The sequence below is a fragment of the Psittacula echo genome, assembly GCF_963264785.1.
Source record: "Psittacula echo genome assembly, chromosome: 1".
Taxonomy (NCBI): Eukaryota; Metazoa; Chordata; class Aves; order Psittaciformes; family Psittacidae; genus Psittacula; species Psittacula echo.
Window position 1 is genome coordinate 133,744,965 of NC_137735.1, and position 72,089 is coordinate 133,817,053.

A 72,089-nucleotide genomic window follows, 5' to 3' on the forward strand; every position below is an offset into this window, starting at 1 on the left:
TCAGAGATTTCATAATCAGGCCATGTTTTGCATTTATATTCCAAGTTTGCTACTCTTAAAGGTCAGTTTTGTTCTGAGTCTGAAAGAAATTCGTGGTATTAAGTGCTAATGCAGCTTTCTAGCTTTTTTTTCTTTTTATTTTATTTTTTTTCCTCGTGTTCTGTTGGCTAAAATCCTGAACAGCTGGTGTTTGCTAGATTGCATTCTTAGGGTGAAGAGTTTGTCCTACACACATAGAACGTGTTCATTCCTCAGGAATCAAGTGACCACACCAGAGCTAAACAATATGTACAGCACACGATTTATTTTGTACTGTTATTTCTCCAGATGCTGAAAGCTGGTACATTTATTAACTTTTGACTACAAACCACTGATTTACAGTAGAAAAATGCATACAAGAAAGAGCAAAACCTTATACTAGGAGGTGTTATTTGGAACTTCACTCAATGCTTGCTGCTTTCACACCTTCTCCTTTGCAATGCTCAATGTCTAAACATAGGAATTACATAAATGAGTTTTTATTTGCAAGAAACCTTTCATTAAGGCAGTGTCTTGAACCAACACTGACTGCACTAATGGAAAAGTTTCCACCTATTTGAAGGCAGACCAGGTCACCATTTGCAATAGCTCACTCATGGTTTGCAAACCAAACCTGTGCTATTTAAATGGCATGCATTATAGTCTAGCTTTGGGTTATACTTATCAGCTGCTCTTTTGGGCAGGCTCCATGATCGATCAGCCTGCATTCAAATTTTTAAGGCTTTTTACAACTGAAGCAACCTGACCCTTGAGCACAAGCTCCAGAGGTAGCTGACTGTTATTTAATGCCCACTAAAATTAATAAGAGTCATAGATGCAAGCAGTACCTCAGTTTTGAATGTCTTATGTGTGAAGATTTAGCTCTGTAAGACAGGACTGCTGCTTAACGGAAGTGCAGGTCCACCTGTGACCACCAAGATCTGGAACCATGGTCTGGAAAATGAGTAAAGGACTTTTATCCTTTGATATCACAGTTACAGAATGCATCAATCCTTGCAAGAAATCTGTGACTCTTTCCAAACCCTTTTCCTAATCCTGTAAGGCTCAGAAATTTATGGCATCTGAAAACTCCTGTGCCCTTTTCTAGCAGAAAGCCAGGCCCCATGAGGCTGCCAGCCATGCAGGCTGCCTGGCCTCAGGCTCTGCAACAACATGTTGCCCCATGCTGTGACCCAACTGTTCACATACACAGAGTAGATCACTAATGTACCATGTGGGAAAGCTCAGGGCACACATTTTTTGGCATTGAAGTATGGAGTTCTTCAAGCAAAGAAGCTGGATGGTAGCTAGGGACATTATCAGACAGAAGAGAATCATAGAAACATAGAATCATAGAATAGGTTGGAAAGGACCTTAAGATCATCTAGTTCCAACCCCCCTGCAATGGGCAGGGACACCTCATACTAAACCATGCCACCCAAGGCTTTGTAATACATCCAAGATGTATTTGCACATCTTTTTCCTATTGCCTTCACTTTCATTTTGTTGAGCTGTGACGGTAAAGTTGGTCAAGAAGGTGGGGATGCACCCATTTGAAGGACCATGGTATGTACAGTCTTCTCCAATGAGTTTCTGTTGCCCCACTGCCAGTTATCTGACTTTAGTACTCTGAATAGTTGGGGATTTCAGGTACATTTGTGAACAGAGTTGGAAAACAGTCATTATCAAAGCAATAGGTGGTTATCAAGGAAGAATTGGGTGAGGAGGTGCGATGCAGTATACAACAATATCTTGGGCATGTTTGCAGATGATGTAATGGAGAGTCCCAGCCTTATCAAGTGACACAATTCTGCTTTTTGTTCTTATTTATGTGCTTATGTTATAACAATGTCATGCGTGCAGCAACTGACTGCTTCACAATATGGCTTCTTGCATGTTTGTTAGTTGTCACTGCCTGCCTGGAGGAGCCACCAACAGCCACTGCTGGGATGGGAGGAAGCAGATCGATAGGGACAGGGATAGGGAAAAGAGTATTTTATATGTCAGCAGCTGTGTGTGCTCCCTGGTGAGTCAGCAGTTGGAGATGAATTCATGCAATGGCAGCTGGCTATGAAATCTTCTTTGGCAAAGCCAGTAATGGAGAAAGTTTAATACACATTGCATATTTGTCATTTTAACACGCCTCTACCACCTACTCAGACCTGGAAATGCTCTCCCTGCCCTTCAGGCGCTCAGCATGGATGCTTCATCTTCACAAGGGATGCCAAGCTACCATGCGCCAAACTTCGATCCAGCAAGACATGCTGCAAAGCTCATTTGCAGAGCTAATTTGGATAACGGATACAAGTCTCTAAATCATTTAAAACACAACAACACAAAAGCCTTCACTATGGTACCAGCTCCCCAAAGGATCACCTCTGTGCCAAGCTCAGTTTGTATGAGTAAAGCTATTGAAAACTCATTTATCTTCAGCAAAAGGCAGGTGCTCCAAAAAGCAATTTCCGTCAGTAGTCAAATGTAGGACATTTCTTGTTTAAAATATATGAAAAGACCAATTAGGTAATTATATGTATGAAAAGGTTATTTGAGAAATTTTATACTAAATTACTGTAAAATTTACGACGAAATCCTCATCCTAAAATTGCTACAAGAAACTTCCGTAACATAGAGTGACAATTGGACACACTTACATTCAATATCTCCTCATACTGGATGTAGCCCACTCAGCTGAAACTGTATCTTCAGGACATCCACACATGCATATTGCAAATACAAACAGAGAAGGAAACCTGAAGAAGGCCAGCTATTTGGCACTTTGTCTGCTTAGCAACAGAGCTAACTTTTGATGTGACATCTTAGTCCTTATTTCTCTGAGAAAAACTTAGAGTACTGTTTTGACTCTCTGACCATATAATGTTTGATTTTGAAAAATAAACTGATCATCCATCATTGTGAAGGGTTTCTTGAGTGTTTTCACCTAGGTATTAGGATGTCATCTCACTGGGATGAGAGATCGTAACCCACAGCTTCTCAGGCACAGACTTCAGCATTTCTTTTTTGGTGATCATTTTGGTGATTATTTTGTTTATATATAAAATTATATATAAAAACATACATACATACATATATACTTATAATCTATTCCACACATCCACAAATAATCAGTGCTGAGAAACAAGGTGGTTAAACCCAACAAAGTATTATTGATATCTTCAGTTTTAATGTGATTGAATTTCAGGGGGGATTCAAATTTTTTTTATCTCTTTCCTGAAGTATATCAATACCAAAAAAAAAAAAAAGAAAAAAAGAAAAAAATATTTTCTTTTGACAGAAACCTACTTTTGAGAAATCATTTCAATAACCTTTTCAAAGACCTTCTATATTTTTAATGTTTTTAGCTTCAAAAACCTGATCACATAAAGAAAAGCATATAACATGGGTTTTTTACTATGTTTGATTTTCTAAATAAAAGAGAGGCTGCTATCCAATCTTCTTAACTCCAGGAAGCACACATATGTTATACTTACAGACAATAAATACACGCAGAAGAATACATACTTTATTTCCAGGAATAATAGACAAAAGTGAACAGTTATCTGCCCATAATTTCAGCTAGACCTTACCAGCTTGCTGAGGTGCTAGTTCTCAGCAGAGTTTGCACTATTAGCTTATCAATGGGGATCAGAAATGGTTCATATCCTGCACACTCAGAAAACCGTACAGAACACCTTGTAGACGCATGTTTGAAGGTAGGCTACAAAGTCAAATTTGCAGTTTACACTATTTATTTAGTTCCTGTCATTCAGAGCTACGATCATGGGCACCTTGTTAATTGGGTATCGTTATTATTGGTGCAAATATGTTATCTCAACCTATAACTGTCTATCTAGTCAATTTCATTGCTATGTGTGTGTTGTACCTGGACAGGAAATATAGAAACATAACCTCCTTTCTCTACAACCAGAGCTCATCCTGCAGTGAAGTCAGTATATCTAATGGCTAGAGCCTTGCTTTAAAACAGAAAATCTGGGATGGATGGTGTAGCCATATGTAAGCAAATATTTTAAACACAAAATTACACAAATAGGTACAGAGCCATTTCTGAACATGTCAGCACTCTAAGTAAAACTGAGCTCAAATGCTCAAGCAGGAGGTCATAGTCATATGTTGTTATACCACAGGAAGCAGAAAGAATCAGAGAAGCTAGGGTTTCTGGATGGACAATGGGGATATTAAAGAGGATGATTCTTGAAAAGTGGGAGTTGTTGTTCTGCTAAGGTGCAGCATTTGGGTTTGCTGAGCATGAAGGTCTTGAAGACTTTCTCATCAGAGGTGGCATGCCTGGCTCTCTGAGCAGGCACTGCAGAAACTGCCAAATGGCAAGCTGAGCATCTTTCCGTAGTTCACAGGCCTGAGAGTATGTGGCTTCTTCAAGTTCAAATATTTCACCATTTCTTTATAAGCTGAAATGTAGGTTATTTTAGAAAAAGAGACATACTCTGTAACAGCTATTTCGTTGTGGAAGCCATACTCACATAAAAACATACATATACAGACACATACATATCATCCATCCCACTCACATATGTGAACGAATTAGGTAACTGTTGCAGCACCACCAAGCTGTGTGAGGTGGTGACCCAACGCTTATATTATGCGCTGGATAAATGCGAAAAAAGGGCCTCAGCTGAAGTCTCACCGCGTCCAAGCGCATCCACCCAAACCCCTGTGCAGGGCGAGTCGCTCTTGGCAGGCCGCTTGGAGAATTTGGGACCGTCAGCCTAGATATTGCATTGCCATCTAGTGTGCATCGCCGAAACTGCACGGCGGGGGCTGGAAGTGAAGATGCGCAGCACCAAACGTGTGTAAAAGCAAGGAGGGTTGTCAGAAATGTTCGGTTAGAGGGCTATTAAGTAATATATACAGCAGGAAAGTCTTAAGAGAAATCTCCAGCTTCCTTCTTTATTTTCTAAAGAAGCAAAAAGCAAAGTTTTGAGAGAACAGAAAGAGAGATTTGAAATTCTCAGTCCTTACATTTTCCTTTTCTGGATGTAGGAGAACTGAGGGAAGACCCCTGTGTGCTCCCTCCCTCTAAATACAGAAAGGACAAGTCGCAGTTAATTCTTGCACAGTGTTTCCTCTTTTAGCTCAGTATTTGCTTGCAAATAAAATGCAAATATGTAACTCATTTCTCATTCAAAATTATTCACTGTTTACATCTGGGATTGCTCCATGGTTTACACATTACTCCTACACTGTGAATGGTGACTCAATGGGTTGTAAAGCACTGATCCTCTGCCACTTCTGGAACTGCTGCATTCCCAAGTTTTGCTGCATGGGTGCATGTGTACCAGAAGAATAGATATTGTCATTAAGTGTAACACATGCATTTTTATACCTAAACATGCGATTCAGGGTTTCAAGCTGCAAGAAAGTATTTGTTCCTAAACACTATTTTGGAACATCCAAGAAGTGGCTGTAAAACAACTTATAAGAGCTTAGCAAGAGAAGTAAATAGACATATGTTCCTGAACTATTTAGCTGGGTATTCTTTTCATTCATTTCTCTGTTCTCCCTACAAAAAGGTGTAGGGAAGTTCCATAAAAAGGCTCAGGTGGGAAGCAAGAATAGCAAAGGATTTAAGTACATCATCCCTTTTCTATGAATAAAGTAACTTGGCTGCTCAGCAAAAGAGGATTGAGTACCTGAGATGGGGATATGCAAAGGCTAGCTGCTTCAGAAGGAGTCTACCAAAGCTTGCCAGAAAGTCCTGGCAATTAGCTTCCCACATGACTTTGGGGCCTCCTGTACTCATGACCTCTCTTTTTGTATTGTTTTCAACCCAGGAACTTTGTTAAAGAGCCCAGTCCTGAAAAATGCAACTATGGAAAGAGATTATAAAATGATATAGCAGGACTTCTCGTATGACACACTCTGGGATATATGAGATATCTATGAGGGACCAGTAGTATGATGCGGAATTTATGGGAGATCAAGGCCTTCCTAAATTAGCTGCTAATAAAAAACGTAAGTGTCCTGAGATAGACTGCATTTATACAATTAGGCAATTGAGACTGTTTGCAGCATTCCTGCTGTCCCTGCTTTGCTTGCACATGCGTATGGCACACCCCCACACTGGTAGGGTATCAGCAGTGAACAGTTTAGGGACTGGTGGGCAACAGACACCCTAGTGATACATTGTTCCTCACACTGCAACCTGTGCAATGCCCAGGGAGTGCTGTGTTCAGTCATGTACTCCTTCTTGTAGAGCACTGAAGCCCGCTTTCACTTTACAGCCATATACCTGCACACCCCTACCTGCGTCCCTGCGTCTGCATCTCTTCTCCCTATCTTCATCTTCCAGAGTGCTCTTATCCTCATTGTCTTGCACAGAGGCACACAAATATTGCTGTTACGGATGCTCATTTGGGTTCTGCTGAAAGTCACTATGTATCACAGTATCACAGTATCACAGTATGTTAGAGATTGGAAGGGACCTCAAAAGATCATCTAGTCCAATCCCCCTGCCAGAGCAGGAACACCTAGATAAGGTTACATAGGAATGTGTCCAGGCGGGTTTTGAATGTCTCCAGAGAAGGAGACTCCACAACCCCCCTGGGCAGCCTGTTCCAGTGTTCCGTCACCCTCACTGAGAAGAAGTTTCTTCTCAAGTTTAAGTGGAACCTCTTGTGTTCCAGTTTGTACCCATTACCCCTTGTCCTATCATTGTTTGCCACTGAGAAGAGCCTGGCTCCATCCTCGTGACACTCCCCCTTTATATATTTATATACACTAATAAGGTCACCCCTCAGTCTCCTCTTCTTCAAACTATAGAGACCCAGCTCCCTCAGCCTTTCCTCATAAGGGAGATGCTCCACTCCCTTAATCATCTTAGTTGCCCTGCGCTGGACTCTCTCCAGCAGGTCCCTGTCCTTCTTGAACTGAGGGGCCCAGAACTGGACACAATATTCCAGATGCGGTCTCACCAGGGCCGAGTAGAGGGGAAGGAGGACCTCTCTCGACCTACTGACCACCCCCCTTCTAATACACCCCAGGATGCCATTGGCCTTCCTGGCCACAAGGGCACAGTGTTGGCTCATGGTCATCCTGCTGTCCACTAGGACCCCCAGGTCCCTCTCCCCTACACTACTCTCTAACAGGTCGTTCCTCAACCTATACTGGAACCTGGGGTTGTTCCTGCCCAGATGCAGGACTCTACACTTTCCCTTGTTATATTTCATCAAGTTTCTCCCTGCCCAACTCTCCAGCCTGTCCAGATCTCACTGGATGGCAGCACAGCCTTCTGGCGTGTCAGCCACTCCTCCCAGCTTAGTGTCATCAGCAAACTTGCTGACAGTACACTCAATTCCCTCATCTAAATCATTGATGAATATATTAAATAATACTGGTCCCAATACTGACCCTTGAGGCACTCCACTAGATACAGGCCTCCAACTAGACTCCGCCCCATAGACTACAACTCTCTGGCTTCTCTCCTTCAGCCAGTTTGCAGTCCACCTCACTACCTGATCATCCAGACCACACTTCCTCAATTTAGCTGTGAGGATGCTGTGGGAGACTGCGTCAAATGCTTTGCTGAAGTCCAGGTAGACCACATCCACCACTCTGCCATCATCCATCCACAATGTTATTTCCTCATAAAAGGCTATGAGGTTGGTCAAGCATGACTTCCCCTTGATAAAGCCATGTTGACTGCCCCTCATAACCCTCTTATCCTTGACATGCCTTAAGATGGCATCAAGAATAAGGTGTTCCATCACTTCCCCAGGGATGGAGGTGAGGCTGACTGGTCTATAGTTACCCAGGTCCTCCTTCTTGCCCTTTTTGAAGACTGGAGTGACATTTGCTTTCCTCCAGTCCTCAGGCACCTCTCCCGTTTCCCAAGACTTGGTAAAGATGATGGAAAGTGGTCTAGCAATGACTTCCGCCAGTTCCCTCAGCACCCACGGGTGCATCCCATCTGGACCCATGGATTTATGGATGTCCAGATTGCTCAGCTGGTCCCTAACCCATTCCTCGTCGACTAAGGCAAACTGCTCCAGTGACCTGACTTCATCTGAGGTCTCAGGGGTACAGGGCTCTTCAGGACTGCCTCCGGCAGAGTAGACAGAGACAAAGAAGGCATTCAATAACTCTGCCATCTCAGTATCTTCTGTCACCAGGGCACCCAGCCCGTTCACCAGTGGGCCTACCTTGCCTCCGGTGTTAGTTTTATCAGCCATGTATTTGAAAAAGCTCTTTCTGTTGTCCTTGACCCCTCTCGCCAGATTTAATTCTAAGGAGGCCTTAGCCATCCTAGCTGCCTTCCTACATCCTCTAGCAGCAGCCTTATATTCCTCCCGAGTGGCCAGCCCCTCCTTCCATGACCTATAAACTCTCCTCTTCCACTTGAGCATACCCAGCAGTTCCTTATTTAGCCACGCAGGTCTCCTGGCCCTCTTCCTTGACTTCCTACGTGTCGGGATGCTCAGCTCTTGAGCTTGGAATAAGCAATTCTTGAATGTCAACCAACTATCTTGGGCCCCTTTACCTTCAAGCAGCCTTGCCCATGGGATTTCCCCTAGCAATTGCTTGAAAAGGCCAAAGTTTGCCCTGCTGAAGTCCAGGGTTGCAATTCTACTTGCTATTGTACTGGTCCTACCACACAAGATCCTGAATTCCACCATCTTGTGGTCACTGCAACCAAGGCAGCCCTCAACCTTTACTGCTTTGACCAGACCCTCCTTGTTAGTGAGGATGAGATCCAGCAGCGCTCCTCTCCTGGTTGGCTCATCCACCATTTGGATGACGAAGTTATCATCCATACACTGGAGGAACCTCCTGGACTGTGGCTGGGTTGCTGAGTAGTCCTTCCAGCAAACATCAGGGAAGTTAAAATCCCCCACGACGACCACGGCCTGTGACTGTGAGGCCGCTCTCAGCTGCCTGTAGAAGGCCTCGTCAACTTCCTCACCCTGATCTGGTGGCCTGTAACAGACACCCACAACAGTATCGCCCCTGCCAGCCTGCCCCTTAATTCTCACCCACAGACTCTCAACTCGCTCGTCCCCTGCCCCTGGACAGAGCTCAGTACATTGCAGCTGCTCTCGCACATAAAGAGCAACCCCACCACCCCGCCTGGCTGGCCTGTCTTTCCTGAAAAGGACATAGCCCTCCATGAGTATATTCCAGTCATGCGAGCTGTCCCACCACGTCTCTGTAATTGCCACCAGATCATAATCTCCTGACTTAACACAGATCTCCAACTCCTCCTGCTTATTTCCCATGCTGCACGCATTGGTGTACAGGCATTTCAAGGAGGGAGCTGAGCTCACCAATTTCACCCTAGGATTATAGGAGGCCTCCCAGTCTTCATCAATCCTAGAGTGCTGATGTGAGTTGCCCTTCCTTCCTCCCTCAACATTTCATTCCCCAGTTCACAATTCGTATTTTAAAGCCATATATTAGGGAGCAAGTATAGCATAGTAGATAAGAGCTGTTCAGATACAGTTAATGTTTCCCAGTAATGTACACCGAAGACTCAGCAGCCAATTAGAGCTGCAAAATCTGATCCAGATTGAAGCATGTCAGCCAACTCTATTAGCACAATGATGGAGGGAAAGCAATGGCAAGATCAAGACAAAGCTTCAGTTACTTTGAAAATGGTATTTGCAGGAATTGCTTCACTGGAAAGGGTGCCCTGAAGAGGATGGTCATCTGGAATGACCTCTGCACATTCTCATCTGGGTTGGTCACTTTGAAAAGCGTTCCCTTTCTTTTTCCCTTCTCTATTTTACCTTTCCTTCTCTTGTATATTTGTTTGATTTTTATTTTGCCTACTCCTGGGTTTAACCCACTAAGAACTAAAACCAGTTTAAAAAGTGTCCTCTGTATCTCAACCAGTATTCAAAGCAGACCCAAGATCCTCTTCATGTTTGTGGGTTAGCAATCATCTTCCTTTAGCACTTTAGCTTTATTTGGAGGAATAACCTGAGTAGCTTACCCTCTTATTTCTGGTGATGTCAGCCAGCAGAGGAAGCAGCGATGAATTTTAGCCAGTATTACTTTTGTCTGCCTCTGCTGAAATGAAGCAGGAGAACTTGTGAAAATCTGTGTGTCCTTTGGGTGGCGCCTGCTGCAAAGCATTTGGTTTGTTTCATTACGCAATAGAATTGAGAAAAGTCACAGTCCCGTTGGATGGGGTGAGTTTTAAGTCCCTGGCTCTTTTGGGTAATGCTGGGAGAAGGTCAGAGATATCCGGTATGCAAAGAGAAAACTTGGAATAGAAAATTAATAGCATCTATTTGTAAATGCAGTTTGCATCTGGTGAGTGTGAGCCATTTGCCTTTCTGATTTGGGGGTTTACGTGACTACTTAGAAAAATAAATCCAAAAACCAAACAAAAAGCTGTAAACATATTTTATTCATTTATTGTTTATTTTAATCATTTTAATATAAAATTTATACAGTTTATAGTTAATTATTATTATAATTTTGTAATTATTAGTTATTAATGTATTCATTTAAAAAATACTGCTGGTGTGTGCACCCATGAATAAAACAAGTCCTTGCCTAGTCTCACAGTTAGAAAAATAGGGAAAACATCCATTTTCTTTCTTTTGCAAGGTATAGTAGCGTGTTTACATTATTTTAACAGACACTGATAGGTGGGAAGAACAGGTGCTAAGAAAGAATTTGAAAGCATAATTAGTATATTAGTATAGATCAAGAGCTGGCACACCTGCTCTGTGGTGTATGTGGGCTATTATATCTTAGGTCAGACCTGATTTTCACTGGCGATTTTCACCCACAAGGAGCTTTGGAGGGTGGGGAACATGAGGTGTGAGCATAGCCAGCCTGGCCTTCTACTCAACCTGCTGAGCCAGCAGAGCAAGTAAAGGATGTTGTAATGTGCTGCTGGATGTGCTAATGCCATGCTACCAACACCTCCAGCTCAAGGGAGTTGAAAGCAGGTCTGTCTCTGAGCTTGGTTTCCTTGTGTTGCTTTAGAATTGCTTCAGTTTAGATATGCTGGTGCTCAACTCAGCCCACATGGTCTCCTCCTTGTTGTAATTGTTGTGGTTTAACCCCAGCCAGCAATTAAGTACCACACAGCAGCTCGCTCACACCGTCTGTCCGTGGTGGGACAAGGAGTAGAACTGGAAAAAGGTAAAACCTGTGGGTTGAGATAAGAACAGTTTAATAATTTAAATAAAGTAAAATGTTATAATAATAATAATGAAAAAGGGAGATAAAAAGAGGGAAAGTAATGAAACCCAAGAAAGACAAGCAATATACAATACAATTGCTCACAACCAGCTGACTGATGCTTAGCCAGTGCCTGAGCAGTGACCAGTCCCTCCTGGCCAGCTCCCCCCAGTTTATATATTGGGCATGATGTGCTGTAGTATTGAATATCCCTTTAGCTAGTTTGGGTCAGATGTCCTGTCTTTGCTTCCTTTTGGCTCCTTGCGTCATTCCTCACTGGCAGAGCATGAGAGGCTGAGAAGTCCCTAATCAGGGTAAGTGCTACCAAGCAACACTAAAACATCAGTGTGTTATCAGCATTGTTCTCAGACTGAAGCCAAAACACGGCACTGAACCACCTACTAGGGAGAAAATTAACTCTACCCCAGACAAAACCAGGACAGTAATTTAGAGCATAAATGTTGCATTTTGCTGGTATTTATAAAATACTATGTGAAAGGTGATATGCACTTCTAAGCAGTTGTGATACGCCAGAGCACAATGACATAACAAAGTTAGCCATAAGCTTGCTTATTCAACAATACATAAAATCAACCCCTAGGAAAGAAAACGCACCCAAAATACCAAGAAAAGAAACAGAGCGACTTCGTTACTCAACACAGAAAGTTTTATTTACAATTAGACATAAAGGATCTCAGAAAGAGGAGTTTGAACTTTATATTATTTGTATTGAGTTTATTAACATTTCTAATAAATGTTTATCCTGCACTGTTCGAACAAACGTAAATACTTAACATTAACCTTAATAACATGAATTAACAATAACTGTAACTGATGCTTTGGACAAAATAACTATTAATTATAATTCAAGTGTAGTCTAGGTGCTGACCATAGTTTAAAAGTCGAAACCTGCATTGAGATCAATGAGATTATACATATGAACAAACTCTGTGTGCATGCAAAATTGGGCCCTAAGACATTTAAAATCATGGCCTGACTTCCTTGATCACTGTTGCTGGGGCATCACATAGCACTAGACAACACAAGTAGAGCAAACTAACTTGCCAACAATGGACTTGAAGCCAAAGAAAATGAAGCTGAAATGCTACTGTATCAATAACAACAGGAGCATTGCTGTTCCTTTCATGGAAACATCTCACTGTTAGATTCTGGCACAAAAGACTAGTTCTATTATAAAAACAGTTTCAGATCTTGAACCACAGCAGAATTGTGCTTATTTTGGAGGAGAAGGTGACTCTGTCTTTAGCTGTCCTCAGTTTTTTGATCAGTCCATAGGACTCTAAGGATGCTTTTAGTTGTGTCAAACTGTCCCCAGACTAATATGGGAACAAAGCATCACATGTGACACCAGCAATATTGTAGAGATGAGAGAAAAGTCCCATTTTTCATTGACTAGCAAGCACCATGAGCAAGAAAATGCATGGGCTTTCTAAGGGGAGCTTCGCTTCACTTAAGTGTCATGCCTTCTTCACATCTCCTGCCCAGTTTGCATTTCCAGCTCCCAGCTGGAAAAGAGAGTGTAGGCATGTACTATATAGATATTGCCTTCAAGAATAATCTCTTGGGATTTCTGTGACTCGCCAGCTCTACTGATTGCAACACAACTTTGTCTACAAGGAATATGGGTTTAAAACAACAGCATTTTATTCTGTTGGGTCTTTCTCTTCATTTCTAAAGGGTGAAAACACCTTCCTAAAGATACTTGGCCAAAGATATTTTCCTTTACTAGCACAACAAAACTTTTTGGTTTAAAGTTCATTGTTGCATTATTTCCAGGTTATGAGAGGCTGGCCATGTTTGATTTTCCTTTTTCTGTGCAGCTCTTATTTAAGGGTACAAAAGATCCAAAAAGAAATCTTAGAAAGTGCTGAACTTAGGCACTCATTCTGAGTTCACATGAAGGGACCCCACAACACTCAGTATCTGCCCTATTGACTCCCATTTCTAAGACATGGCATTCAGATTAAATGAAAAAGTAAACCATTTATGTGGGTGGCAGTGTTTACTACCTGTCTACAGGTTGATGCACCTCATTAAACAAACAGTTGTACAAATCATCTTGTGGCAGATGATTTATCAGAAATAAGTGGGGCTACATGTTTTCATTAATGTTCTCCTATAGCAAGGAAATGGAACCCTTTGATGGTTGATCCAAATCATTATCTCAGTCCTTCCTGTGTCCAGAGCATTCTGGAATATTTTGTCTTGACCTTAAAGGGGATATATCAGATCATTCCCCGAGGGAGGCCTTGGGCAAAGTGGGTTAGGGTATCGCAGAGGTGGGTACTCAAGCAAGAGCCAGAAAGAAGAGCACACAGGAGGCAACAGAAAGAGCAGTGGAGCAGGCTGGGAGTTAGGGAGTGATTCAGATTACTAGACAGCTGTGGAGCCAAGTGTCTATGAGCTCCATCAACAAATGAATGACTGTGATGTGACTATGAGCCATGTCCATATAAAATGTATAAACCACATATTTTAGTAAGTCTTTTATTAACTTCATGTATTACAGTTAGTAACTTTACATAATAAACTTCACATTCAACACAATTCACGTCCCTGAATAGAGTACAGAGAGCAGTTCTATTGCAGCAGCTTCTATTCCTTGAAGGAACAGAAAGAAATATTGTAATGACAGCATCTAGAGCACAGCATGAGCTCAAGGGTGTTGTCATTCCCAGCCTGGGCTCAGAAGATCAGCAAACGGCTTTCATTTCTCTTGCAATCCCAGAAGATAAAAAGTAGCAAGTTGCATAAATGGCAAAAGGTGGACTAAAATCCAAATGTGCCTCAACTTCAGCCTGCTTGAATGTCATTTAAAATGTGTAACAAGGTTCAAATAATCAAAGTTATTTGAAAGCATAGTTTCCATGGTGACCTCTTTAGTGATATCAGAAGTGTGGACCTTTGGAAACTTCAGTTCATTTGCGTTGGTGAATTGGTCTTCTCAAAATGGGAAAGCATGTTGAATTTCGCAGCATGTAGGACTGGCTGTGCCTTGAATCATACCTTTTGTCTTTGAATTTTAACATGCTGCTTGGCTGAAATTTCAATTAAACACTGACTTTTTCTGAAGTCTTTTGTTACCTGTAGTAAAATAAAATCAGAATTCAGCATGTGATGAGGTAAATCTTCATCCTAAAAAGCATACTTTTCACCATAACATTAATGTCTTGGAATTTCTTTTTCAATTACTGCCAAAATTTGATGGTTCCATTAATCAATCAGTGCATTAATCAACAACTTAGTTATTCTACCCATAAGGGGAGTACGTTCAGTCTTAGTGGACTATGCATTCAGGAGATGTTTAAGCTAACATGATGGTGATGCACAACTGGGAGAAAGAATGGAGAAACCCTATCCAACACTCAATAAAAAGTGTCATTTATAGTGGGTTCTCTGAATCTCAGACAGGGGTATGTCCTGGAAGAGTACAGGAATATGCAGCTGTGTGGCCTGTCCCCCAGAGAAGTACTAGAGGGCACTGCAGAACAGTTTCAGAGTCTTGGATAAAATATCAATTTTCATAAACTCACAAAAAACAGGTTTTACTTTGGAATAAAAAAAGATGTTGGTCTCCTGATATAGTTCTCAATACCCTTTCCTCAGTGCATTAATTGCATCCTGAAACATTAAAGCTAGGAAGAGAATTTGAAATTCTGGATAATTCCCCACAGAACAACTGCTGAATTTACTAGCTCTTAGAAAGTAAAAACATCTAGACAGGTAATGATTCTGAGCTTCTTGAAACCCTAAGAAAAAGCTACTGCTGAGGACTGAGCTGTTAGTGCTTACTTACTTATTTTAATTTCTTCGACCTGCATATGAAGTAGGAACCCATGAATGAGACGAACAGCACAGCACCTGCAATCATTAACACCATCTGCAGCATATTCAGCATCTGGACTCGACCGGTGATTTTAGTTCTGAACATTTCTGCTTTCTCATCCCCAATAACAGCAGACTGAAACAGTGCAAGAAAAATGTCAGTGAAAAATGAGTATGTAAGCCCTCACTTGCTGAATATATTCTTGGTGTGTGCAAATCACAGAGTGAGTTTAATCGCCCAATTTGAGGACACCAAGACTGGAAAAGCTAGCTCATCTTTTTGCTTCATTTGTTTGTTTTTTTTTTAAAACAGTGAAAATTAACAGACAGAGAATATACTAACCTCATTTAGCCAAAGAAGAGGAAAAATATAAGGTTTTTGAACTTTTGATAAAGCTCTGAAATGAGAAAATAAGTACAGCATGTTACCTTTAGTTTGGTGTATAAGCCCAGCCTCTACTTAAACGTTTTTTTTCTCCTCTAACTACATTTCTAACTTCCAGATGTATCTTTTTAGTATAGTTTTGGACTGAAAAAAAGATAGCTTACAATTAATTACATCCAATTTATATATCAGCCAACCATCTCTTTCTGTTTAGTCTTCCATATGTGGGTAGTCACAAAGAAGAAAGGCTGAACACAGCTAGGTTTTGGTGGGAGGGTCTGAACATCTGTGTCACGTTCACCTGCCAGAGGTACAGGATAATGAAAAGCACATCTGTGCATGTACATTTGGGCCAGTGAAGGGAAAAGAAACAGCAAAAGACTCGTCAACCCTTGTGATAAAATCCATCTAGTGACAGAGCACACAAATTCTCTCACTGGATTTATTTCAGAGGATGCATTTTGCCTTCTATCCCCATAACTCCCATTTGGATTTTGTAAGAATGTTGTTTTTAAGAACAGTTTGCCTTGTAAGCTTCTGTGGGGAAAATCAGATGTGTGCTAAAATATTTGGGCAGTCCCTTGCTCAAGAAAGCTTGCTCTTTTGCTGAAATTCATGTTCTCTGAAAAGTCAGGGCTAAAATATTTGCAAGAAAGACAAAAGCAGTTTGGGAAAGTATTTTTATTCCTTCTTTCACCAGCCATTTCTACTGATACTTTCCTAGACCAATTGCCTCTCTTAAAAAAACCACTTTAAAATAAAATAATGAATTAGTGCTTACTCAATTTTTGCTGCAGGCTTCACAAGCAGGTTTACTTGCAGTCGTTTTGCAAATTGTAGTGTGAAACCGGTGATCTAAAACCAGAAAAGAAAAAACCCAACCACATTAATTTAAATTTTTGAATTGGATGCTGAAGCCTAGAACATGGACTGTGTCTAAAAGAACTTTGCTGTCATTTTATTCTTGTGCTTTGAAGGATTCAATTTTATGAAATTTTCGTGTTTCTAAGGGTCTCCCATTTCTCTTAGAAGTTCGGATTTTGTAGCTTTACCTCAGTTACTTTTGTAATTTGCAATTGAAACTGAAGGCAAAAAATAAGTCAAAAATACTAAATCAGTCATAAACTGTTTTAGGGTGGGACTTTTTTCCCCACCAGAAATCAGCTAAATTTCCCTTTTCAAAAAGAGGACTGTTTAACTTGCATAGGGCCAAAAAAATATAAATGACATCATTACATATCAGAAGGAACATATCAAAACAAAGGTAAGATCTTTCCTTCATCTCCTTCTTTTCCCCTTTATCCTCCACAAAAATAAAACAGTGTGATTCTTAAAACTTTCATATCAGATTTAGGAAATTCTGGTTGATTTCTCTATTCCAAATAAGGTGAAACAAAGATTAAATTTTAGATGTCCTCACTGAAGTTACACAGCTTAACTGTTAAACTATATGACTAAAATAGTTGAGTGAAAATCCTGAATTTTCTTTTGTCATACAAATTCAAAGACAGCAAAATAAAATCTTGAAACTACAGAATTCATCACGTAGTTCAGAAAACTTTGCTAAATGCATTTAAACTTAAGATTTTGGATCATTAGAACAGTAGTAGCTGTAATATTTGAGAAAATCAAAATCAGAGCTGAATCATAAATTAATTCAGTTTGGAAGATCCCTTGGACAATCCAAGGCAAAAGACTGTATTAGATCTGTTCTAGACTAGTCTGTTTAGACTTCTAGCAATTTGCTTGGAAATAAACTGGTTTATATTTATGTCATTTCAATTGGGATATAATTATACAAATGTGGGTAGCTGTAGAAAATAAAAAAGTAAGTAGAGAGGGAACAGAAGAGCTTTCTTAGGAAATACTTTTCTCTAAAGCACTTGCAGGTCATAGAAAACATATAGCATACTTCAAAGTTTGAGGAGATCCTTTAATCCTAAATTTTCAGTAAGGAAAATTCAAAACTTATTTTCCAGACTTTAAAGGTCAGAATGAGACACAGTTCTGCTCTAAATTTCCCCTGCTAAAACATAACACTGAACAGATCTTGCAGAAGCAAGCATAAAAATATTGTATCTTCTGCTCATCCCTCTGGTAAAAGGTCTCCTCTATTGCAATTAAATTTAAACATTGCAAGTTCATTCAGTTACAATCATAAAATATTTGGACTTACAGGCTCTACATCTAGAAACGTCTCATGCTCTTGCTCATCTGGGCTCAGGCCTTCAACATCATGCAATACAGACTCACTTGCATGAAGAAAATGAGGGAGAGAGATAAATACTGGTCTTCCTATTTAAAAAAAAAAAAAAAAAAAAAAAAAAACCAAACTCACTTGAATCATTAAGCCTTGTTTCAGTGCTCATCTTCTCAGGTTTTCCATGCAAACACAGTGTTTTACATAGACAGATAATCCTGATTAAAATGTTAATAGTCCCACCCCCACAAAAGAAGTTTGAGCATTTCTACAATTCTATTGCCATGAGGGAAATTTGCACAGTGAAATAAACTGTAGTTACAAATCTGCTTGTCTGTGGCATAGGTATTGCTCCCAGTTTCACACGGAGTTGAGGACCTGAGTTTTCCCCCACCCTCATGATCTTGATTTAGCAGAAAGCAAGCCTGAAGGGAACTCCTGCTGTCCATTCTGCACCAAATGCAGACTCTCTGTATATTCATTATATTGCACTGATGTTAAACTAAGCCAGTAGTGTCTCTCAGTCTCTGCATGTGTGTATGCAACTCACATCTGCATGTGAGTTGTGTACACACACTCTCACACCCCATGTGTATGAATTATCACAAATACAAAGACTATGACTACCCTGGCTTTTATAGAGTTGCCGGCTTTCCTTTCTATACATGCATTACTGCAATCTCTTTATATGAGCTGTAGTATCATGATTTTGCAGAGCATTATGAAAAATACAGAAATATTATAGTCCTCATTTTGTGAAATGTGGCAGGTCTCACAGCAATCTGTAGAAGTATTCACAGACAAACACAAATGTCCTGTATCTTAAAGTAACACATCAACTACAGGACACCTGCTTTCTCCCTGGCTAAATGGCTTGTTTGGCAGTACTGTGTCACTACTATACCTGCTTTGCAGGCACTAATGTCTAGAACTCCAGCTATTGTGCAGTTCTTTGATATGACTTGATCTGTACAGAAGCAATAATTATCGCTGACTTCAGCAGGCGATGCAAATGCTTCACGAGGAACTGCGAAACGGTACAGTGAGATTCCCTTCACATTCTGCTCGCCCTGGAAAACTCCGTAGATTGATCTGAATATAGAAAAGGAGAAACAGGTTTCAGCCATTTGGGTTACAATTCTGAGTGCATGGCAATACTCCTTAAGGATCCTCCATCTGTCACCCTCTTAAAAGAATTACTCCAGAGAGCCAAAGTCCAGGCTCCCCACACACTGTTCAGCAGTTTGCAGGGGTGTTCCTCTGTAATGGAGAATATTCCCCACCTTTACAAAAGGATGTACAAGCTCAGAGGTGAGCACAACAATACACACAAAAGACAGACACAAATCCTAACACTGCTAATAAACAATATACACAAAACTAACATATTAACTATGAGCTCTTTTCCCTACGCTTCTATGCCCACTGTTATTATGAAAGTTTTGAAAGGTTTTGGACTACAGTAGAGATACTTAGCAATATAAATCAGCTCCGGTATAGAGTTTTGCTGACCTAATAGATAATACTAATCTAAGCTTTATGATGCAGGCAATATTCTGCGTCCATTACATGTGAATCGGAATACCACTTAAGCTTCTTTTTGCTGATACATTATCAACTGATAGGGAGACATGGCTGTTACACAGTAATGTAACCAGGGCAGCAACACTTTGTATTGCAGAAAAAAAAAAAAAAAAAAAAAAACAAAAAAAAAAAAACCAAAAAAAAAAAAAAAAAAAAAAAAAAACAGAAGGGTTCTGGCATTTGCAACATGAACAGAACCCTTTTACGTGACCCTATTCAGCATAACCTTTGAGTGACTGTTACTGTTGTTCTTCATTGTTCATTAATTGTGAGAATTCAATAGCCAGAGGGATCTCTTAAACTGCATACAACTGATCCAAAGAATTTTGTCATTTCTCCTCTGCATAGAATTCCCTTTTCCATGACTTGTGAAATGCTTTCCAGTTTGGGGATAAAATTACTTCATAAAAAAGAAAAAGAACTTGAACATCATGTAAAGACACTGATCTTCAAAAACAGCCTGCACAGCAAATGACCCACTTTAAACCCTGTTAAAGGGAAGCAGCTGTTTCCAGGCAGCAAAACAAATAAAGAGGTTGAACCTTCTGAAGTAAATACACTGTGATGCACTTTAAATCTTATAGCATAGCTTTCAGCAATCCCACTGGAAAACTCAGGGGCACTGGATATCCACAGCAGAAGAAGCAGGCTGAAAAGCCATCAGTATGGGATGTAGTAAGCAGGTTTGTTTGTTTGTAAATACTCAAAAATAAAATATGTAAAAATATCCTGTGAGAAAACAATTTTGAGTATCTTATGTATGACAGTAAATCCTGCTCTTCATAGTGATGTTCTGCAGAAATGCCAAAGACAGGCCGAACCAACCCAAGCTGTACCTATTGCCTTCTCAGACAAAACAAGGCAGGTTAATGAGTCCTGATTTTAAAAGAAATTCACAACTTTGAACCCTGTTTCTATGCCTTTCACAGATCTATACCAGCTCACAGCAGTGTCAGATAGCCTTAAATTATACATCTGTAACTGGCTGATATAAAATGCACCATAAATATTTTGCTATGTGACGTAAATTAAAGTGGTAGAATCAGGTTCTGAATCATCAGCACAGCTCATGAATTTACTTGTGTTTAGGTGAAATGCTTATGTTGAACTGCCTTGGTGACCCAGGCCCAAGCAGAGCCACTGCAGCCACCCTCTGAAATGAAAAAGCATTCAGATGGGACACACATGTATGTATACACACCAGGAAGGGACCAGCCTACCTGCAAATATCGGAGGAGAAGAAACGCAGTACCTGATCCTTCTTAACAAAGGGTGGGAATGATGCCCCATCTGTGAATAAAATAAAATAAGAACTTGAAAGCAGTTCCTCTTAGAAAACACAATTTAGTTTCCAGCTCAATACTCGGCAGTTACTTTCTATAAAGCTGTGAAAAACATAAAATGTGTCACTTCTGGGGAAAATATTTATGTAAGTTTTTGCTCAGTGAGAGGCACTCCACAGATAAGATTGTATTGCTTTTAAAAGTGAACCAAATAATGGCAGCTATTTTTTTTTCTCCCACTGATTTGAAACTATATGATCAAGTACATTAAAAACAGAGGATAAAAAAAAAACCAACTGTGCTTAATGTGAATCCCAATACCCGATGCCATTGTTTCAAGGTTTATGCAGTCTGAAGGCTTAAACCTTTGCAGAGATGCTTGGCTCACCTGGAGTTATGGCTCTTAGTGCTTACAAGAAACACAGTTTAGACTTCAAAGCTACCTATTTAATAAGTACCTGCTAATGCTAAATGCTAAAGCTTTTTTCAACAAAGGTTGCCCAAATGGACCTCTTCTTTGTAAACTGAGATCCTCTTTATAGCTAAGGGAGAGAAGGAAGCACTTTTAGGGCACAGTCCATCTCACCCCACAGTAGACACGCAAAATAGGTCAGAGTACTAACACTTTAGTGGTATCTTTCTCTCCGCTCACTATAAAAAGAACAACTAGTTCAGATGCCTGTTTCTTCATGGCAAGCATCCAGAATTAAGTAAGAAGAGTCTCTGCCGTTTTCGCAAACAAGGTGATGTAACAAACCTTTAACCAATACATTTGTTACTTCTTGCTACAATTTCTGTTTAGTTTCTTAGTCAGCAGCTTTAACCGAGGAATTGAAAACATCTGTGATATCTTTGAATCTAGTTGGCAAGAGCGAGAAAGCTGAATTACAAACTGCTACTTGCCCACTGTTGACAGAAGTGTTTTTTCTTAAAGAAGATTCAAGATCATCCTAGACACACACTCTGTTTCTAAATCTTGGCAGTCTTGGAAGTTTGGCAAACACGGAATCATTCCAATCCCTAAACAAGAATACTGCTTAATATTTTTATCTAGACATTTGTTTATACTATTCATGTTGTGCTTTGGTGTGAAAACTTACAAAAAGGAATTGTCATTCTTACTTACAAGACTTTTCAAACTTACAAGCATGCTTCTCTAAACACATGGTCTCTCCTGAGCAGTTACATTTAATACTCTTGTAAACTGTGATAACAAGGTAACCTTTGATAACAAGGAAAAACTTCACATTTTCACTGTGCTGGAGCACTTGGTCTGGTCAGTTGAGTATGTTTATTCCATCAGATGTGGAAGAACAGCAGAAAACTGACCCAGGGCAAAAAAGCTCCAGGCTCCATAGGAAAAATGGAGTTCAAAACCTAAGAAAATATTGCCTCTTATAAATTTAATTCCATAGTTTAAAAAGGAACTAATCCCTCCTGATTCATAGACTTTTGGAAAGTCAGATTACTAATAGATACACACATATCCACACATAATAGTAGTGGTATGTATACTTTCATTATATAGACATTTAGTATACAGAATACAGACCTGTCAAAGCCCAGGGTTATTAATTTAAATATTGTATTTATTATATTGTGTTTATTGTAGCATTATTCCCTTGCAATATCAAGAAATGTATTGAAGTTTTAAAAAGCTTTAATACTCACCTGTGCCATTAACCAAATCGCAGTGACCTTCCCAGTATGAAAGATTCCTTTAAGATGAAAAAAAATTCATGCTGCATGTAGTATATCACACTGTGTAATCAATTTCATACCTGCTTAATTGGTAAATATTGCTGCTAAATTATATTGCTAAATATAACTGCTGCAGTATAAGCCTGGTTCATTAAAAAGGTCAGAAAACAGATATCTTCATTTGTTTTTTCAAATCAACTATATGATGCTTTAGAACAAGATGAAAGGGATCTTAGATACTTAAGTATGAAAACCAGAAGTAGCTATTTGTACCAAAGAATCAATAACTTATTTAAATTGAAGATCTTAACAGGATTATTAGGAGCTGAAAGGAAGAGGTGTTTTTGCTAAGTCCAGGGCTTGATTCAGCCTCCTTTGAATGGCTGAAGATTTTCCATTTATCTATAGTTATTAGTGAATCAAGCCTTAAAAACCACACCTTGAAAATAAGCATGCATTTTAATTTTACAACGCTATGGTACCTTTTGTTTTTATAGCTTTCAATTATTGCTGTCTGTTTAATATCATTTTGTCCGGTATTCACTTTGTAAAGTCCATCGAACGTCCCATTATACTGTAACAGACACAAGACGTAGGAATAACAAGTTAGAAGTACTGAACCAGGTTGTAATATTGTCAGATTTTAGTTCCTCACAGCAGTTATTACTCACGGAATGGTAGCTGAAGGCTTTGTCTCCTCGTTGGTTTCACTTACCGGGTAGAAGACTCCCAGAACTGGGTCCAAGGGGAAGGGGACCTTGTTTAAGAAGGGATCTTTGTATCCCCACAGTATTTCTTTCACTGTTCTGTTCTGCAGCATGGATGACTTAGAAGCTTTAATCCAAGTGTTTAATAGTAGTTGTATAAAAGTGTTTGTATACAAGGCAGGTGCAGCCTACAACAGCAATAAAATTAATGTTTAGCATACAATTCTGCATGCACAATTCTATCTTTTCTCTGCCATTTCCATATCACAGTGTCACAGTATGCTAGAGATTGGAAGGGACCTCAAAAGATCATCTAGTCCAATCCCCCTGCCAGAGCAGGAACACCTAGATGAGGTTACACAGGAATGTGTCCAGCCAGGTTTTGAATGTCTCCAGAGAAGGAGACTCCACAACCTCCCTGGGCAGCCTGTTCCAGTGTTCTGTCACCCTCACTGAGAAGAAGTTTCTTCTCAAGTTTAAGTGGAACCTCTTGTGTTCCAGTTTGTACCCATTACCCCTTGTCCTATCATTGTTTGCCACTGAGAAGAGCCTGGCTCCATCATCGTGACACTCCCCCTTTATATATTTATATACACTAATAAGGTCCCCCCGCAGTCTCCTCTTCTCCAAACTATAGAGACCCAGCTCCCTCAGCCTTCCCTCATAAGGGAGATGCTCCACTCCCTTAATCATCTTAGTTGCCCTGCGCTGGACTCTCTCCAGCAGGTCCCTGTCCTTCTTCAACTGAGGGGCCCAGAACTGGACACAATATTCCAGATGCGGTCTCACCAGGGCAGAGTAGAGGGGAAGGAGGACCTCTCTCGACCTACTAACCACCCCCCTTCTAATACACCCCAGGATGCCATTGGCCTTCTTGGCCACAAGGGCACAGTGTTGGCTCATGGTCATCCTGCCATCCACTAGGACCCCCAGGTCCTTCTCCCCTACACTGCTCTCTAACAGGTCCTTCCCCAACCTATACTGGAACCTGGGGTTGTTCCTGCCCAGATGCAGGACTCTACACTTTCCCTTGTTATATTTCATCAAGTTTCTCCCTGCCCAACTCTCCAGCCTGTCCAGGTCTCGCTGGATGGCAGCACAGCCTTCTGGCGTGTCAGCCACTCCTCCCAGCTTAGTGTCATCAGCAAACTTGCTGACAGTACACTCAATTCCCTCATCTAAATCATTGATGAATATATTAAATAATACTGGTCCCAATACTGACCCTTGAGGCACTCCACTAGATACAGGCCTCCAACTAGACTCCGCCCCATAGACTACAACTCTCTGGCTTCTCTCCTTCAGCCAGTTTGCAGTCCACCTCACTACCTGATCATCCAGACCACACTTCCTCAATTTAGCTGTGAGGATGCTGTGGGAGACTGCGTCAAATGCTTTGCTGAAGTCCAGGTAGACCACATCCACCACTCTGCCATCATCCATCCACAATGTTATTTCCTCATAAAAGGCTATGAGGTTGGTCAAGCATGACTTCCGCTTGGTAAAGCCATGTTGACTACCCCTCATAACCCTCTTATCTTTGATATGCCTTAAGGTATATCAGGATCATTAATTAATATATTTATAATTTATATTATAATATATTAATATTAATATATTAATATTAATAATTTATATATTAATATAATTAATATAATCAGGATTATATTAAGGATAAGGTGTTCCATCACTTTCCCAGGGATGAAGGTGAGGCTGACTGGTCTATAGTTACCCAGGTCCTCCTTGCCCTTTTTGAAGACTGGAGTGACATTTGCTTTCCTCCAGTCCTCAGGCACCTCTCCCGTTTCCCAAGACTTGGTAAAGATGATGGAGAGTGGTCTAGCAATGACTTCCGCCAGTTCCCTCAGCACCCACGGGTGCATCCCATCTGGACCCATGGATTTATGGATGTCCAGATTGATCAACTGGTCTCTAACCCATTCCTCATCGACTAAGGCAAACTGCTCCAGTGACCTGACTTCATCTGAGGTCTCAGGGGTACAGGGCTCTTCGGGACTGCCTCCGGCAGAGTAGACAGAGACAAAGAAGGCATTCAATAACTCTGCCATCTCTGTATCTTCTGTCACCAGGGCACCCAGCCCGTTCACCAGAGGGCCAACCTTGCCTCTGGTGTTAGTTTTATCAGCCATGTATTTGAAAAAGCTCTTTCTGCAGTCCTTGACCCCTCTCACCAGATTTAATTCTAAGGAGGCCTTAGCCATCCTAGCTGCCTTCCTACATCCTCTAGCAGCAGCCTTATATTCCTCCCGAGTGGCCAGCCCCTCCTTCCATGACCTGTAAACTCTCCTCTTCCACTTGAGCATACCCAGCAGTTCCCTATTTAGCTACGCAGGTCTCTTGGCCCTCTTCCTTGACTTCCTACGTGTTGGGATGCACTGATCTTGAGCTCGGAATAAGCAATCCTTGAATGTCAACCAACTATCTTGGGCCCCTTTACCTTCAAGCAGCCTTGCCCATGGGATTTCCCCTAGCAATTGCTTGAAAAGGCCAAAGTTTGCCCTGCTGAAGTCCAGGGTTGCAATTCTACTTGCTATTGTACTGGTCCTACCACACAAGATCCTGAATTCCACCATCTCGTGGTCGCTGCAAACAAGGCAGCCCTCAACCTTTACTGCTTTGACCAGACCCTCCTTGTTAGTGAGGATGAGATCCAGCAGCGCTCCTCTCCTGGTTGGCTCATCCACCATTTGCATGAGGAAGTTATCATCCATACACTGGAGGAACCTCCTGGACTGTGGCTGGGTTGCTGAGTAGTCCTTCCAGCAAACATCAGGGAAGTTAAAATCCCCCACGACGACCACGGCCTGTGACTGTGAGGCCGCTCTCAGCTGCCTGTAGAAGGCCTCGTCAACTTCCTCACCCTGATCTGGTGGCCTGTAACAGACACCCACAACAGTATCGCCCCTGCCAGCCTGCCCCTTAATTCTCACCCACAGACTCTCAACTCGCTCGTCCCCTGTCCCTGGACAGAGCTCAGTACATTGCAGCTGCTCTCGCACATAAAGAGCAACCCCACCACCCTGCCTGGCTGGCCTGTCTTTCCTGAAAAGGACATAGCCCTCCATGACTATATTCCAGTCATGCGAGCTGTCCCACCACGTCTCTGTAATTGCCACCAGATCATAATCTCCTGACTTAACACAGGTTTCTAACTCCTCCTGCTTATTCCCATGTGTGTCACATGTCACATACGTCAGATTCACTCATGCTATAAACATGTAAGTAAAAGGATACAAGACTTGTTAGTTATTGGCTTAGATAAGCTGTTTAGATTTGTCGTTAAGCTAGCAGCAATGCAACTGTATCCTACATAAAACTGATCATGCTGCATCTCCATTATTTCTTTGCTTAGAAAGAACACAAGACTCTTCTGAACAGCTTTAATTCTAAACAATAGATAACTTTTCCTAATTCAATGGAGAATATTGTAGATTTACCAGCAGTAATTGTAATGAACATTCCCAGAGGTATAAACACAAAGTCAAGCCCTTTAACACACTGAGCAGTATGTGGAAAGCAAACAGAAATGACCTGTGTTGGCCTGTATCAAAACAGTTTTGATAAGTAGATCTGTGTAAACTGATCTTTCACTCGTTCTTTTAGAGTAAATTCTCTCAGCACAGGCCAATTAGTGGGCCACCTTTCAGTAGGTAGTGCTATGAGGATAGCAATGGAAGTTTCTTTTGTTCTCATTTCCTACCCTTTTCATCCCCATGAATCTTTCACTGCTGTCTGAAATTGAACCAAGTAGGCAGAAAGCATGGGTATTACAAGATCATGCGATAGAGATGTGGGTTCAATCCCTAAAGGTCAAAAAAAGTATGAAAAACATCCCTCTGAATTCCTTTTAAGGACAAGTTTATGATATAAAAGGTGAGCTCTACTTGATTAAAGTCAGTGCTGTCAAATGAGATAGGCAGACCCTCTCTAGGAATTTAGGCTTACACCAGTTTGTTTCTGAACACCAAAATGGAGCTTGGATCCTCTGATGTCATCTCCCTTGACACAGACGCTTTGATGGATGAGCCTATGCTTAGAGCCATAAAGAGCTATTTAGTTCAAAGTGTGGGAGCTGAGCAGTATTAGTTAGCACTGTGGCATGGAGGACTCTGAGCATAGAAAACAAGAAAAGTTTTTCAAAAGATAGGTGCTGGCCTAAATTAGGACAGAGGCAGAATATACCCAGTCAGAATAAGGTCATTCGCCTTTATTTTATTAGTTTTTTCTTCCTAGAGAAAAGAAAGTTTGAGGGGACCTCATCACAATATTCCAGTACTTAAAGGGCATCGACAAAGAGGATGGAGGCTCTTTCTTACATAGGAGTGACATGGATAAGACAAGGGGCAATGAGTACAAATTGGACTAGGAAAAGTTTCATCTTGATAGAAGAAATAAATTTTTTTAACAGTGAGAACAGTCAATCACTGCAATGTCATAGAGTCCCCATCACTAGAGGTTTTCAAGGTGCAATTGGACAGGGTGCTAGAAAATACAATATAGACTCCCTTTCTCAGAACAGGTTGGATCAGATGATCTTTTACGGTCCCTTCCAACATGGGCTTTTATATGATTCTGTGACTGTTGGTATAAATTAATTTTGGTTTACACCAAGCACCTCTTTACTCTCCCCCTATGAGGCACCCTCTCACAGTAATCCTGAACAATCAGACACCCCGGAGTTAGTGCAAGACAATCAGGCAACACAACCAACGCTGATTATGAACATGAAAACTGTAAACAATAGTCAAGGGTAAAACAGTCTCAGCCTGTGATGACACAGAAACATCTGGACTGAAAAGACGCTAGCACTGCTCTAGGTGGGTACTCCTGTGCCTTTCTTTGAAGACTAATGGGGACTCAGGGGATGCCATTGCGGTGATGGTGAGGGGCAACATGGGAGGCAAGCAGCTGCACTGGAGAGGCCATGCAATACACAGAGTGCAGTATTACATCCTCCCCTGCAAAGCAGGACTGAGGATATTATGGAAAGAATATGGGAAATTTGCCTTGTACTGTTCATGCTGTACCTCAAACAGAGAGATAATCCACTCACAAACTCTAGATTTGTTCCCACACTAAAATTTGCTAGAAGGATGCTTTTGAATATATTCTATCCAAACGCTTCTATTAGCAAGAACAAGTTCATTTTAATTTACTGATGAGCTTGCCCTGGGAATATAAGAAATCCTTAAAGTATATGTAATATATCTTCAGTGTAGCTGACTTTCATGTCATTCGAGTTATAGAGAGGAAACCTATCCAACTGCAGTTTCAGTGTTACTAGTGCTAACTTCTCTATTTCCTCCAGTCTATCAACATTTGAATGTGGACATTATGGTTTTGTTTCTTTACTTACAACAACAGCAAGGTTGAGGCAGGTGATGGTATCATTTTCTGTCCCAACAGACATATCAGGTTCAAAACGAGCAATGTTGGGCAACATGTAGGATATTGTGCCATCAGAGTTTTCTGTGATATTTTCTTTGGGTAAATATCGCACCCTTGAAAGACAAAATAAAAACATACAGTGGTTTTAACATTTGATTTTTGAGACAATACAGCCATGCCTGACTGAAGAATTTTGAAACGTTAATGAATATTTTTGGTGATGAATGTTAAATAGTTTATAACTATTAAAAGAATTCTAAACTTTTCATATGAATATGTGTATAAATCCCATTTTCTGTAAAAAATATTATTTTGGAAATATTTCCTTAGTGCCTAATGGACCTTTTTTTTGTGATACTAAAATGGAAACAAATATTTCCTTTTTATTTTCGTTTCAATAAGTGGACCTTGTATCTTTTTGTATTTTGCTTTAAGTTAATTGTGTTTTGTCATGTTTTTTTCTAAGCTTTCTCATGATTGCATATTATTAGAAGGGAGTGACTCAGAATAGCTGATAAGCACTTTCAAAGACTGATCTGATAGGCTTGTGTTGCAATGAAGCAGCTTGTAAGTTAAATCCATAATGGGAGTCACTTTGATAACATTTCATATGCATGTGGAGATTTATAAGCAGTCTTTCAGCTCCACTGAGATTCTCATAAGCCTCTCAATCAAGCCCTGTCAGCAGATCTCTAACATACAACCATCCACTGCAGCTCTAGCTTTAGCTCAGCTCTACAAACCCCCATCCTCCAGCTGACCCCTCTGTGGGGGCAACATCCAGGAGGCATCACAAGACTTGGTCTATGCAGTGAAATCTTAAGGGTACTTCATCAGATCTTCCAGCCTGAGTGGACCAAAAAGTTCAGAGAATGGTTTCACCATGGTGCAGATGTAGCCAATGCATCGCCTTACCCCAAAAGCAGCTGGATCCTGGCTTCTCAAGATTGGTTTGTGTGCATGTCATTTTGATTGATAGCCTAATGTGTAGAGCATCTACCTGAATATTGGGAGATCTTTTTTCTTTTTCCCAACTGATGTTACTTCTAACTGGAAACAAAAGATCTAAACCAAGATTTCCCAGCAGAATCACAGGACAGTTGGATTTTCAAAGCCAGTTGTTCAACATATTTAAGGGAAGATTGAGAGAGAGACAGTGTTACAGTGATTCAGGTAGACCCAATATCCCAGGTAAGCAATACTGCAATGGTGAGAAGAACTATAGCTATCATTTCTTACGTAGTCTTCTCTAAGCTTCTGGCAGAGATTTGTCACTGATGATAAAGGCACCATTACCACCACCAGAATAAAACATTTTTGTTTGTTGGGAATTAACCTTCATAAGTATTTCTTAACTGGTTAGTTTCCTGATTCCTGTGTACCCATTTCCAATGTCTTCCCAGGTACTTTCTGAACCAAGAGTTCTCTATTTCCAATGAGAAATAAATAATCTTTTAGTCAGCAAAGCAACTCATCTCTAGATGCTGCAATGTACAACCATCTTGCGAATATAACATACAACCCCAAAGATATGAAGAAAGAAATACCCTTTTGTTTTAGGAAAGCAATCTCATAGCAAGGGTCCTAGAGACAGCTAGATATTGGGATTAATGACCCAGGAAGCATCAACTAGTCCTATGCCCATATCACATTCAAAATTAAAAGAGTTTATTAAAAGCTTCCCTGAATGGGGACAGACTGCTGCCTCTAGGCCCTAGCTAGTACATTCAGAAAAAAGGAAAAATTTTCAGAGGAAAAAATAACAAAGAAAAAGCTATAGTTTAAAAATAAGTCATAAAGGAGCAAATAAGCAAAGCGAATTATGTAAAATAAATATGAGTGATATTTGGGTGACAAGATAATCTCTTGGGTTTAGGGCATCTAACATATTTTCTTCTGTGTAAAAGTCTGGCAAAACCTGAAAAGCAACAAATACAACATTGTGTTGTTGTGGTAAACATCTTGCTAAAGAGTAATAGTTTTCTACAAGAGCAAACAACTTCACACCTTATCACTTATTTCTATATGCATTTTCCCAGTGCGAGACTCGGTACAGAAAGTGTTTGTGATTGCTGTGTGAAGCTGCAGTTTATGCATTTTTGTCAAGTCTGACTAAAATACAGAGCTGGAATTTCAAAAATAAATTGTAACTCAGCAGAACTTTATCTGACTTGAGTAAAACTTGTGATATGACATGTCAGACATTCAGAGGCCTTTGCTTACCTGTATGTGTAAGGTCCTCTTTGTTCAAGTTTTGGACGTGCTCCAGTCTCTAATACCTCTGAAGGATTTAGTACATGGAAAATCCAAAATTGCCTGTAAACTGAACTTCCTGGCACAATCCAGTTTTGAAAAGCAATGGTACCATTGACAATGACAGCATCCTAAAGAACAAAAATAAAAACTAAAATTAACCACAAAAAGTGATTGACAAGCTGCATTTACTTTCCAGATGATTATAGGAGATTCACAAACAAACAGGAAAAAAAGCTATTATCAATGTGAGGCGTACAGCACACATTTCTGGTCAACATTTGAAGTCAGCCTGACATTCCTGCTGAGTGAGAGCAAAACCAAGGCGCCCAAAAATAAGTAACCACAAAGCTGATATGATTGCTACTGTAGCCCATAGAAAAACTACTGCTGTTGTTGGGCATTGCCCAAGTTCCTAAATACTTGACAAATCCACCGATGATTTGCAAGAAGAAAATTATTAAATAGAATATAAAAATAGAATGACTGAATGATGCCCAGCAGTTTTTAGAATCCATAAACTACGTCTCATACATTTGGAAATAGTCCAAGGGAAGAAAAGAGAGTTATCTCTAAGCATTACTCAGTTAATAAGTAATTTTGTACCTAGAGAAAGCAAATAGTGTTTTTGCAGGACTGGGTTTTGTCAGAAAACTTTTGTTACTAAAACTGAGACTTTCTAAGAGATCTTTCTAGTTTTGATAAAGTTTTGTTAGAAAAGTTTTGCAGTTCTTGGGAATGAGGGCAAAATATGGCTATAAGGACAAGACAGGGCATCAGGAACCACTCTAGAGTAACCAGCAGATTTATGTCTGTAGCACTCAGCTATAATATGTTAAATGTCTATTCAGTCCTTTGGACTGTTGAGAAGGAGAGTTTATAAAGATGTTTCTTTTATTGTCAGGGAAATGCCTGCTTTCCCTGGTGTATCTCAGGCTTCTTTCTATATGATTTTCCCAAAGCCCTGGGATAATGTACTTTTTCTCCTTAATGGTAAAAATTCAGATTTTTTTCAGTAAGAAATAAAATCTAGGCTGCCTGGCTCTAACATGACGCGATCTTTCATTAGAGTGGTGCAATATTGATTAGTTAATTTGCACAGCCCATAAAGTCCCATGAATTAAAAGGCTGGAATCCCTCCAGAGAACAAGAAAAGACATTTTATATTGCAAGTTGCTAGATATTCTTTCTACCTTAAGTTTCTGCCTCTAGAGTTTGCTTAGCAGGCACCATCAAAAATGCAGGATCTCACTAATTAAGAACCACTGCAGTTAGAAACAAATACCATGTTTTGGAGAACTCATCACATAGTCAGGGTTTTGTTTGTGGAAAGCTGTTTTTATGGTGCAGTTGCAAATGCCTTGCTCATGGTGCAAAGCGCTGGGCTTGCTATCTGAAAATTTTCTATAATTAAGGCACAATTGTATGAGAGGGGAAGGAAATCTTGCAGCAGAAACACGTTATCAACTTGAGGTCTTGTGCTCAGAGCAGACAGCTGAAGTTCTCTTCAGCCTTGTTTTGCAAACCTCCGGAGGTCAAAGGCTATCACAGCTGTGATCCAGCAAGGGGCAGACCATCTCCTTGATGAAGAGAGAATAGCTTACACGATTCTGAAATCACCATTTCAGTTTCCACAGAAAACCACTCAAAGGATCTGGGAGAAGCAGAGTGATAAAAAGAAAGGCTGAACTCGGTCTGCTCAGTCTGCTTGTCATCCGTACTCAGCAGGGTCATGGGATGGGGAGAGGCATTTGAGAGAGATTTGACATCCTGCCTCTGTGTAACTGGATTAGGGAAATGGTTAAGGATTCCTGGCAGCAATACGTTCAAAAGGACAAACTAAACTCTCTAGAAATCAACAACACACAGGCACAGAGGTGAATAGAGAAGTGTCAACCTTGTGGCAATAGATTTTAAAGTAGTGTTACTTTCTTCTTAAAAGAAGTTTCCCTCTCCTTTCATTCCTCCTTATCCTCAGAATCCTTTGCTAAGGATTACAATATCACAGAATGATGTTAACTTCTCTTTCACTGCAGAGTTTGATGGGGGTGCCTGAGCCATAAGACCTCTGTTTCCATCCTGTATAGACACAGAAATACTCCCAAACCTGCCTCCAGCTCTAGGCATTCCGGGGACTTTGAAAAATATTGACATCAACGATGACATCCTACAACTCTGTGTTGACTTGGAAGGATATAAGGAGCATGCTTCCTCACAGGTAAATTATCTTCTTTTTTTTTTTTCAAAGGGTGGATCTTTGCTGTAATCTTCTTTCTGCTATTGCAGGGAAAGCCAAGAGTACGCAGCACTTTATACTGGCTCTTTAGTACAAACAGGACATCTTTCCATCTCAACTGAGACTACAGGCTACATGACAAGCCTTTTCATGTACTTTGTGTACTACTACCCCTTGCTGCACTTCACTATAATACATACTTTCTTATCAATCTAAAATAAAGAGGTGGGGTGGCTCTCCTTTATTTTTCATGCAAGAATAACTACTATGTCAGTATTATACCCTTAGAAAATGCCAACAGAGAAAAAATTACTTTGGGCACTGTACGAAGAGGGCCCTGGGACCTGAGTACATGGGACAGGCAGGTCACAAAGAGTTACAGTGTGGCTTTACAGCTCACCATTTACTATGTGCTAATGCCACCATGGACAATCCTGGGGGATGCTTCAAGGGGACAGCTGATACAAACTGATAGTGCTGCAGTCAAAGGGGCAAGCTGGCTCCCACAGCCGCCAGTACCTGACCCATGTGCCTCCCCTTTCCCTTGTGCCAACCCTCATTCCCCAGGGAGCTGTTCCTGCCTGCTGTACTGGGAAAAGATTATTTTATTATTTGCCTTTGTTTTATTTTTTTTTCTTTGTTTTTTTTTTTTTTTCTTTTTTTCTGGGTTGCCTTTCTACCAGTGAGCAACTTGGCTCAGTGGTCTGTGTAGGGGGAAAGATCAGATGAGAACACGAGTTAAAACAAGGGAAGCAGCTTGACAATAGAGCAAGACCATTGTTTTCAGTGGCATCCAGCCATTACTGTTAGTAACATTTCTCCCACAAAGGAGGTGTGTTTCTCTGTTATATGGTTCAAGAGTGCAAACTGTGGGTTAAAGCAGAAAAAAATGTAAAGCTCTGTCATTATCCATGTCTTCATTCGATAAAACTAATATCCACCACACCAGCAAGCCCTTGGGTTTTGGCTATTTGATCACCAGTGAGGTCAGCCCTAAACATTACCCTGTCTGCAGCTGGTCACTTGTATACTCCTCTAGTGACACTGCCATGCTTTGCAATATTATGAAAGGTGGGGCAATTTGGAAAACTACTAATCTGCAATTGATAATACAAAACACTTCTGAACTCCCTAGTCAACCTACATCAGCTCTAATACCTTATGCAATAGTTAACTATTGTTAGCAGCTGTAGCTATACAGTATCTAATTGCTACACCGCCAAGTCCATTTCATGATCTAACTGTGCAACACGAAGTGAAATCAATAGGAACTTTAACCCCTTTAGTTTCTGACCCTTTTTTTCTCCCATTTGTGCTGGTTCAGCTGGCAATACATAAATTCAGGAAATGCCAAGCAGTCAGCAGTTGAAGCTTGCTGTATTTTGTTGCTTTGTGCTGAATTCAGTCAGCATGACTTCTGATGAAGAAATACAAAATGTAGGTCAAAGTTGCTGTCTCAACGAAAGATCTGCCCACATGGACAAAAGATGTTATTTTCTGGGAACTGAGAAATGCCATGAGTACTTTAGGAGGTAATAAAATTGTTACTAGTTTATTTCTGCGTTTCTCGTGTTGGGCTGCATATGTAAGCTGCAGGAAACAACTGATACAACTCTGAAAAACTGGATAAATTAAGCTCCAGGAAAGCAAATAAAATTTTACAGCTGAAAGTGTGAATAGCCATTTATTACTTTTTAAGTAATGATTATAAGCCTAGTATTAGCCTTTCTATTCAGGCTTTGTTGGACCAAAACTTTTAGTCTTTTTTCAGTCCTTTACAATAAAAAAATTATGGAAGCCAATCTAGTTTATCATTGGTAATGCTGGAATACATGTGATCACATAGATCACTTATGTTCTGCTGAGAGCCAGCAGTTATTTTAGCTTCATTAGTTTAGATAAAGAAGTTGCATATGAATGTCATAAGCACAATTTTAAATTAGAAGTGTTTTCTATGCCTCAAGCAGCTGAGGAGATGTAATCTGGACAATCGTAGATAACATATATAGACAGACAGATGCATAAACATCTGATTAATTTAACAAGATTGTTAAAACTGATAGCCTTATGTCTAAAAATGAAAGACTAACCCTGAGAACTCTACAGGAAGAGTTCAGCACTGAGGCACTGTGACAAATCATACACCGTTCTGTGCCATCGATTCATCAAGAATTCAGTACATCAAGTACCATTTTGTGGCTTCTGTTAACGTCCAGAGCTCAGAGCCTCAGTAGAAAGTAAAAGCTCCTAGAGAAGTGGAGATAAAGACTTTTTGGCAAATAAACCAGATGAAAAAAAAAAAAAAAGCAAAACCAAAACAAACAAACAAACAAACAAAACCCACCAAAAAAATCCCAAAACAACTTGATGAGCTGAAAAAAGTAAAGTTTTCTTGTAACTGAAATGATGGGAATTTTGCCTAAATAAATGGTATTGTTTTAAGGGAGGGAAAAGCAAAAAAACAGTAATTAAACCATCTCAAAATATTTCCTTTCCACAATATCAAATGCAAGATTCTTTTATTTTTTTTAATTCCCCTTTCTTTTTGATTTTTTTAATTGTTAAATATGATAATGTCTAATAATAATGATAACAGACATGATAACATGCAACCGAAATGTGTGGAGTTGGCTAAAGAGGAACATTCTCATAGCCTCAAAACAATATTTTTTGCTAAGAACATGGAAAATCTCATGTTCCACTCCTGACTGTGCCTAGGACAGTTTTCAAACTCCCTAAAACCTCCATGGAAAGGCACCTCTACACTGGATAAATTCAGTCTAGGAAACTAAGCCCTTTGGTACTGAAATCGGAGGCACCTCTTAAGGGGGAAGCCTCCTTTCCCTAGATAGTAAAGTGCTGAAATAGCTTAGCACTAATTTCATTCAGTGAATCCCTGCCAAGATGCTGGTGGTGGTGGTGTCATTTTTAGTGTGCTTTTCAAGTGACCATTTCTTTAAAGAGCCTCTAAAATGTTCAGAAAATACATATAACATTGACTTTCTTTAAAACCCTGTCCCATACTGGAGGCAGGACTGGAAACAGCTTATCTGCAAAACAGATCTGATGTTAGAAAACATAGCAATGCTTTTTGTGTTGAAGCACACATCTGTTAAACTGGAACACATGAAGAAATGACATGTTCCATGTTACATGGACTTTTGAGTTGTTCACCCATGGACTGTTTGTGGGTAGTGAACAGTACCTGCCTTCTAGGAAATAACAGCCTATACCCTGAGAGTCTCTGTCAAATTTGTAAAGGGACCTGAGATTGTCTATGAACTTGCAGTTGCTTTCTCTTTGCTGCAACAAGAGCATACAGCCTCCCCAGAAAATATGTACTGCAGTGTTTATTCAGCCTAATCTCCTAATGACTGCAGTAAAGAAGAAATGACTGTGGTAGAGTCTGATAAGCTGCAAAGATGTGCGCTTAAGGGTAACATGCTCAGTCTTCCCACTGCTAGCAGAACAAGAATGGTAAGAACTATAGATTTCATTGATTTTTTGAATTAAAGTTGTCCCTATTTATTGGCAGATGCTAAGAAGCTCAGCTGGTGAATAAATTGATCATAATGCAATTTGAACAAATCTTGATAACAGGCTAATTTATGACAATTTGACTAATTATAATATGAAGTGTCTTAAAACTATTCAGGAGAAAAAAAAATCAACATTTCTTTCTCTAATCCAGCAATAATGTTTTGCAGCAACATTCATTTCCCCTAGAAATATAGACTGGGTCTTATTGCATTGCTGCCAACTTGTGCAAAGAACTGGGATTTGCACTGAAGTGGGATAGGCAGAGGAACAACTAGGGGCCTTTTTGCAAGCTCTGGACTGTGCAGATTTCAAAGTATAATTTTGCTTATAATGATGATACCTGAAACAATTTCTCCCTTTTATTAAAGGTACTGCATTTTGATATTTGTTTTCACCCAGTGGATGAGGACCTAAGTTCAGGCTTTGCCTCATATAAATCCAAATAGAAATAAAAATGCTTACAGGCCATATCTAAGAGAACATCTTGCTCATTATTTTTTTCCTGTCCTAGAACCTCTATTCTTAAGAAATTCCAAATAAAATAGTCATTGGAACTGATCTGTTTCTAACAAAAATTTGTTTAAAAAATAACATTTTCAAAAGTAAAAAATTTCAGAAAAACATATATTTTCAGTATGCTTTGCTCAGCTGACCTGTTTCTTTTGCAGTCAGCTCTACATTTATCATAACTTGAGTAACAAATATTTGTTTTTATTACTAGCCCTTTCATTAACACAAGTAAATCAGAATTAGTTAGATTCAAGTCCCTCTTGAGCGTCTACTGAACTGATCACATATTTCAGCTGCTGTACCTTGGCATATCTTTCCTGAAAAGGAATTGTCTAAAGAGTCTCGTGGTCTCACTAAATAGTCAGCATGCTAAACAGAAAGAAAATAACATAGACTTGTCCTCAGGAAAAAAACCATCTGTTCACTTAAATAAATAAAGCCTCTACAAATTTACTCTTCCATGTTTTATACAAATATTGGTTCAAATTTTCCTTTTCATATACATCAAACAAGCTGCCTTGAAATAGGCACAAGCATCTGAAGCACGATTACAATGTAGAAAATTATAAAGAGGTTGAGGAAAAAATTTCTCCGCATAATATTTTACCACTAAGAACTCATACGGGTATAATTTAATATGTAGACACTCACAAACCATGCTGTGTAACTGGTTCATTATTATAAGTAAACAGACGAACCCATAACATCAGCAATATGTGTAATTTGCTTTGGAAATATTTAATGGCATAAGACAACACTAGATAAATTCAGAGTGAATATTTAATGTAAGGAGATACACATTCTAAAATTCGGTGCTTCTAAAAAACTTCTTATTTCCTCAATACTCCAATCAATTAAAAAAAATTTGCGAAGACAGACAGTGTGACTGTAAAGTGTTACAAGGTGGGTGAGACACTCCAGTGAGAAATACTTTATTGTTCTCTATAAATTTGAAAATTTCGTTAAAATATAGGTTTTCATTGGATTCACTGACAAATTTTAAATGTTATATAGAACCCTTTGGGTTTTTTTAAAGTTTTTTTAAAAAAGTGCTACCAGAATCTAGGCAGGGCCTTGAAAGTTTAACATCTCCTGACAATTCATGTATCTGCCTCCTCAACTGACTTCAAAAGCTGTTGATGGCAGTATTCCAGAAAGGTCTTAGGATAAGTATGTGCAAGATCTCCACAGTCTGTATTCAGCATCACAGCAGATCATTAAGAGGACTAACCTTCAGCCAAAGACCTTAAAGTTTCTATATTTTAATCTGTAGGAGACCCCATTTTGGCTGCAGTGACCCCACAGAGACTCCATGACTCTATGTCTCCACGGTGGACACCGCTGGGCTTCCACGGTCTTTCATTCAATACTACTACATGATATAGACCCTCAGTTATACACCCTTCCCACCACAGATTCAACAAATTAAATTTTCATTTTATTTTAAAGACAAAACTAGATTTTAAAGATATAAAATCATCTAAAAAAACAGGGAAAAAAAAAACCAAACCAAAAAAAAAAAAAAAAAAAAAACCAGGTTACAACACTCTACATCATCTATTCTTCACATTTCTTGAATCAAGGAGATTTATATGATCAGATCCTGCAGTTTTGTGGAGCACATTGACTTGGATCATCTCATCACAGAATGTGAGATGAATGTATGTAAGTGTAGAATTAGATTCTGTATCAGAAGTTTGTGAAGTATGTAAATATAATTATACGGAGTAAGTACCAAAATAAGACAAAAATGCAGAAAAATAAAGAAACTACAAACAATCATAATCAAAATAAATACAAAAAAATGCTTAATTCAAAATTACATTACTGAAAACACTTCTTGAAAACATTATTTTGACTTCTCATGTGAAGCATGAAATAGAACAAGCAAGTAAACACGGCAATATAATGAATATATTTAAAAAACATTGCTGCGGCATCTTTTCTTAAGGAAGTTTAGATTGCATATGTTGCAAAAAATGAGTTTAATAAAGAAAATAGAGAAAAAAGCAGAAGCGGAACAAAAGTTTTAAAAATAATGACCTTTCAATAACCAAAAACCATACAGCCTGAAAAAAAAAACCAACAAAAAAAAAGAAAAATATGTACCTTTTTTATTGCTTTGCCTATGAGGTTATCTCCAACTGGTATCAGAACTCCTCCAAAGATAGCCAGCACAGCACCGAAGATAGCCCCAGTGAGGAGCCCACAGTTTCTGTTACAGCCCATTCCTCTCCTTTGTCAAGTTTCAGGCAGACAATGTATAAATATCTTTGCTGTAAGACTTGATGGTGTTTTTCTCACTTCTTGGTCCCAATAGACTCACTGGTCTTCCTGAGAGAAGCTGCTAATCTAAGGAGAGAGTGAACAAAAATCACATTCCAAAGATCAAAGTGTAAAGTGCATGAGGTGAAGCAGGTAGGAAGATAACATTTCAAAACCAGCCAGTGGCAGCCAGTGCCAAAAAGAAAAAATAATAAAGTTGTATGTAATTTTGGCAAGCTAGCCACTTGTTCCATAATATTATTTTTTTTTCCAGCCCAATTCTCTCTAAAAGACTGATAAGTTCTTTTATTAGACTTTTATTAGGCTTTGGGGGGGGGGGCTGTGTTGCATCAGGCACTGACATGATTATTATTCAGCTGACACTCTTCCTGACACAAGCGCCCTCTCTAAAATCTCTCTGTGCCAAAGGAAGAGGCTGTAGCCCTCTGCTTTTATCAAATCCTGCAATGCCTACGGATCTAACTTCATGATCACCCATAAGTTCACACCACCAGTATAAACTACCCAGGCTGTTTCTGCTTTAAGGCAATAAGGAAGCCCTCAAGGTCCATCAGCACCTTGTAAGAATGGCAACCTGTAATGAGAGGCACATAGGAGAAGCCTGTCTTTCTAAATCTGTCACTCCACAGTCCAATATTGAAGAGATACAACTTTGTTTTAGTAACTTCATGACAAAAGCGTAACTGGATTTTCCTTTTAGACCTGCATTTTTACCCTCACCTGGTTTCACTAATCCCAATTGCCTTGGTCAGCAGGCTGATGATGTGTCCTCCAATGTCCCACCAAAGCCAAATCATGTCTAAACCTGAGCCCAGACTACTCCTTTGCCTGCATTGAAAACCCATTTTTTGCCTGCTCTTGCACTGGCAGAAGTTTATGGCTCCCTTGCCATTAACAAGGACTATTTCTGTACATTTAAGCTCACTTAGTATTTTAATAATTTCTCCTTGGATACTTGCAAGCAAAGTGATCAAAAGATTACTTGTAAGCTCTGAAAAATACCCCTCCTATAAAAGTCAACCAGCCCATCCAACCCCATGTGGAGGTACACCTTAATGTAACTGCAGGTTCACTTAGTTGCTTATCTCTCTACCAGCTGTTACCATGTGCCTTTATGCAAAACAGCAATAGAACACCAATTTATTAAAGATTCTTTGATGTAGTGGATGAATGTGCAATGCAGCTAATGGCAAACTTCAACGCAAACTCAAGTTAGAAATATATTAGACCTGAAAAACTTTCTGATTCTCATTGGTTGTGTGGAGATTTAAAAATCTGACTGCTGTTACATATTGTGAGAAACCTAAGAAGAAGCAGAAGTTCTCAATATAATCCAATTCTGAAAATTACTTATTTCAAGTTGATATTTTTCCCCGATGTTATCTATTCTAACATAATTTTTCTTTTTTTTTAATGTGGAAATACACATTTAAAAATTTATAATTAAAATTGTCTCTTCCATAATGTTTAAAAAGATCTTTTAAATATATATATATATATGTATATATATATATATATATATATAATTTTTTTGGCTTAAAAACTGAAGCTTTTCAAATTCAACAGAAATACACTTTCCACCAAAATACATTTCCATCTAAGTTTCTACAAGCTGTTCCAATGGATTAATTTTGTGTTAGTCAGACTAGGTATTTCTCATGAGCACTAGCAATAAGCAGCTAGAAAACAACTGGCTGCTAATAACTTGTGTCTATTCCAAGCTTTTGTAAACTGTAATATATTCACCTTTCTCCCACCAAACACAAAACAATAGCAGTCTAGACATATCTCGATTTATGCAATTCAAGTTATCAATTACACAACAGAAGTGAAGAGCACTCACAACATAACACTCAATTTCACATGGAAGTCTAGCTATTCTCATTTATTATAACTGAATGTAAAATATGAAGATGAAAGTAGAAATTTCCAATAAGAATGCAGTTGTGTCTGGGAATTCAAGTGGTCATTAGTTACCTTGAGCAGAACAGAAAGTTCCATACTAAAATTAGATGTTATCTAACATGACTATGGTATCATTTAAACTTAGATTTGACTACAGGATTAATATGAATATTCACCCCATTCTAAAGTGTTGAGTGTGTACTTTTACTATTGTTTTAAATGTCCTTAAGAGAATATTGACCATGGGAATGGTCTATTCAAATCTCTGAAAAGACAATTTATAAACTGAATAGGAGGAAAAATGCAAAGTGTATTAAACTTTGTATTCCCTACATAACTTATACTTCTGTACATGTAAGTTTAAAGCAAGACTTGATAAAAATAAAACAGCATCATTTTTATTTTCTTAATGATTTCTCCATCTCTAATAGTATTTTTTGAACATTACTTGACATGGCATTACTTCAATCTTGCAGAGAATCAGACTTATTATCCCAAAAGAGACAAATTATATGGAGAAGAGTGTGTTTAGTGAAAATTACAATGGAGTTTGAAAATTCTTATTAAGAGTTTCAACCCAAACCCATGGTGTTTATTTAAACATAATTCCAGTTTCTCCAAGGTCAATGGTGAAATTAAAAATCCTGAAATTACTGACAGACACATTTGCAGGGAAGGTGTTTTTTCTGCTTTTAAAAGCATGAAAATCACCAAAACCAAAACTAATTTGACCTATGTTGAAATTATAGTTTTGACCTTTTCATCTGCAATAGTAAATGCTACAAACAGAACTTTAAAAGGATGCATTTCTTATAAACTCACATGACTTCAGAACTGTAAGTTCAAGAATATTAAATAGCAAAAGACAGAGTGATTTGGGAAAGCCAGCAATACTGAACATAAAATACCACTGCTAACAGTAACAAAGCATTGTATTAACACATGTAAAATTTCACTGTTCCTTGGAAACAGCTTTGCAAAATCCTGCACTTTTTTTTTTTGTTAATTGCAAATAAATATTTTGAAGAGTTTCCCACAAAATGATTTTAAAAGTATTTCTGAGGAAAACTGTCTGATTTTAAACAACGTATTATATGACTCACCTTGAATAAGGGCAACTGACTTTTCAGCTGAGCATACAAGCACTTAACACATGACTTGCATCAAGTTACGAGTCGACAAGCAGCTAAATCTCCACACCAAGCACATAGCCTCTATACTCCTAGGGAGTGTTTATATATTCCAAGAGATGTCATTTCCTTCTTTATCTTTCTGCCAGAAGAAGTCAAGTTGTATTGGTGTTGGGGAGGGGGGGTTATTTTTACAGTCTGACTAAAAGCCACTACCTACATCTCGTGGTTATATACTTAGCAGCTGCAATCTTTGTCAAATTTTGATCCAAGTGAGTCAAAGGTCAAGGAGACAAAAGGGTAACTTACTTATTTGGTTCCCAGTCACTTCTTGTCTAATAGCCATTTGGTTTAAAATTGCTCATATTAGCAAGTTATGAGTAACCAGTTCCTGACAGCTTCTTTAAGATACAGAATATTTGCAAATATTCTTTGCTATATAGCATGTTCTGCTGTGTTAATAAAGTTTTACTACTTCAGTCATTCTCCATCAAAATAATGGCTAAACACCTTTGCAGCTCAATCATTGTTAAAGTATAATTTCAAGCAACAAAAATCAGGAAATGTTAGAATATTTTTGAAGGGATTTTTTTTCCACAGGTTGGATTACATTTCCTCAGCAAGTGCTAAAGCTCTTCCTCTTTTGGTGCAAGTTCAATGAAGATCCCAGAAGATTTGTTTTCTTAATGTATCTAAAAATGTTATTATTTTCACTGGTATTTGTGTAGACCAAAGTGTCTGTCAAACACAGGATCTACTAATAATTAACAATTATCAGTTTGTCAAGCTTTCGCACAAATAACTCTTAAATAACTCCCCATCTCCTGTGAATTAAAGGAATAGATTGTTTTAAAAGATTTTTCTGGCAGCAGCAAGAGGACATGATTGATATGTGGCTTATTTAATCATAAGAGAGAAAATATTCCTAAAGAAAAGTTTTAGGTCCAGACTTTCAGGGTATAGCACTGAATAGTTTATATGTTTAGCCTTTGCTATATGCTTTGACTGATAGTTTACTATTCTGATTTTTATATTGCCCTATTTGAAAGTTAAGCTTTGGTAGCATGATTTTAATTCCCATGTTTCTATAGTCATGGCACTTGCAGAGTTCTTCTCTACCTGCCTGTTATGAAACATGTAAAAATTAATCTTGACATTAATCTCTTGTCAGATGCCGAGATGTTAGCAGATGTTAGCTGAGCTTAACAAGCAAATTGGAAAACTCCAGGAAACTCCTGTCTGCACCTTTTTACACTCTGAATTTGTCAGAGGACACTAACCTTAAAAAAAAAAAAAAAAACAACAACAAAACAAAAATAACCTTCTGGTTGTGAAGTAAATGCCCAGATCTTGGACAGAAGTTGAGGTTAACGTTCTCATCACTCAAAACATGATTTTCTATAATCTTTTGGGTGCTCTCCCTATTTTGATATAAAGGCTTTATCTGGGTTATTAGCATCATCTGATATGGCTTCTACACTCCCTATCCAAAATCCTGTTGCCACCACTCAGTGGTCATCTGGTTCCTCCAGTTATTAGGTCCCACAAAAGGGGCTGTATCTGACTGAGCAGTGCAAGATTTAAAGCATGCAGGAACTACACAGGAACTCAGAACATGCGGCTCCTGTCCCCAGATAAGCTCTTTCTGATTCAACACATTCATGTTCACTCATGAGCATTTAATTCAGGAGAAGAATGACAAAGATGAATCATCTACAAAAGAAAATATGCAATACGCCAGCAGCTGGATGAGACTTCTGCCCCTCCACACGTAGTGGATATACTAGGAGATCTTCTTTTATAAGGAGTGAAATACTGTGTTTAAGAAAGGTAGTTTGATTTCCTATAGAAATAAAAACCTTCTGTGCATCATATCACACAGTACAGAGGAAGAAACACATAAGCTATTCACTCAGACCAGCCTCAACAAATGTTTCACTTCTGTTGCATTAGAGCCTACCCAAGAGTGATCACAGCCTATCTTCAAGTGCTGCCTATAAAGAACATAAAGATATAACACATAAATTATAAAAATAATAACATAGAGCTGATATTTCTTTTCTTAAATTATACATTCACTGTCTTTTTCTCAGGTACTCTTAGTGTAACTGTTATTCTGAACCACCTCATTTTCCAATAGAATAGAACAGGGTTAAATGGCAGAAATACTAACCTCACCTTTATGAAGGAAGTATTAAGATATTTCTGTTGTTTCAGTTTTGCTTTTAATATCTTATTTCCAAGGTCCTGTAAGAAAAGGGAGCCTCAGTTTTGTAACAATAATTCTTTTTTTGTTTAAAGTTAATTACAAATATTTGTTGAAAATAACTTATCCAGGTAAAAGTAGGTATCTGGACTAAGGAAGCTGAATTAGTATCTTCTCCTCTCAGTGGAAAAGTATGAGAACATCCATGTACTCATACCATCTGCCTTAAATGCTTATCTTAGGCAAGGATGTACCATATCCTTTGGAGGTCCTGATGCCTCTTCGTTAACTGCAGAGCATCTAAACAACTCACTTAAATTATGCATCTAACTTTCAGAAGGTTAATGTTAGAACAATTCTACATGAACTTCCTAAAAAGGTGTTCCAGTTCCTCTCCTCATTGGTGCACTGTGCCATCAATACCAGGACAGCTATACAAAGTTCTCTTAAGTGCAAACAAGTTGTGAAGCAAGAAGAAAATGCAATGGGAAAACTTCAAACCACCTGACATTAATGGAAAGTATAGCCAAAAACTGCAGACACAGTGTGGCATTGTTTTGCCCAACTCTCATCACAGACTTCTACTGCAGATGTGTTGGCCTTCAAGGCTTTCCAGTGTATGCCCTGAGGCATATTCCAAACATTCATACCAAGCAGTCTTCAGCCCCCTCAAAAAACATCCTCCAAAACATGTATTAATACCTGATTTCTCATCCAAAGAGCCTGAAAGACTCATTCCAAATTGCTATGTACTCCTTCAATATCCATTAGACTCCAAGCTGTAGTTTTCCCAGCTCTGTGAACTGTTAGGATCTAAGGTGCTGTCCTTTGTGATCCTCAGTGTGTCCTGATGATATCGAAAGCATCCTAAAATACTATTGGCCCAAGCCAACTTGGCAGCACTACAGTGGAAACAGCATGATATATTTGGCTCCTGCCAGTGATGAGCTTCTCTCTCAAACTGTAACTAGGTTCTTTAAGGGAAAAATGGGTAATGAAAGACCCAGTAGCTGCTTCAGTTCCTTTTTCCTAGAAATACTGATTCTGAGCTTTTCTTCACTGACTGTGGCACGCATAAGCTGCTTCCTTCCTCAGACCTCAAATTCACTTTTAAAGTGTACTTTCAAGTTATTTTAGTAGGGGAATCAGGTGAAGAAAGCAGGAAAGAGGCAAGGATGGAATGGACCTTGATTCTTCCACTCACATGAGAGTCAGAACATAGGAAGGAACTTCGTCAACTGAACCCAATACAGAAGCTGTAATATAATAACTTAGGCTTCTGGGTAAGTCTGAAACAACAAAGAGCTATAAAAATCTGTTACCTAAAGGGCTGGCTCAGTCTTACTGATAGAGACATTTCTTACTGAAAACTAAGGAGGGCACTGAGAGGAGGCCCCAGTGGTAGAGGAGAACAATTTTAAAAGCAGATATCTTTTGAAAGTCAAGAGAAATTTAATAAGTCTTGTCCCTACCTGGGTATACTTCGCTTCTTGCAAAACTCTTCACGTTGGCTCAGAAGTCTAAGAATAATGAACTCCTTCACTAGTGCAACACCTAGTTGAGAAATAGTCACCATAATGAATCATCCCAATGGCAGTGACTTACATGAATGACTGAGTAGTCCTTACGTTAGCCTTTGCCTACCAGCTACACCGTAATTTTGTCTGTGTGATAATTAAGAGCAACATACGTACAGGGGATTTTTCTAATTAATGAAGAAGTAAATTTCAGGTTACTTTTTTGATGACTTCTCAAGAATTAAAGCCCTGTCAGATAACTGACATCCTTTTCTTTCAGTTCACATGTTCTAGACCTGGAGGCATGTCTTTGGTCAGAGCAACATGCAGATCTTCCCCAGGACTTCAGTTCAGTCTCGAAAGGTATTAAAGCCAATCCATGAGCCTACTGCCAGAAAGAAAACCCCTGCTTGTCATCAGGCCACCGCAAGAAGAGAACTTTAACCAACCCCATGTCTTGGGACAGTTGCTTAGCCCCACTTTAAGAATCAGAAACTGTAGCTGGGATGGTATCAGGGGATCCACGCCTCTGCTAGAGAGGTACATATATTTTCTACCAAAAGAAAGTGAGACATAGAAAATCATCTGGAGAATAAATATTGTCCAAAGACCTTCCTGATAAAGCTATCTCTCCTGAGGGGGAATCTCAGAGACGAGAGCAGTGGCATCATGAAGCTGGAAACACTCAGGAAAGCAGGTTTCCCCCTCCAGCTGGCAGCAGAGGTACAGACCATGTGGGTCTTGCCTACCGGTCTAGGGGACGAAGCAATTCTGACAATTGCAAGAAAACATGAAAACATGCACTGACTGCCATGGAGTTTTCCAAATTTTATAGCCTTTCCCTATGGATCTGTTGAGATACCTTTATTTAAATTTCTTTGTTATACAGAACCTTTATTATACAAATTTTCTCATACCATCATACTATCATTTATTCCAAGTGCTAATGTGCTACTTTTGCATAAAAAAAGGATTTTTGTCCTTTTTTCATATTTTTCTTGAGATTATATTAAATTATTACAACAAAAATATGAAACACAGACACCACACACACAGAAACCCAACTAAAACTGTAAAATAAAATCACCCTTGACACAAGAGCTACATCGGGAGCAGCTGCAGTTCTGAAGACATTAGGAAAATTTGTGTGCTATTACTGCATATTAAGAAACATTAACAGCTATGAAGAACAGAGCAGTAGAAAAAGTACTAGCGGTACTTTGATCTCTGTGTACTAGCAGTGAATGAAGTAGGGAACTAATAGATACCCTGAACTTCTCAGATCATGTAATTTTTTGATGCTAAATTATGGTATTATTCTTTCATTAAATGAAACCATGATACAGAAATATTCATATAACTATCAGTTACACAAAAAGAATTTCCAAAACACAATAATTTAACTGAGAAAACCCTACAATTCTGATCATTTTCCTGGTTCTGCTAATTATATAAATGCTTCTGAAGTCTCACTTGAGGACAGAAAAAAATCAACAGAACTAGACACTCCAAAGTTCATATTTTTTTATGAATAGAACACTTTATGCAAGTTTAAAAAAAAAAGGAAATCACTGAGTTAATAACATAGTTACTATACCAGTTTTTAAAGAGAATCAGGTCACTGAAACAGTACAAGTCGTTAGTATTTATATGACTATGCTATATTTATTGAGTTGATCTCAGGACTTCCATACCAATATTAATTTTAGGTATATTACATTAGCATTTTGCTGAACATGAATTGTAATTTTAGATCTGCATAGAAATGCACTTATATACCTTTTCCTATAACTAGTAATTACTACAGTATTTTCAGATAATTTATAACACACTTGTAAAATATGTGCATTTTATGATCAGCCATACACTTGATATTTCTCTTCATATTATTTTTTATAAATGCATATAACCCTTTATATCATAGACTTTTATATCTAAAAAAATAATTCACAAATTAATAATTACACTTATTACACCTTACAGTATGAATACATTAATTTTCAATTGCAATGTAGAGTTAAATACTAGCAACATATTGAATATAATCAAGATATTCATATGCAAATGAAATAATTTGATTATCAGTATATTTGCTCTTTCTAAACTTTAGTGAATAGTGAACTTTATAAACAGTCAAGAAATAGAGACTGAATGGCATCTGACTTTGCATTTAATAATTCCAGGCTGTTAAGAGCATTTTGCTAGCAATAGATTGCAATAGTATGCTCACACAAAATTAATATGTCCAACTACCTGTTAAGAAGCTGCATTTAGTCCAGAAACAGGATCACATACCTGTAGGGAGAGAGAGCTGCTCTCACTACTCTTGCCACCAGGAACTGGAGAGCTGCAGAAGAGCCTGCTAAGTTGGCTCCTTATTTACAGAAAAGTCAAGTTGCTGTAGCAACCCTCTAGCAACCCTGGCTGCCCAGAGTTCTATGAGTCAGTTGATCTTTCAGCAGCCACAAAGAGAAATAGAAAGTTGCACAGACCTTTTAAATGCCTTGGATAGCTAAGCTGTCTCGAGTGATAAGGAATTATAAGACCCTGAGCCAAAGATAATACCTTTTCACACTTTTGCTTTCAAGAAAGGCCAGTTTTAAGAAATCCTTTCAGTGTCGACCTCTTCCTCTGATCTGTTTACCCTCTGCAATAGCTCAGCAATAGTCCTACAAAGGCAATGTAACAGATCCCTACTACCAATCCAGAACAAGCCTAATTGACTTTGCTTTTTGCAATAACTCTGAAAACACAGTCTAATCCAAGTTAATCCTTGCCATATACTGGAAGCCAGGTAAGGAGTTTCATACTAGAGATAACTCTTCAAATTTGGGCTTATTAATACATATTTACACAAAGCACAAACACAGGTCAGGATGAGGGATGGCAGCTGTGAATACAGCTGTTCAAATTCATGGGGCTCTTTCTAATGATTTCTACAGGCTTTGGTTCAGAACTTTGTTGTCAAAATGAACATCTGAGACAAGTGTTAGTGCTATTGCTTCCTCTGGCTGTCCTTTTTGATCTTTACTAGACCCTTTTATCATAACAATGATGAGCTGTTCAAAATCGTTATAAAAATTATTGATGTATTAAAGTTTTGTTTGGACAGTGGATTGAGGCACCTCCTTCCAGACAGTCACAGCAAATAGCAACAGTGAGCAGCCTGTCTGCCAAGGCCTTTCATAATTGAGATAAAAGCTGTCCCAAAGGGTTGTTAACCCGAGGTGAGTCAGTATAACAGGAGCTGGAAAGCTATGTCCCACTAACTCGATAGGCATCCCATAGCATAAGCCTCTTCACCTGGCTTTATATGAAGTTTCTTCTTCTCTAACATTAGTAAGAGAAAGAAAAGGAAAGGGAGGAAGCAAAAATACTTCTGAAATTTCCATTAATCTGGATATTTTCTGACCTATCTTCTTATGTAAATGCTGTTGTTCTACCTTTGTTCTTCTTGGAGTTGTCTTGATTTCTTCCTGTGTGGCTTTCGCAGCTGCAGCATCCAGTTTGTTGCCAGACTTCCCTTCTGCCTTTTCTGCATGTGCTTCCTTTTACTCCTGTTCTCTTCCTCAAGAATCTCCTCTCTCCTCCAGCTCTCAGTCTATCTTTCCCACTTTCCAACCTATCATCTCAGCAGTCACTCCTCCACCAAGCTCTCCTCTAGTCTGTCTCCTCCCCCATTGGATTACCCCCTAGTTTATTTCCCCACATCGAGAATTCACAGCTTTCTATCAATTCTGTCCTTTTACCCTGCCATTAATATTTATATTTCCCCAAATCTCCTGTGACCCCTTTTTCTTTCTCCTACTTCCCTTCTTCTCCCTCTGCCTGAAGTCCTGGCAGAGATTTCTTCTTCTCATACTACCAGTTAATCAAAAAGCTGATTGCAACTGAAAGCCAGATTTATCAGTGCCCTTTGTTATGCAAATGAATCTTACCTGAAAAGGTTAATTACAAATAATAATTTAAGTTTGGTAACTTAATCTTGTAATGTGTTATTGTTTGTGTTTCTTCCTTAAGCCTCAGAGTGGTAAAGCCCATGGCATTCCTGCCCATTACCTCTTCCTTGCCCAGCTGTCATTCAGCTATTTGAAGTCCTCCAACTCCTAAGAAAATGGATATTAAATAGGTTCATCCACACACAAAGAAACAGATGTGCCAGATGAGGAAAAGTAAACTTCATCCAGAATGGAGAGAGGACCTGAAATGAGGCTGGGAACAGCTCACACTTCTCTGAATGCCTGGTCAGACAGGTCCAGAGATGAAGCAGGCGTATTGGGCTACCAAAACCAGTGCTATGCTTATCCTTCCAACCCACAACAGCTAGAAAGTAAATGGGATGTATCACAGAATCATAATCACAGAATTATGGAATTGCAGAATGGTTTGGGTTGGAAGGGACTTTAAAGATCATCCAGTTCTAAACCCCCTGCCATGGGCAGAAATACCTTTAATACTCAACTTGCTTGGACCATAAAGGTTAATGGACTTCATAGACTGGGCTAAGTCTGGCAGAAAATGAATTGAGCTGTCTTCTATACATCCTGTGATGAACAATTTAGAGAACAGGAAATGTTTAACTAGGAGTATACTAGGTGTCTGCGAAAACAAGATAGAACAAAGAGCATTGACCTAGGCCCTGTAGAAGCAAACTCTGGTAAAACACTGATAAAAGAGAAACTTTATTCATGACTTCCAGTATATATGGCTTTTCTGGGAAATTTAATAAATATCATAGAATCATAGAATGGTTTGGGTTGGAAAGGACCTTAAGATCATCTAGTTCCAACCCACCTGAGATGCCCAGGGACTCCTTACACTAAATCATGTCACCTAAGGCTTTGCCCAACCTGGCCTTAAACACAGCCAGAGATGGAGCATTCACAACCTCCCTGGGCAACCCATTCCAGTGCCTCACCACCCTCTCAGTAAAGAATTTCTTCCTTAGATCCAATCTAAACTTCCCCTCTTTAAGTTTGAACCCGTTACCCCTTGTCCTGTCACTACAGTCCCTGATGAAGAGTCCCTCCCCAGCATCCTTGTAGGCCCCCTTCAGATACTGGAAGGCTGCTATGAGGTCTCCACGCAGCCTTCTCTTCTGCAGCCTGAACAGCCCCAACTTTCTCAGCCTGTCTCCATACGGGAGGTGCTCCAGTCCCCTGATCATCCTCGTGGCCCTCCTCTGGACTTGTTCCAGCAGTTCCATGTCCTTTTTATGTTGAGGACACCAGAACTGCACACAGTACTCTGAGGTCTCACGAGAGCAGAGTAGAGGGGCAGGATCACCTCCTTCGACCTGCTGGTCACACTCCTCTTGATGCAGCTCAGGATACAGTTGGCTTTCTGGGCTGCGAGCGCACACTGAAGCCGGCTCATGTTCATTTTGTCACCGACCAACACCCCCAAGTCCTTCTCCACAGGGCTGCTCTGAATCTCTTCTCTGACTAACTTGTAGCTGTGCCTGGGATTGCTGGCACAAATGTTGAACAGGATCGGTCCCTGAGGGACACCACTCATTACTAGTCTCCAGCTGGACATTGAGCCATTGACCGCAACACTGCATGCAGCCATCCAGCCAATTCCTTATCCACCAAGTGGTCCATCCATCAAATTTATGTCCCTCCAATTTAGACAAGGATGCCGTGCAGAACAGTGTTGAACACTTTGCACAAGTCCAAGTAGATGACATCAGCTGCTCTGCCCCTACCCATCAGCTCTGTAGCCCCATCACAGAAGGTCACCAAACTGGTCAGGCATGACTTACTTTTCACCTTTTTCCTATGCTTTGAGAAGTCAGGGCACTAGTTAGCGTTTAGTGTTTAAAAACAATCCTTAAAATTACATAGGATGAAGATTACAGAATTGTAAACATGCTGTCACAACGTGAAACACCCCAGGCCTGTTTGTGGCGAAGTGCACGCTCTCTGTATAATTATACTCAGGCTTGTCTCTTCCAGGCAAAAAGTAACAACAATCACTTATCAGATTCCCAAAATGGAATTGGAGAGGATTCAGCAGGACACTCCCTGTACTTTCTGGATAGTAACAGCCACAGAATTACAGTCATATAAATGCTCGGTCTCTCCAGGTTTTGGCAGCCATTTCTTCCACGTTGTACTCTGCTCTGTTAGTGGCTTTCTAGTTATTTTTTTTCCAGTCTTTCTTTCACAATTCCTTTTCTCAAGTGCCAGATTTTAACACAGTCTTCTCATCCTTTCCCTAAGCCTTGTTATAAGGCTGTCTGTCCGGCTGCTCTCAGAGGATAGATCTTAACCGTACCAGAACAGTACCTCTGAAAGTCTTGGATGTGAAGACTGAAATGCCTATAGTTTCCATATGCCTGTGATTCTAATGTATATACGCCTAGGTCATGTCTATGTGCACATTCAAGTAATGAGTATGAATCTCCTCATAACATACAGGAAGAGCCCCAGTGGACAAGATTTGTCAGCTTTCATCCATTAGGATTATATAAAAGCCTAATAAAAGACAACTTCTTTGCCATTTGGAGACTGAAGATCCCAGTATTCTGATCCTTCGTCTGCATATAATGAGAAGAATCTTCATCTTGGCATGACATGCATATGCTGCCTCAGGAGTTGGTGAGGCTTGTGAGAGAGTTTTTCTTTTTATTGGGTAATAAACATGAGAATGTATTTTTCTGACCCCAAGTCAAACGAAAAACCCCTCTTCTCTAAGAGCCATAATATTCCATTTTTGACACAAGAAATACTTAGGCATTTATACATGCTTGCATGTACACATGAACATACAAGCAGGTGCCTTGCTTCAATTTCAAGAATATCTCCCGAAACTTAGTGTATAGGTGAGCTCTTTTGCCTCTTACAATCTTGCTTATTGCCATTTTACACATTGCAAATACACTGAATTCCACCTTTCCTTCAGTGTCCCTCACTGAAATGTATGTGGCTGAGATGATTTGTGCCTTCATAGGCCTTTGAAATTGTTATAAATCCCCACACAGCTTTAACCAAGCCATATTTTTCATACAATTCAGGTTCCTCACCTGAGCAATGGGGCAGTAATGCAGACCTATTTCTTTGGCATGTTGCTACACTTACTTAGCGTATTGCTTAAACTGAGGAGCTTTCTGAGGTGCTACAGCCCTCTTTAATGTGGCTACTTCATTTATACATAGCCTTCCTTTCCTTATGATGAAATTAATCCATAAATACGTTCCCGCCTTTAGAACTATGTCTCACCTAAATACCATTTTGATACTTCATGTTAATTTACATTATGCATAGGGCATGTACCCAGTGCACATTCTGTAGATGGGTCAAGACCAGCTTCCAAAGTACAGACCCAGTGCAAATATGTTGACTCAACACATCACCTGATTTCACTTCTGGATCTTTCTAGGTCACCTGAAAACATATCTTGTTTGGATCTTGCAACTTTAAGGATCAAAATCCAATGTAAACCTGTCTTTAAAATTGCTTTTAAACAAAAAACTTTAAACTTATCTTTAAACTGTGATATCTTCCACTTTACTGCAGGAAACCTTCACGTTATTGTTGGCCCCTGCTGTGAAGGTGATGTGCAGCCCATCCTAGAAGAACTGAGTTAATACATTATTTCTTCTCTGTAAATCTCAGTATTTTTTTCAGGACTAAAAGTGAACAGATCTTAATTAAAAAAAAAAAAATCACGCAGCAGACTATAGCATTTTTTTCTGAAAAAAATCGTTAGTGCATTCTGAATCAACACGTATTTTGTGGAGCAAAAGAAATAAACTGCCATTCTGGGTAGGATGCATCTTTCCACATTTAGCTATCCACATTGTAGCATCTGAGTGTCTACCCAGATTTCCTTCATTGTCTACAGAGAAAAATATGCCTTTTTAGGACTTGAGTCCTCTCAACCTTACTATATGATAAATTAAAAGTAACTCTCATGAGCTACTCACCACACATATCTATTGCTCTGCAAAAATTTAGTTCAGAATATTTCCCTCTATGAGATGAAATTTCTCCTTTTTCTGTAAGCAAAAAAAGGAGTATTATTCAATACAGTATGCACAAAAAGGTATGCAAAGATATACTCCGAAGATCTTGAAGGAAATAACCTGTATTCAACTTCATGAGGCATTAAAAGGGAGCAGAAACAAATACAATTGCATTATAAGCTTGATCTGACCTGGTCTCATCCTCATTTTGTAATTTGGACTTATTTGATGCTGAGCAGAGTTTCATCCTGAAAAAGTGACTGTAATTAGCGAGACCTGATAAAGTCACATAACCTGAATTTAAACAGCCTATGGGCATTATTTCTGCATTTTGCTCAGAGTGAATTTCATCACAGTTCAAAGAGCTCATATGACTCTTTATTAAATGATCACATGAAATTGTCTTATACTATCTGATTCATTAAGGTTTTTATTCTCTTTATTCCACCATATTGCAATTAGTAAAATTAATTTAATACACAAGTAAGTAACAGTTAAAACTTGTTAAACACTCTGTCCTTACAATGCATGAAGCCTAAGCTTCATGAAATGATGATGGAATTGCAGCCAGTCATTTTCTTCAAGCAGTTTTAGAGGCATATAAAGAAGCCATCATATGAATTAAATAATTATGGCTCTTAATTAATTAGATATTAAAAAATAAATTATTTCAAAAGTAAGATTTGGCAAGGAGCATGCTAATATAGACACACCATGCAATGCTGAGTGACAGTAATGAAAAAATATTACACTGACAGATTTTTGACACCTATGTCTTTCTGTACAGCATCTCTAATAACAAGAAAAATGGGAGATATTGCAGTATGTTCAGAAAGTACAACAGCATTGAGGTTGTTTTTGTTGTACATTGCACTTCAAGTAAAACAGCAGGATAGCAAGATTGTATTTTTAAAATGAAAAATAAAACAGCTTCTGAAGAGTTCAGCAGCTCAGTCTCTGACATGAGAAATGGACTTAGAGAGTTTGTGAAGATTCAGAGCCCCTGAAAGGAGTGTTCTACCTGTTTTTTCCTACTAGAGAGAATAATAGTCTCTTAAGTCATGAATAAAAATATGAAGGAAATTTATACGGTGTTAAGACTTTCTATGCATGCTCAAGAGTTAAAAGTTAGTCTGAATTTAGAAAATATAAAGCAGTGTAGCTCTTTGTTTAATGACAACCCGTCCTGCCAGACTTACTCAGGTAATTGCAAAATCCCTGCAGAGCCTACAGAGAAGCTGGAAGAGCTGGCATCAGTGGCAAGTCTAGGCGGTGAGACTGGAAAATCCCGTGTCTCAAAGCATAATATTAGAGTAGGAATTCTTCCTAGGCCAGTTGCCTAGGCCTGCTGCCTACATGACCAGACCTGGTGGCAGCAATTGCCCTCCAACTGAGTCTGGGTGTATTCAGAGCCATTCAGAATTAGAAACCAGACCAAGTGACAAATCACAGGAATTTACATTAGCAAAGTAATGAAATTACATAAATATAAGGCAATGGAAAATCAGAGGTTCAGTGGCATTATTCAGTTTTTCAGAAATAAATCCTATTTATTTATCTATATTTTCTTTAAGTCTCCACATGGCTAACCAGCATGTCTGCTTTATTTTTGTAAACCAAACACTGCAATATCCTAATGTACATGAATCCTAAGATTGTTATTCTCCCAAATCAGAAATTACACAGAAATTCATATTTCTGTAGCTGATTTATGAAAATTGATATTTGCTCTTTGAAAAATCAGATCTCTTTTAGTTGAAATTGCAATATTTCCCAAAACATTAGAGATTAGCACTGCCAAAAATTTTAAAATAAAAAAGAACCTTTTTACTTAAAAAATGAAAGTGGTGTTTGTACAGTGTCCACAGTGAAAAATAAAGCTGCTGGTTTTTCAATCTTGCTAAATAGTAAATGTTTTTAATAATCAAAAAATACAGATCTCAGATATAGATTGCTCAGGTGGATAGTTCTCTGCTATCTCTTAAAACAGAAGTGAAAAGACTTTCTGTAGTCTTTTACACAGATAACCCAGAATTTTGCCCACCAGAGTCAGCTGTCCCAGCAGGGCACTCAGAGTACTTTGCTCCTCTCTTACTGAAAAGATCCTTACCATTTTTTTTTTCATCTCAGTGGACTCTAATTATTTTTAATTTCTTTGGCCTCTCATTTGCTTTTCCAAATACAAGTACCATATCTGTAAAACACCTTCTGATGAAAATCTAAGGTTGAACTTGCCTTATGTCTTTTGGACAAGCACTGACTTCCCATATAGCCCTTCTGTATTTCAACACATCCTTTCTTGGAACATCTTTGTCTGAGAGTTCTTGATTTACATAATATATTTATTAAAACAAAGGGGGGCATAAAATCATAAAATGGAATATATAAACTTTTAGGGCATAAAAAGGTGCAGCAAGCAAAGCCACGGGCTTTAGAAAGACCTGACAAACAGTTCCTTCCTACTTTAGCAAGCACAAATCATGTACTACCTTACCTTTCTGTCAAATTCAAGAACAGTAAATTTTTCATAGTAATCTCATTGAAGCGCCTATGCCTAGTTTCCCAGCTTTTGTGTCAGAAGCTAAACTCAGTAGAAGACATACTTTAAGCAAATAAAAACATACTTTAAGCAAATAAAGCCACTTAAAGTACATTATTTTAAAAATCAGCCCACAGAAGGATACCATTAACATTTACATCTTAATATGTGAATTTATGATTTACAAGTTTTATCTTTTAAACTTTTATATACAAGCTGTAAGTTTCACTCATCTGACCATTAGATTTCTGAAATAAAGGCTACTTTAGCAAGGCACATGAATGCCTGGGCTGTTCTTGCTTCCTTGGGGCAGCATTTCCCTATGAATCTACCAGCATTAAGAATTCGATCTATTTGCATCTTAAGTAAACCTTCTTTTATTTCAACATTTGCAAACTTGCACAGTTAAGTGAAATTTTCCTGTATGAAATATACAGACTTTCTACTTAATGAGAAGCCCAAATCACAACTTGTTTTCAAAACTGTGATATTCGCATTATTATCAAGGTCTGAATGCAGAATCTCATATGCAGAATGGAAATGCCTGTGTCTTGTGCTCAGAGCCTATCTACCCTACTGGGCAGCTATAATGGACGCTTATCCTTGTTAATTCAGGAAGATACTGAACAAAATGTTACAAGAATGCTTCCTGCACTTTGTGAGGACTTGGAATCACACATGCACTTTGGGTCTGTAATGGCTCTGGCAGGAATTGTGGGAAGCATAGCAGTGATGCTGTAAAGTAAGAAGTCAAGAGTAAGAAACATACTGGGATTGAGACAGATCCTGACATTGCACAAGTCATACTTAAGTAAGTGCCAAGAATGACTATTCAGAGCCCAAAGATCCTCGGCTTCTCTTTTGACTTTTAATCATTTTGTTCCACACACGTATAAACAATACCTTATTGTAGGAAAGCTGAGAGGCAGTTTTCAACTCCAAAGAGTATGTGAAAGGGTAAAGGAAACTGATGCTAATAACAGAGAACCAGACTTAAGAAGCACTATGTGAACAGCCTCAAGGGACTTGACAGCAAATAGACTAAGAGTCCTCAAGCATGACTATGTTGTAGGAGGAAATTAGGAGAAAAGTAAAGATTCAAAAGAGATATTAAAATAACAAAGAAAATAAAAAAGTAAGCAAGAGTGGTGAGTTAACCTTGGCTGGCTGCCCGGTGCCCACCAAGTTGCTCCATCACTCCCTTCCCTCAACTGGACAGGAGAAGAAAATACAATTAAATGCTCATGGATTAACATAAGGAATGGAAATCAATTACTTTTCATTTATTGTCATGGGCAAAACAGACTCATCTTAGGGGAAATAATTTAATTTATTACCAACTAGGCAGAGTAGAATAATAAGAAATAAGAACAAATCTAAAACATACTCCCCCCTCTTCTTCCCAGGCTCAGATTCATTCCCAAATCTTCTACATCCTCCCTCTGAGTGGTGCAGGGGGATCAGGAATGGGGGTAGTGGTGTGTTCAGAGCACTTCACCTCTAGCACTCCTTTCTTCTCACCCTCTTCCCTGCTCCACTGCGTGGTCCCTTTTCACAGTCCCTTGTGAACTTTCCCAACATGAGTCCTTACCACGGGTTTCAGTTCTTCATGAACTGCCAGAGCGTGGGTCCTTTGTACAGGGTGCAGTTCTTCAGGAAGAGACTTCTCCAGCATGGGTCCCCCCACAGGACCAGAGGTCCTGCTACATAATCTGTTCCAACGTGGGCTCCTCTCCCTGGGGCTCTTACCACAAAAGTCAGTTGGAGACTCTCTAAGACTCGATTTGAAGTTTCAGAAAGCAGGCGTTCTTTATTGCAGCACTAGGCACAAACTGAGTTTCACAAAGGTGAGCACACCCGTTACTTGCTGTTTTCAGCTATATATTTAGCGTACTCAGGCCTATTTACAGCTTTTCCAGGAAACTATTTACATATTCATGAGATTTCCAGGAACTAATTATAATATTTCATTCTAATTATGCATGTGTTTTCTTGCTGAGTGGGATTCTGGAGGTTGCCGATAGTCTTCCTCACTGTGTTCGCTGACTGACCTCAGTGCTTGCACATGCTTGCAAGGTCCTAATGCTGAGTTAGCACAGGTATGCCCTTGCTTCTGTTCTGTTCCAGTCTCTGTTATCTTGAACTTTAACATCCTTGGTTATCAGTCCCATGATTTTCCTTCATCTGTCAGCCGGACATTCCTTACTTTCATGTCAGCAAGTTAGAACAGCTTGCTGTATTTTACTATGTTAAAGTCTTACACATTATTGTTAGTTTAAACCTACAATTTAAGCCTACAGGGACACAGATCCTGACAGGACCCTGCCCTGGCATGGGCTGCCCACAGGGTCAAAGCCTCCTTGGCATTCACCTGCTCTAGCATGGGATCCTCCCTGGGCTGCAGATGGAATCTTCTTCACCATGAACCTCCATGGGCTGCAGGAGCACAGCCTGCCTCACCATGGGCTGCCCCATGGACTGCAGCGGAATCTCTGTTCCAGTGCCAGGAGCACCTCCTGCCCTCCTCCTGCACTGACCTGGGGGTCTGCAGGGCTGTTTCTCTCACATATTCTCATTCCTCTTTCTCACAGTTGTTGCACAACCTTTTTTTCACTTTTTCTTTTTCTTATGTTATCCTAGATGTGCTACCAGTGTCACTGATGGGCTCAGATTTGGCCAGTGACTGGTCCACCTTGGAGCCATCTACAACTGTGTCTGTTGGACATGGGGACAGCTTCTGGCATCTTTTCCCAGAAACCACCCTTGCAGCCTGTACTCCACAGATACAAAAACCTTGCCACGTAAACCAAAGGAAAAAAAATGCAAAAAAACCCAAAAGATGTTGTGGACATGTGAAACTGTAAACGAGCAGAAATACTTCAGGTAACTTTGACTTTTATGAAATCAGCATATTCCAACCAGCTCATCATTTTACTGTGGATCTTACAATGCTTGGCGTGGTTAGGCCCCTAGTTGAAGATTCAAGAGCTAGTATGATTATCTTGGCTTTCACATCTGAAAAAAGTTTCTAGCTATTAGAGCTATAGTAAAAAAACTGGAGGAAAAAAAACTGCAGTGAAACCAGTTTCCAAATTCTAGAGCTGTTAACTCTTACTGTTCCTCCTGTGTGGTGGGCTTGTGTGTGTTGAAAATTTCCAATCTATCACAAAAGTTATTATAACTACATTTTAAATGTTGGAATATAATATTAATGAATAATTCATGAGAGCAAGCAATAATTTTAAACTATATGTTTTCTTTTCTGCATCTCTAGCTGCAACCTAGACAGTGCATTTGTAAAGAAACCAGAAAGAAGTTACTGTGAAGAAATCAATGCTGTCTTAGCCGTGCTTAAATAAGGCATATATGTTACTTAAAATACATTATTACAGACTACCATAAAAAGCCTGAAGAGGCAACTTCCCCCCTTTGTTTTCACTGCAGATCTGTTATATTTCAGTGTGGGGTTCCGTGTTTCAAGTTGTTTTTTTTTTTTTTTTACTCAGAACATGTTTGGACCTCACTTCTAAATGTCCTTGAAAATGAACTCCTTTTCCTATGGATTTCTAATCACATAAATGCAGAAAATTGATATAATTAATGTTCTATAAACAGCCTTGTTTTCATGGATTAACATTTTGATTCTTCTGATCTTGCACTGATTTTCTGGAAATAATTTAAATGAAAATGTAAGAAATGGTTCTGGAGTTTGCAGCTTTTTCAATATCATTTCAGGAACCAGCTATTATTTTAAAATGTTCTGAATAAAAGGAAGTGAATTAAACGAAATTTAAAACCATTGCTTAAGAAATTGTTTTGTTGGTGATTCCCCAGCGTCACACGGTTTCTCTGCACAGAGAAGTACATGAACAAAATGAGGAAGACAGCACTTAATCATGAATCAGACAGGCCTGACTTTGTCTCAGGCGTTAAGATTAGATCAAGTGTGAGGGAGGGTTTCCCAACTGTTTTTTTGTGCATTGCCTATTTCTAGTGTACTGTCATCCATTTAGTGATTAGAAATTCTGTCACTTATAATTGCTGCCTAAATAAGTAATTACTTCAAACCAAGCAAGCGATTTAACATAGTCTTGTTTCAAAAGAAAAATTCAACAACAGCTGAAGCCTTGATGGAAAAACAAACCTACAAATGCAGTAGCTGAAATCCAACATCTTCAGTGTAGGCTGGGCTTGTATGTGGAAAAAGCCCTTCTAATAGCAATAAAAAGCCTTTCAAGAAGCATTTACTCATACTTTAATTAAGCAAGTGTATTCATAGATGTACTGTCACAAGGCAGTTCATACTAATTTTGATAATAATACAACTGTTTGCAAATGTCTTGAAAAGTTAGTTTGCATCCATATGCGGTAAATAGATAAATGCATGTTTTCATTGTAAATCCTGGTGTTTTTCTAAGGGACAAGGGAACCAACAGGATTTTGAAGTTAAATTCATTTTGTCATGTCATGAGATCTTCCAGAAGTATCTGTTTTTCATGAAATGCCATTGTCATCACAACCTTTTCTCAAAATATCTTATTCTGATAGTTTGATTAGCATAAGGCTTATCCAAATGGCTAAACAGCACTAAAGATGTTATTATGCTCCAAGATTTTCAATTGTGTAAACCATTTCTCCTCATACCCCAAGTCATCCTTCAACTTAACAGAAAAGTTGGGCTGAACTGACAGCTCTGACTGATAACTGTAAATCCCATCTTTCCTTCTCTCCCACTTTAACACACCTGCTTTAAATTATTGTTTTCCCAATAACTGTGACAAAGAAACTACTGGAATAAGTGAGGCTGAGCAGATATGAACAAAACTTGACTTCATAGATCCTTTCCCTCGCATAGTGTGACGAGTTAATGCTAATCAGGAGTCCCAGCATGGTTTGAACACTGGATGTGTTTTGTTTGCCTGTAGCTAGGGTCACCTCTTGTCCTGGGTTCAGCATTAGCAGTCAGTTTTTCTCCTTCTTAGTAGCTGTTGCAGCGCTGTGTTTTTGACTTTCAGCCTGGGAACAAAGCTGATAACACCGATGTTTAGACTGACCAAGGACTTTGTGAGTCTCATGCTCTGCCAGGGAAGGAGAAGCCAGGAGGAAGCAGGGACAGGACACCTGACCCAAACTAGCCAAAGAGGTATTCCATACCATAGCACGTCATGCCCAGGATGTAGAATGGAGAGTGCCCGGAAGGGCTGGATCACTACGGGGTGGGGGCGAGGTGCCGGTCGGTGAGCGGTTGTATTCTCTTCCTTGTTATTTCCTTTATCATTATTACTATTAGTGGTAGCAGTAGTGATTTGTGTTATACCTTAGTTATTAAACTGTTCTTATCTCAACCCATGGGAGTTGCATTCTTTTGATTCTCCTCCCCGTCCCTCCAGAAGCGGAGGGAAGAAAGGTGGGGGGGGGAAGTGGACTGCGTGGTTCTGATTTACGGCCTGGGCTTAAACCACGACACCTCTGAATACAGGAGTCGGAGAGATCGGAAATGAAGGTGAAAAGTGGCATTTTGCTGTTCTCTGTACTCTATTAACGTCTGAAGAAAGCTGAAAGCTCAGTTATATGACCTATAGTGGAAGAGTTTCTTCTGTATTCAGGTGTGATCGATAAAGAGAAGCCAGGTGCATTTTAATTCAGTGAGAGCTGGGGGCAATTGCTGAAATTAAAACTTTTATTTGGGGTGTTAAAGTTGCAATTTCTATTCTAAATTATACAAGCCAAAATCCAAGTAAGCCCATAAACACTGTTTGTATAGACCAACATTGGTGCAATAAATGCCATCACCTTTGGAGGAATATGTCAATATGCCCCTTGTCTGTAGGGAAATAATTAATTTTTGTTAGAGCAGAATCTTCAATCCATGTTAGTAAGTCCAACACCTAGTGTAGTTAGTAATGGATTGGGATTTCTCCAATTCAGTTAGCATATCAAATAAATACACTTAAATAAATTCTCACTTTATTTATTTAAAAGATCAATTGTAAGGAAAACCCTGAAGTTCTTTCTGACAACAGGAGTTCATCTGAAAAAGGATACAATAAAAGGTGTCCCCAAGTCTCTTAGAATTGAAACGTAGTCTGGAAAAACATGCTCACAAATGATTAACAGAAAAATTCCCTATCTGAATCTAGGTGTTATCCTACAGTATTCCATGTCATTGTATAGAGCTTTTAGCTTATTCTGCTTTACATGGGGTGGAAGATGTTAAAAATACAGTACAGAAAAGCTCTGGAACATTCATTTTTTATAGCTCCAGTCTTAGAAATAAATCGAAAGAGTAGAGGATTAATCCGTTGTTTATAATTCAGTGTGAATTACACATGTAGAGGATTAAGATGATATTGTTCTATTTTAAATCATTGAGATATAATGATTATGGCAATTTTACTAACTGCTGAAAGCATGCACAAGAAACAAATCATAGCCTTAGAGATGCAGTTAGACTCTCTAAGCAGAACTGTTCTGGTTTGTGGTGTCTGCCACCAGACACCACATCTTCCTGGTGAGGATGAATAATATTCTGGGGAAGTGTACCACCACTACTGGCAATCCATGGCACCTTTCAACCATAGTAAGTGCTGCTGCCACCAGTCCAGACAGGCATGTAGAAGGGAGGAAGGAAAGAGGAAAAGGTGCAAAGGAGAAGCCCAGCTACAAAGGAAGGTACAACAAATACAACTGTGGTTTACCACTATTAGAGTAACACAGACACACCAGCATGGACCTTAATAAAACTTTCACTGAAAAAATACAAGAATCTTCAGCCTTTGCATGTACACATGGTGGGTTTATAGCCAAAGAAGGCAGCTGCTATGAGCTGAGATCTCAAAGGGAAGAGCTGCACAGAAAACTTAAAAAGGAAGGAAACTCACAGCAATGTGGAACTGAGCAGGTTTGATAAGGCGGTAAAAATAGGCAGTCATCTCCTGTTAGTAAACATGTCTTCTTCTGCCAAGGTGAGCTTCTTCACAGCTATTCTAAAGTCTTGGATTCTTGTCTTCAGAATATTTTTTTTCTTGGTGGTATGACAGTTAAGTCCCAGTGTTTTAGACAGCAAAGCAGTGAAATGGGACAGGCTGAGAAAGAATCTGGACTTTGATCCCCAGTCTCTAACATTACACCCTTAACCACCAGGCTTCTACACAAAAGGAAAGGATTTTTGCCAAGAGCACAACAACTTTGCACTGGAGCTTAGGTTCATCCCATGCACTAAGGTGTGTATGCTAGTGTAATGAATCCAACTATACAGGCTGTTCTGAAGCCTGAAATCTCAAAATATAATTTATAATCTGGGTGTATGTCAGAATATGAAGAACTGTCTCTAGGACCATATATGTTTCTTGTTCTTAGCTTCTTACCTAAAATTTAAGTAGCTGAAGTTGAGAGGAACTTTATTTCAGTTGTTAAATTGTTTGAATTTGTTTTAGAAGGCTGACCAGGTTTTGAATTCCAGTCTTACAGGTCCATATGCAAGTATCTAACCTAGTAGTCTGATACCAAACTCACTTAGTACTCAGAAAATTTGTTACTTTTAAGTTTGGAAGTGATTTTGGACACAACAGGCACTTCTATGAGAATGCCCTCTGAATAACAGTCAGAATAGCAAACATAATGTTTGGAAATGTATTGAATTCTTAATCCTGCAAGAGAGGCTGCTGTGGTAAGATATCACAGCATTCTGTAAGCAACAGATAAAAGTGAATTGCTTTTTCTTCCGACAGAGAAATGAAATCTATTATCCCATTTGAGTGGAATAAAAAAAAAACCCAAAACAAAACAAAAATTCTTCTTCTGCATATCCTCCTGTCATTTCAACTCATTTTACTTTGCAGCAGTCTGAAGAGTAGTTTGACTAAGAAAATTATGAGATACAAATATTTTGCAGGATATGTCTTGCATGCAGATGTTCCAATTGCTGCTTGCTGCTTGGCACTCCAATGTTGATTTGTTATGTAGAAGTGACTCTTTTCATGCATGTAGTGGATCAGGAATCTCTACCCCTAGAGACCGTGACACGCTGGGTGGGTTAATTAAAGGAGTCACAAAGAGTTTCTTCATGAACAGGGATGAATGAAAGTTGAGTATGCTACTTGGTTGAATATCTTATTTTATTATGAATTACAAAACAGAACCACATGGGATGCTTAGTAGTAGAGTAAAGTCTTTTACTGTTATAGGGTGTTATTTCACATGGACTCACAAATACAATTAGCCAAGAGTCTCGAGGGCTTAAGAGTGTGGTTTTGTGATGAATTTTAAATTTTACTGTCTGTTTAGATTTTCTTAGAAGAGGAAGAGAAAAGTCCTACAAAAATAAGAGAAGTATTCAGGAAATATTCAGGTAGCCTTCAAATGAGCCATTAATATTCACAACTAATCCCCATCAACTTTTTTTCCAATTTGTTTTTTTTTTCCACTATTATTTAACCCTTTAAAAATCAAAAGATCTTTGATTTAAAATAGATCTTTCTTCTATATGAAAAATTGTTCTCTTTCTGTACCTGATTTTAGTTTTCATATTTAGCATTCATGGTTTTTTTAACTATCATCCCCCTGTTTCTTTCTACAAAGAATTCTGGCTTTCTCCAACTTAATTCTTATTATTTTTTCTGTGCAACTGCATGTGTTCGTAATGTTTTCGTTATTCTCTTTTGTATTGCTGTAGTAATGTCCTTGTCCTCTTTTCCTCCTTACTGGTATGATGTTTTGCTACTTATTCTCACTGACCTCAGTGAACCACCCTGAGTTCACACAGTCATGTTTCCCTTAGTTTTAATTCCTGAAAAGGATCCCAGTATTTCTGGCCAAGATAACTGACTGCTATATGAGTCCCTGATGGGAAGGATGCCATAAATGTAGGACTGACATTAATAATGAAATGTGGTGAAAACATCACCAGGAACTCTTTCAGACCCTTGCTACACAAAATGTCCTCAGGACTTTTCCCACTAGACTATCTTCTCCCAGTTTGTATCCTCTTGCCTTTGAAGCCTCTGATGACCAATACTTTGATTCTTGATCTTATCCCAGAAATATCTGAAGGGTCAGAGACCCTTCTGGAAGAAGCACAAAAAAGGCAGAGGGTGCCATTAAGGAAGACTGACACTGTGAGGTACATAAGAAGGTACAGAATAAACTCAGTTTGAGGAGACGGAACTGGGAATCAGGCTTCCTTACTCTGTGGGAGACTAAAGCAGAGAATTACGCTATGCATATATTTAAGGATGAAACATTGTAACATTTGGCTTCTCTTCCCCATCTTCCCCTTGATTTTGAGCTCAACTATCTCATGGTCACAGAATCACAGAATCATAGAATCATAGAACAGTTAAGGTTGGAAAGGACCTTAAGATCATCTAGTTCCAACACGCCTGCCATGGGCAGGGACACCCCACACTAAACCATGTTACCCAAGGCCTCATCCAACCTGGCCTTGAACACCGCCAAGGATGGAGCATTCACAACCTCCCTGCGCAACCCATTCCAGTGCCTCACCACCCTCTCAGTAAAGAATTTCTTCCTTAGATCCAATCTAAACTTCCCCTCTTTAAGTTTGAACCCGTTACCCTTTGTCCTGTCACTACAGTCCCTGATGAAGAGTGCCTCCCCAGCATCCTTGTAGGCCCCCTTCAGATACTGGAAGGCTGCTATGAGGTCTCCACGCGGCCTTCTCTTCTCCAGGCTCAACAGCCCCAACTTTCTCAGCCTGTCTCCATACGGGAGGTGCTCCAGTCCCCTGATCATCCTCGTGGCCCTCCTCTGGACTTCTTCCAACAGTTCCATGTCCTTCTTATGTTGAGGACACCAGAACTGCACACAATACTCCAAGTGAGGTCTCACGAGAGCAGAGTAGAGGGGCAGGATCACCTCCTTCAACCTGCTGGTCACGCTCCTCTTGATGCAGCCCAGGATACGGTTGGCTTTCTGGGCTGCGAGCGCACACTGAAGCCGGCTCATGTTCATTTTCTCATTGACCAGCACCCCCAAGTCCTTCTCTGCAGGGCTGCTCTGAATCTCTTCTCTGCCCAACCTGTAGCTGTGCCTCGGATTGCTGTGACCAAGGTGTAGGACCTTGCACTTGGCATGGTTAAACTTCATCAGGTTGGCATCAGCCCACCTCACAAGCGTGTCAGGGTCCCTCTGGATGGCATCCCGTCCCTCCAGCGTATCAACCGAACCACACAGCTTGGTGTCATCGGCAAACTTGCTGAGGGCGCACTCAATCCCACTGTCCATGTCACCGACAAAGATGTTGAACAAGACCGGTCCCAACACCCATCCCTGAGGGACACCACTCGTTACCGGTCTCCCGCCGGATATCGAGCCATTGACCGCAACTCTTTGCGTGCGGCCATCCAGCCAGTTCTTTATCCACGGAGTGGTCCACCCATCAAATTGATGTCTCTCCAATTTAGAGACAAGGATGTCATGTGGGACAGTGTCGAACACTTTGCACAAATCCAGGTAGATGACATCAACTGCTCTGCCCCTGTCCATCAGTTTTGTAGCCCCATCATAGAAAGCCACCAAATTGGTCAGGCAGGATTTCCCCTTAGTGAAGCCATGCTGGCTGTCACAAACCACCTCCTTGTTTTTCATGTGCCTTAGCATGCCTTCCAGGAGAATCTGCTCCAAGAGTTTGCCAGGCACAGAGGTGAGACTGACTGGTCTCTAATTCCCTGGGTCATCCATTTTCCCCTTCTTGAAAATGGGGGTTACATTTCCCTTTTTCCAGTTGTTGGGAACTTCACCTGATTGCCATGATTTTTCAAATATGATGGCCAGTGGCTTAACAACTTCATTCGCCAGCTCCTTCAGGACCCGCGGATGGATGCTGTCAGGTCCCATGGACTTGTGTACATTTAGGTTTTTAAGATGGTCTTGAACCAGATCCTCTCCTACAGTGGTCCCAAGGTCTTTATTCACACAGTCCCTGCGTTCGCCTTCCAAGACTTGGGTGGTGCGGTCAGAGACTTTGCCAGTGAAGACTGAGGCAAAGAAGTCATTAAGAACCTCAGCCTTCTCCAAATCCAGGGTAGCCAGTTCTCCTGATATCTTCCGAAGGGGGCCTACGTTGTCCCTAGTCTGTCTTTTACTTGCTACGTGCCTATAGATTCCCTTCCTGTTATCCTTAACATCACTAGCCATGTTCAATTCTAACTGGGCCTTGGCCTTCCTCACCTGGTCCCTAGCTTCCCGGACAGCATCCCTGTAGTCTTCCCAGGCCGCCTGTCCCTGCTTCCACCTTCTATAAGCCTCTTTTTTCCTTCGAATTTTCCTGAGCAGCTCCTTATCCATCCAAGGAGGTCTCCTGGCCCTCCTGCTGCACTTCCTTGTAGTTGGGATGCAACACGCCTGAGCTTGGAGCAGGTGATCCTTGAATAACAACCAAGAGTCTTGGGCCCCCCTGCCCTCTAGGGCCATATCCCATGGAACCTTACTAAGCAGGCTCCTGAAGAGGCCAAAGTCTGCTCTCTGAGGTCCAGGGCAGTGAGCTTGCTGCACGCTCTTCTCATTGTCCCGAGGATCTCGAATTCGACCATCTTGTGATCGCTGCATCCAAGGCTGCCCTGGAGCGCTACATTTCCAACCAGCCCTTCCCTGTTGGTGAGCACGAGGTCAAGCATAGCACCTCTCCTTGTCGGCTCCTCTATTACTTGCAGAAGGAAGTTGTCTTCCACACAATCGAGGAACCTCCTGGATTGCTTGTGCCGGGCTGTACCGTTGCTCTAACAGATGTCAGGGTGGTTGAAGTCCCCCATGAGAACAAGGGCCTGTGAGCGTGAGGCTGTTCCTATCTGCCTACAGAGCACTTCATCCACAGATTCCTTGACCCACAAACTGTCGACTGCTCACCCATCCCCAGACAGAGTTCCATACTCTCCAGCCTATCCCTAACATAAATAGCCGCTCCCCCTTCCCGCCTACCAGGCCTGTCTTTTCTAAAGAGCCTGTAACCTTCCATTCCAACACTCCAGTCGTAGGAGTCATCCACCATGTTTCTGTGATGCCTGTTATATCATACCCTGTAGACATGCACACATCTCTAATTCCTCTTGTTTGTTTCCCATGCTACGAGTGTTTCTATAGAGGCATCTTACAAACTGTAATCTACAACCACATTTACCACTGGGGTTTTGTAAGCAGAAATTTGAATAGACATCACAAAATTTTACAACTGGCCCATGACAACTGAGGAGAATCAGGACACAAAGTACAGAATTACAAGAGTAATTCTTTATTCCTGTGCATGAGGTGTCCCATTCAAATTGAGGCACACCAAGTGCAGTTTTATACATGTTTCTCATCCCTTTCAAGGGTTCAGGTACAACATGATTTGACCATTTACTGCTTAACACATATATATTATTTTTTAAAGCTCAAGAAAGCTAACACAATTTCATATTATTAAGAAAGTTCATAACATTTCAAACTATAAAGACTAATTGGTACAATTGTTAAGGAATGAGATTTTCCTGACATAGACCTGTCTGGCTTCTATAACTTTTATACTAGAAAATTTTCACCAACAGGATCTAAGGATTTCTTGGACTGTTTGCACAGAACTATCTTACCCTCCCACCAACAACCTCATATCAGGACACGAGTTTTGTAATCAGGACTTTTGTACTAATTTTGATGACATCTGCTCATATTTCAAGTCAGACTTTTTTTCACACTAGTATCATCCAGAGAGACTCTTTATGTGGTCTGAATCGCTACAGAGAGAGGGAGGAACAAAACTACTCATACAATCACATATAGGAGGAAATTTAGCAATCTACTGCACTGCTGAAATACATTGGAATTCCAGAATCTAAATTTCCTTACTTGCTTAGAAGCACAACTGCCTAGACCATGATGAATATGTGCTTGTCTGTTGTACACTGAGATCCTGAAAGGACTTGGATTTGTGTGAACCTCTATTGATCATCCAAAGTTAATACATCACTAATCTGTCATAAGTACTTTTCCTCATAAATATGTATATAGGTTTGTCTATATAAGCAAATTGAGTACGGATGCAGGATATGGCGATTGTAGATTTAATTATCTCTTCAATAAAAGTATAAATTCCTGTCACCAAGAAAGCCTTAACTATCGGTTTGAAACCAAAGTCTCAAGCATGATCATGCTTATGTCACTGGTCACTCTAGCCCCGTTATTTAAGAGGTCCCAGTGCAGTTGTACTGCTCTTTTACTGTGATTCTTATCTCTTTTTCTCTTGAAGTGGTGTGTTATCATGCCTTTAAGACTGCAATTTTGTAATTAATGGTTCTTCTATTATGCTATGCTGTAAGATTAAATCCAGCAGTTTCCTGAGTTGGTGGAAAATAGAGTTTTACAGTCTTCAATATACATTTTGCTATTCCAAATTCTTTCACAAATCAGGGATTTAAATTGTCTTACCTATTGTTTTTAAGCTCTCGAAGCAATAAAATATCAAAAGGCAATGAGCTTGCTGAGTAAGCAGTAAACTCTTTTGAGAAGTTGTTATGGTAATAACATTTTATCTTTGTGTTCCCAGGGAGAACATATTTCAATAGAAGTAAATTATACTGTCACTTGCTCATCTATTTGAAAGAAAAACTTGTTCCCATCACACTCCAGCAACTTGCTGGGCTGTGTCATGGTCTGTTATTTTCAGTTTTGTGACTAATTAAGTTTCCCTCCAGTTCTACCCTTGGAGAAGGCCATTATAGGTATAGATATATAGTGCCATTCCAGCCAATACACACTCTAGAGAGAATGTGTTAGTATGGAAAGATATATCTTTCTATACAGATATTCTAGCTTTGTGTGGTTTTTAACCAAGTATCTTAATGCCCCAGTGAAATCATAAATTTGACATTCAAACTTTAATTTCTTCCCACCTTTCTACATGGTCTTGGTATGTGAGACTAACTAGACATCTTAGATGCTCAGCATGAGTAGGCTCTAGTCAGTCTAATAAATAGATGTAAACTTAGGCAGTCCCTTTTGGGTCATCTTCACTTCTCATGGGCACCTGTAAAGGACTGTTATCAGCAGCTGCCTAAAAGTAGGCGCAGTGCAAGTGCTGAAGCTGAGATTAGACTAAACCTGTTGTAGTTCTGTTAGCTTGTCGCCGCTTCCAAGGCTATGTTCTGTCTTCCAGATTTTATGACAATTTTATTCTTTGGGATCAGTCCAAACTCAGTGTAAATTCTCTTCATTTTCTGACAAGTTGTTATTGTTCAGTCTTCTTCCTCATCATGCTCAGGACAGCAGCCCATGACTGCAGAATGCAAATTCTTCTTATCTGTATTTTCTACTCCATCATCAATATCCCTCCTGTATTCAGTTCTTCCTTCCTGGGTTTTTATCCTTGCCAAGGACTAAAAAAGAACCATTCCTGTTCTGTGGAAACCTTAAGTTTTTCCTTAGTGTCTTGCAATACTGATGAATTATTGTAGCCTTACATGCTCTTTTTCCTTGCATGTACTTTTTATTATTTACAAGTAGAGAGGTTTTTAAAAAATAGCAATTTGTAAACTAGCATGAATAGCAATTTATTTCCACTTCTAGCTTCATTTTTGTATGCATTTTCTGTATATCAGTTACATTTTTGTTGGAAATTGCCATTTTTTTAGACAGAAATGCATCATCAGATGTTATTGCAAATACTTACCCTGAATCTCCTTTGCTAATAATTAGGTTTATTTCTTTTTCTCTCCTCCAGTTGACATGGAGAAAAACTGATCACCATCTTTTTACTAGATTACACAGTGCCATTCTTTTTTGTCTTTCTTAGTTTTATTGACCAAATAAAGTGCATTCAACCATTCCATAGTGATCATGCATTCTTGTATTTGTCTTGGTCTCTCCTCTGGACTTTCTCCAGTTTATCTGCATTCTTCTTATCCTGTTTACAGTCTTCCTGTAAAAAGGAAGACTGTAACAGCTTCCTGTAACAGCTGCATTAATACCACATAAAAAGTATATAACTTTCATTGTAATACAACCTTGTTCTTAAAATACCCCAGATTAAGGGTGGTTTGGAGTTTGTTTAGTTGTGGAGGTTTTTACTTCTGTACAAAAGTCTTAGATTATTGAGCCATATTGAGATACTTAAATTTTTCATAAATATTACACTTTACTGACTTTTTAAAATTCAAATAATTTCTGTAGTTTAGTAGGATTTTGCACTGCAATATTCTTTTCTATAGTCCTCTAGAAGGTGAAGTGCAGTTATTCTGTTGCATAAGATAGATAAAATTTTGCTATTTGTTTGCTGTGGTCTTAAGTTTACAACCCTTCTTTCTCTAGTGAACTGACCAAACATACTCCACTACTTATTTCTCCTTTACTGCTCCTTCCCCATCTTCAAACACACACATAGCACTGCCTACCTTATTGAACTTAGCACCATGGTCTTTCATATCTGAGCTTTGGCTGGGTGAAACAGTGGTTAAGAAGAGGGCAACAGGGCCCTATCCCCTTTCTTTCATGTCTCCTCCTTTCCTAAGTTGTTCAGACTGCTCAGGGTTCTTTTTTAACCAAACACTTGCTCTGCTCAATGTTCTTGTTCAACCAGAGAAAAACCTTCTTGCTTCAGGAGTCATTTAAGTGTTTGCAGGTCCGGAGAGCTTGTTCTACAGTACATTCCTGACAGCAGAAGTCAAACTTTTCTAAATCCTTAAACTTATGAGCGCAGGTCACCTTGCA

At 39.4% G+C, this 72,089-nt stretch overlaps 1 protein-coding gene across 1 annotated transcript; it reads right to left on the bottom strand.

The window, feature by feature from the left end:
- Positions 1 to 15,004: 15,004 nt before the first annotated feature.
- Positions 15,005 to 39,150, bottom strand: CD36 (CD36 molecule (CD36 blood group); the record flags this gene model as incomplete). Its single annotated transcript, XM_080638931.1, has 12 exons — positions 38,951 to 39,150; positions 30,526 to 30,686; positions 28,271 to 28,415; positions 22,902 to 23,081; positions 22,669 to 22,760; positions 22,157 to 22,203; positions 20,423 to 20,492; positions 18,523 to 18,710; positions 17,595 to 17,713; positions 16,200 to 16,273; positions 15,377 to 15,431; positions 15,005 to 15,169 (listed from the first exon to the last, which is right to left on the bottom strand). The coding sequence occupies exons 1-12, from the start codon at positions 39,068 to 39,070 to the stop codon at positions 15,005 to 15,007; spliced, it is 1,416 nt and encodes a 471-aa protein (XP_080495057.1). The 5' UTR covers positions 39,071 to 39,150.
- Between the last annotated feature and the right edge of the window lie 32,939 nt (positions 39,151 to 72,089).